This window comes from Anolis sagrei, chromosome 2 (genome assembly GCF_037176765.1).
Source record: "Anolis sagrei isolate rAnoSag1 chromosome 2, rAnoSag1.mat, whole genome shotgun sequence".
Classification (NCBI taxonomy): Eukaryota; Metazoa; Chordata; class Lepidosauria; order Squamata; family Dactyloidae; genus Anolis; species Anolis sagrei.
The window spans coordinates 100919207-100991295 of NC_090022.1; the positions used below are offsets into that span (position 1 = coordinate 100919207).

At 42.7% G+C, this 72089-nt stretch overlaps 1 protein-coding gene and 2 long non-coding RNA genes across 4 annotated transcripts; 2 read left to right on the plus strand and 1 right to left on the minus strand.

The window, feature by feature from the left end:
• Positions 1-14408: 14408 nt before the first annotated feature.
• On the plus strand, positions 14409-18059 carry DUSP1 (dual specificity phosphatase 1). The gene is made up of 4 exons (XM_060765107.2): positions 14409-15040; positions 15885-16033; positions 16260-16479; positions 16959-18059. The coding sequence occupies exons 1-4, from the start codon at positions 14677-14679 to the stop codon at positions 17321-17323; spliced, it is 1098 nt and encodes a 365-aa protein (XP_060621090.1). The 5' UTR covers positions 14409-14676; the 3' UTR covers positions 17324-18059.
• A 1642-nt stretch (positions 18060-19701) lies between these two features.
• On the plus strand, positions 19702-57888 carry LOC137096398 (uncharacterized). Its single transcript, XR_010909438.1, has 3 exons — positions 19702-19899; positions 20082-20173; positions 57558-57888. It is a non-coding gene; the product is annotated as an uncharacterized lncRNA (long non-coding RNA).
• On the minus strand, positions 36136-43689 carry LOC137096054 (uncharacterized). Of its 2 annotated transcripts, XR_010909195.1 has the most exons (4): positions 42910-43689; positions 40304-40427; positions 38971-39066; positions 36136-36412 (listed from the first exon to the last, which is right to left on the minus strand). It is a non-coding gene; the product is annotated as an uncharacterized lncRNA (long non-coding RNA). The 2 variants fall into 2 exon arrangements; XR_010909194.1 differs by lacking the exon at positions 36136-36412 and having other exon boundaries at positions 37740-39066.
• Positions 57889-72089: the final 14201 nt, after the last annotated feature.

A 72089-nucleotide genomic window follows, 5' to 3' on the forward strand; every position in this document is an offset into this window, starting at 1 on the left:
TTTCAGTGGTAATAGTCTGTTGTTGTTTTTAGAGGGGCATCCATGGTTGTCCACTGTTACAAAAAGAACAGAGTCTTATGTTATCTGAAAGATGAATAAATTTATTCTGGCATCCTCTTTTATGGACAGCAGTCTACTGTTTCACAAGTTTCTGTCTGGACTACTGAGGCGGGGTACTTATTGGAGAGTCTGTGAAGACAAGTATAATTCGTTTGTGCTTCCCATATTTATTTTTAGATGTGGCTGCTTGCAAAGCAAGTGTCTATTCACAAAGTGTCCCTAGCATTCAATGGATATTTTGTATGTCTTCCATTAGATATTAAGACAGAGTGAAGAAAATACTGATGGCAGGTGATGCCTTTGTTCCTGCTCTTCAGAGAATGCCAACATTCCAACTTCACAAGTCCTGGATCCACTGAAGGCAAGGTCTTTAATGGCTGTGATATCCTTATTAGCAGAGGACTCTTCAGATGTAGACTCCAAATCGGACTAATAAAGGCAGAGCCGGGATCCAGGTAGAGGAAGAGTGGGAGGCAAGAGGAGTTAAGTAGGCAGCTAAATTTCACAACTACTCCTTTGCCATTCATTAGGTGCTCCTTACTGCTCCATGTCTAATCCCCCATTCTTGGTTCTTTTGTCACCCACTTCTCTAGCACACCTTCAATATAAATTGTGGGGGATGGCCCCTACCCCCAGTGCTACTCAAATAATAAAACATGTATTGAATTCAAGACAGTGTGAACACCGCTGTTGCTTTATGATAGTTCCTAAGACTGTTTTGACAGCCTCCAGGCTTCCTGCCCCCTTCCAAAATGAGTGATTTACCTCCTACTCCATAATTTGGAATTGACTTTTTAAATAGCTAGCAGCGGCCCTCCACCCTTGTGCTGTTTAACATATCTATAGAAATGCCTTTTAAAACCAGAAGTGGATTTCCAGACATTTCCAGAAGGGTGTTGCATTTTTAGCAGTTAATGCAACTCTCAAAGGGGCCCCAAACATGCCACCATTCGCAACCATAAGAGAAGATAAAATGAGTCCTCGTCCTGGCCATTCCAGAACTGATATCTCAGCACCAGATTCTGCAGGCCATGCTTTCAACCACTCTTCCTATTATACTCCAGTAAATGATCTAGGATTCTTTAGAGGATGTGGAAAGTCCTAAGGTGCGTCTCCTGAAAAAGTCCCTGCCGTGTGTAGCTGCCATGCGAAATCAAACAGGTCCTTCAACAGTCCAGATGCAACACTCAGGGGTGTGGTTTCAGTAGTGACTCTGTATGCTTCCTTCTTCCTAATGTCCTGCAGAACTGTTAGAATATAGGGTTGTTGTAAGTTTTTGGGCTGTATGGCCATGTTCCATAAGCATTCTCTCCTGATGTTTTGCCTGCATCTATGACAGGCATCCCCAGAGTTTGTGAGGTCAGGAGAGAATGCTTATGGAACGTGGCCATAAAACCCAAAAAAATTACAACAGCCCAGTCATTCCAGCCATGAAAGCCTTCAACAATACTGTTGGGCTACAGTTTCTATGATCCCCAGGCAGCATGGTCATAATAACTACAAGTAAAATAGTTACTGTAATAATAGTCTGGAGAGAGGGTGAAACTCCACCGGGGCTCCGGAGAGATTTCATCGCAATCAAGGTTTGTGGGGGATTCCCAAGGATTGGAGAATCTCCATCAGCCTCCTGGAGAAAGGAGGTTCGAATTTGGGGCATTAGAGACTCTGGTGTCTCCTTCAGACGGTGAGAATTTCCACCTTTTGCCATCCGTGGCCATTTTGCCATTTCTGATTGTTCCTTTCCCATGAAGTCATGGGGGTCGCCATACATAACAGGTGTCTTCAAAGCATGCGCGCACACACACTCCTTTGTCTCTCCCCATCTCAGCTCAAGGATTGCTCTTATTGTCCCAAATTCTAGCCACTAGATCTTTGATTTGCCCTCAAAGTCAACTCTGAAACAAATACAAATCTACCACCTTCCATCTTTTGTTTTGGCCCTTGCTTATTTTCAGTAGTATAAATTATAACATCTGGAAACCAAGCCCATGGAAAAGAATAAAGGCCCTGTGAATGTAATGGTGGTTAACAATGTCTTTTATGATTTCTCCTGTGACTAAATGTTTTTCCCTCTACAGGAGAAGATTGTGATTCTAACCTGGCTATCTCCTTTCTTTTCTATTTAAGAATATTACTACCAGCCAGCTGCACACACACACACATACATACAGCCCTGAAGAAGAGGCTAGGTTTTAAAGCTGTGTTTCTCTATTCCTGGAAGAGGATGAATAATGGCACTCTCCTGCTTCCTACAGTATTATTTAATTGCTCGGTAATAAATAGCCTATGTAGAATGCTGGGTTTCCCCACCCACATAGAATCCAGACTCTTTATCAGGTGCCCCACCATTTTGTATGGTTTGTGCAGACTTCACTTGAGCCACTGGGCAATGGTGCTGGCTCACTGGAATGGTAGTCCACGCTTCCCAGTGTGGCTCTGGCTATTTCCATGGAAAAGGGCTGTTCTGCCTGTGTCTGTGTCTGGCCACTCACAAGATTGATTGATTGATTGATTGATTTGACTTGTATACCGCTACTCCCAATTTGGCTCGGAGCGGTTTACAGCAGTAGATTAAAACAATACAATTAACTTTAAAATACAATAAAAACAAGAACACACATAGTCCCGAGTTATTCACTCTGGTTCAGATCTGTGCCTTACTGTTCCTCCTAGCCCTTGAGCAATGGCATTAACTATTCTCGGCAATGTGTTGTGAGGACTTCCCCAAGCAGCTTGCACATGTGCACTGCATACGTAATATTTTAAGTGACATCATGAGAACATGTGGACTGGTAGAACATGTTGATAGATGCTTTTCATTCACAGAGAATAGGGGATATTTTTGGAGCATTAATGTATTTGATGGGTCCCCACAGGTTTCTGAATTTATGGCCATTGTTGTTTGAGCTATCATTCCCTCCGTCTCCCATTTCCTCCTTCCTACCCCACCACTATTGTATATGTGTTTGGCTATGCTACTGGAAGTGTACAGAATCCCAGTTAGGCAGCCTGGAGTCATGGCAAACTTTTTGGAGACCAGCAGCTTCAACCACAAGTTGTTGACTGAAGAGAGCTCTGAAAAGGGTCCTTGTTTCTTTTACAATTTGCTCCTATGAAATAATAAATAAAGACTATCTCGATATTGCTAGGGTTCTTGTTCATTAAAAATCATTAAGAATGGTTTCAGAGATGCGAGAAGAACATAAGCCCCATTTATACAGCCATAACTTTATAAGGAGGAAATAAACAAACAGTTTACATTCATATTGTTTCCTTTTGATTGTACTCTTGCTATTACATTGTCTCATCTCCAGGACAAGTTGCTTAAATTGCCAGGCTAGCAACCAATTTTAAATCAGAAGAGCAGGAGACACAATGTCACCCATAAATAGTAATGGGGCTTCCCTCTTCTTCTCCCAGACCTTCCTCATGTCACTGCTTGTATAATGTATAGCTTGATTCTAAATGTGGTCATACTAGGGTGTTTGTAGGGCATGAATAGGGCTGGCCCCACCTTTTGGTACCATGTGGTGTTTACCTTTGGTGGCCGAGAGTGGGTGCTATAATAGAAAGCATCAGTAGAATCTTTCTGGCTGCGTTCTCTCCACTAAAAAGTAGAAGTGTGTGTCTCATGTGGACTGCCTTCCCATCATAGCTATCTTTTGTTGTTGCTGTTGTTGTTTATTTGTTTAGTCGCTTCCGATTATTTGTGACCTCATGGACCAGCCCACACCAGAGCTCCCTGTCAGCTGTGGCCACCCCCAGCTCCTTCAGCATCAAGCCAGTCACTTCAAGGATACCATCCATCCATCTTGCCCTTGGTCATCCCCTCCTTCCATTTTTCCCAACATAATTGTCTTCTCGAAGCTTTCTGTCTTCTCATTATGTAGCCAAAGTACTTCATCTTTCACTCTAATATCCTTTCCCCAAGTGAGCAGTTGGGCTTTATTTCCTGGAGTATGGATTGATTTGATCTTCTTTCGGTCCAAGGAGCACCACAGTTCAAAAGCATCTATCTTCCTTCGCTCAGCCTTCCTTATGGTCTAGCTCTCACATCCATAGATTGCTACGGGGAATACAATTGTTTTAACTATGAGGATCTTAGTTGCCAGTGTGATGTCTCTACTCTTCAATATTTTATCGAGATTGGTCATTGCTAGCCATCTTGCTGTCCGAAAATGACATGATCAATACCCCCCCCCCCCCATTACTTTCAGTGACTACTTTAGCTAGCTTCTGTAGGTGAAATGGTGGTTGGGAGATGAACCTTGTCCTTTACTTCAAGCTGGCTCTTAGAATGAATCCAAAGTTTGATCCTGGCTGTCTGTTTTCTGAGGCTTATACCAATGTTTTATACACATATTTAGAGGAAGGATAAAATTTAGACAAGTAAAACTATGTCAGGCCAGAGGTTATCTTTCAACGTCACGAGTTTGTTAAGCAAATAAGTAAAGAAGTTGGTCACTGCATCCGTTTTCCATTACTAGTTAATTATTACACACATCTATAAATGACGTGGTGGCCTTTGAAACTTCTTCGTCCTTGTTTTAAAATGATAAAAAAGCAAGGGGAATAGCAGTCCCTCTCTTCTCAGCTTCTCAGCTATACTGATTTGTATAGGAAAAATCCAGGCATGTAAAAGGCACAATAAATGTGGCTATGAAATCATGATGAGGTGGGGGGAAATGAGTCTCCTTCCCTATGAGTGTGATGAGGAATTACCCTCATGTGGTTTTCATGTCACCATGAACTTGTTAATACTATGCTGTAAAAGAATTGACTAAAATCTTTCCTTCCAAATCGTGTTAAGTGAAAATAGCTTCTCTTTGTTTATATCAGAAGTCAGCTGATGGGAGAGAGAACTGCTAATATAGATAACGAACTCCCTTTCCATGGCCATTTTTGAGGTGTTTTAAAGACAGGTACCCTCTAGTTCTGAGTAAGTGTGCCTGGAGCCATAGTAATATAGCAAACCTCCTCCTCCAAACATTGGTCTCAGAGGAGGAGAGCTGACTTTGATTTTGCCCTTTCAGCCACTCCGTGGAGCCTTTCTTTCTCAGAACATTTACCTTTGGGAGATAAAAGAGCCAACAGATAAGAAAGTTTCAATTCCAAATATATTAAATCATCAGCCCTTCATCCCCAGCTCTGCCCTGGTAGAAAATGGAAGCAAGTCTAGGCTTGAATCCAGTGTAACCTATTGTGGATTGTTTTAAAAATGTTTTTAGAAAAACATAACCCAAAACAAGGAGATCCCTGCTCCCTTCTTCATGGCAGTAAGTGCCCAGCAGTACACAAGATGGAGCAGAGGATCTAATTTTGGAGGACTCTGACATGGAGTATGGAGTAGCACTCTAAAAACAGCTTACCTCTAGTTTTTAAGTATCTATGTTAATGTGACGACGATATATTTTTTAAAGAAATGACCTAAACTAACCTGCCAAATTAAGATATGGGAGATGAAATATGGGAGAAGATAAAAACAGATTACGAAATGTAATGATACCTCGCTTCCATTTTAGTAGGGTGATGGATTCATTTTGGGTTTAGATTCATTTTGGGTTATAGCTTGGACTTTAAAGGAGTTGTGGAACCTATTTTAGGGATAAGGATTAGGACCTGAGACAGCTTCTTTAAATTTCAAACTTAAACTGGGATTATATTCATCACCCCACTGTCATGAAAGCCACTAGATTAAATCAACATATGATTTACTGATTGGTACGCCTGTTAATATATTAATCAGTAAATATTGGGTTGTTTTAGTCAGGATATCCTGGAGAACAAGTTTTTAACCCCTGCTTGACTATGACAACCCACTGGGCATCCTTGTGCAAGTCATATACTCTTAACTGCAGAAAAACCTTCTGAAATGACTTGAAGCCATACAGCAATGCCTCCCAAGAATTTTGGGACAAAATAGGAAGCAAGCCTGAAAATGAAGAGGAGAGAGAGCGAGACAAGAGACCTGATTCACTGATCTATCTATCTATGTCTTTTAAAATGGCTCATATTCTCAGAATATATAGCTCCCACTATGGCTCCCACCTGAGAGTGTCATTCATTACAAATCTTCTATAATTGTGCTGCTAATTTTAATTTCTTTTCTAAAAGGCTGATCTTTTGAGATACAACAAATTACCTTTGAATTTCCTGGCTTTTGTTAAGACAGGAAGGAAATCCAGCCCTAACTCAAGTCACTGGAGTTATTTAAATGTTACTTTTATCTCACAATGTGCTCATTTTACATCATTTTTGTTGTTGTCTGTCTAAATGACCTTTAAAAAGAAATAATAGCAAAAAGATAAAGTGAAGAATTGTTCTCAGGGCATCTCTGCCTTCCTCTCATTTTAATTTAACTTCTGTTTTTCATTTCCACGGTCCAATGGATCATAACATTGTGGGGGGGGGGGGGTCATCTAACCCAGCCCCTTGCTAATATAGAGAATCTGTTGCTTCTGTATTCCTTACAGGTTTTCTTTTAGCTTTTGAATGAAAACTTCTAATACAAGACACTTTACCAAATTCAGAGGCAGGCTGAACATTTTGTGTAACGTCTTGTTACATTCTTCTTTCTTGTAAGTGTTTGACTCCTTTGATTTGGGTCTTGCCCTTGAAAAGGTGAGATCAGAGGTAATCAAATCTCTTTCTCACTTCTTCAAGTTGCTTACTGACTGAGAATGATGTTACATTTTCATCCAATACATTTGGTAGGGCCTTGGTTAGGAAAGCCCATTGCAGCCTAGGCTTGTGAATGCTAAGCTGCAGTTTGTCCTTATGAAAGCTCTGCTAGGAAGTAGCTTTACCCCGTCCATGCTTGTTTCCATCTGAGCTATTGAAATGAACTGAATATAAGCTGGCTATTTCCCCAAAGGTTAGGTAAACTGGCCTTCATTTAGAGGCAGTATGTGGGAAGCCTTCCATAGTGAAGACAATAAACTCTGTGTCATTACTTCAAGATTATGCATACTGTTTAAAATTGGTTTTGGATACAATTCTTCTTCACTTGGCTTATAATTCTTGCAATTGTTACTGCTTTTCTATGTAGGCATCTAGAGAATTCTAGATGTTCAAGCTTCACAACAATAGCCTTCTTGATGGAAATACCATTTGCAATATGTGGGGAAAACAAAGACTTTCGCCCACTGAAATTCACAATGAGCAGTGTTAATTCAAAAATTATAGTTGATGAACATTTATTGTCCCTCCCGCTGAAAAGAATGTGTTAAAGAACCCTTAACTACGCAGAATCATTAAATTGGTTTCAATGGATTAATCTCCATAATGTTTGAATTATGGGTTCAAACTTTGCCTTCACACTTTTGGTGACAGTCCCTATTGTAGGATGCCATACACATCCTGCTGCTGGTCTGCCTGCTCCCTGCAATCAACCTACCAATAGTTTGTGGTCTCACAACCTTACTTTATGCAATGGGTCCATTCTGGTTTAGTGCTAGCAATGAAGTAATACCAGGAGGTGAAATTCCCCTCTATTCCCAATCTCCCATATTCCCTTTGTTGTTCTCAGGCTGTCTGTTTTGTGTTTTTTAAAAGTATTTTTCAGTTATATTTGCCCTTTTTTGGTTAGTCATTGCTGAAACTGTGAAGTTGCTGTCAAAAGTAATGAAAATTAGAGAACAATGGAAGTTACGAGGGTATGAGAAAGTATGATTGCTGTGCCAGGGATTGGTGAATCAGTGCAATTACGCAAATGAAGAGAGGTGAGATAATGAAGGTGCTCACCCCAATATGTACCTGCTACCTATGAGCACACAACTGCAATGGAATAGCAGCTCCATGCAATAAAGTCCTTAAATTGCATTACATCAGAATGAATGCTTTTTATTCCTCTCTCTTTTAAAATAAATGTATACACTCACAATTTTATTCTTCATTGAGTTATTTTAGATATTATAAAGTTCCTAAAATATGCTGGTGGTTTCTGGCTGTAGTCATCCAATCTCTGATCTCATCTTGCTCCCCTTTTATGGGATCTAGTGTCCTGATTAGGTGCAGTAACCTGATCACTAAGAAAAAGTTTGGCATTGTTTTCATAACCATTTTGTAATGAAAGTAGAATTTGATCCCAGAACAAATGATGTTTTTAGCTCACAGTCAGTCACTAATTCCTGGTGTGGTTATAATAACAGTACAAAAATGCATAAATAAATAGAAATGAAATTGGGGCCATGTTTATTTCTAAGAAAACAAAATCTGTATTGGCTTTGGATTGAGAATCTTGGCCCGGAATGTGCTGAATGGAGGCATTGCACAATCAGTTATGGTAGGCTGCCAGTTTGCATTTTACGAGATAAGTCTGCTTAAAGTTTAAAGAGAAGTAAGCCTTACAATACATTCTGGAATGTGCCAGAATTGTTGAAACAAAAAGCACACCCTTAGTCCCCACAATTCATGGAACATATATGTGGCTCAAGTATACCGTGAGAATTGAAAAGCAATAATAAAGTGAGCATTATCAAGTAAATAGAAGATGCTGGAAGTTTATAGAGCTTTTGATAAGATAAACATTGGAAAGAAGCTGTACTGATGTTTGCTTATGCTAGCAGTGGAGTGTTGACAAAGTTTTAAAATAGATGTCTGTTATATATGAAAAGAAAAAGACCTGTGAAGAAACATCAGGAAAGTGGAGAAAATTCTGGAATGTTCTAGGAAAGTGTGGCAGTTTGCCTGAAACAAATTTATACTACGCATGTTAATGTTTTCATGAATGATGATATGTTTTCTTGGGTGGGGGGCAAAGAGTGGAGCAGAAAGTGTGCTGTGGTTGCAGATTAAAATATGAAAGCAAAATAATAATAAGGGAAATGAGAGAAGAACCACGTAAGATGTCAAAAAGCAAAGGGGATGTAATTAATCACCCAAAAGGGAGGAAGGAAGGAAGGAAGGAAGGAAGGAAGGAAGGAAGGAAGGAAGGAAGGAAGGAAGATAAGAAGAAAAAAGACCACAGCATTTTTGTACTGACATATCCTTCGTATGTAAAGCCACCATACTACAGTTGTTTACCATAAGCAATTTGGTTGTTAGGGCACAAAGGGGGATTTGAACTGTTTCTGGTTCAGTTAGTTACTTCTAAAAGGTTTGTGAAAAACAATAATAAACAGGACTATTGTTGCATCCCCTTAAGAGTCCGGGGAAAATTAACAAGTGTGAATGGGCATTCAACTACACAAAACCAGTGGAAGATTTGCTGGTTAGCTTTGGTTGCTCAATTCAAAGTCCCAATGAATCCACTCAGAATGAATAATCCAGTGGGCATATGTGCGTATAAAGGGGAATTGTTTGCCCTTTGTATTCATTAAAGGGTGGCAGGGGAAATGTCTGAAAGCCCAGAAACCATCCCTTCTCCAAACCACTAAAAGGGTTAGAAAGTTTTCTGTGCCGTTTGTTTTATACATTAGTTGTGCTGATGGTTTTATATTGTCATCAGTTGAAATGAATGCCGATAGCTCTGCTTTATCATCATACATTAAATGTGAAGATATTCAGGCCTACTTGGTGAGTGATACATTAGACCAATCAGAGAGTCCTCTTGAAAAGATAATGACTCCTTACTGATTGTCTGTATGAATAGGCTGGTAACCTCTGAAATATATTTTCTTGGATGTAAGGATTCAATCCTGAACAAATGTAGGTCACGGCTGGCTATGAGCAATATTTCCTGATGACTAGCTTGAGGAAGAGGGTGATACCAGCAAGTGATTAAGGAAAAAGCCAAAAGTAAGTGAAGATGTCTGCAACATGCAACCTTTCATCTATACAGATACACAAAAGCTTCTAATTTCGGAATAGGGAACAGCAAACAAGGAGAAGATTGACCTGTGGGTTGCTGTGAGTTTTCCGGGCTGTATGGCCATGTTCCAGAAGCCCAGAAAACTTACAGCAACCCAGTGATTCTGGCCATAAAGCCTTCAACAATAGATTGATCCCTCTTTCTATATGCTGCAATTCTAACTTTGATGTCAGGGCTGGGAATACAATTATCAGGGGGGACACTACAGAAAAGGCCCTCTCCCATGTCCTCCCATAGTATATTTTCCCTACTGACTGAATAGTGCTCCTCTAATAGATCTCAGCTCTCAGACAAACATAAAGAAACAGAGGGGTTTAAGCATTAATGCCAGCATCTTGAATTCAGAATGGACATGTATTGGCAGCCAGTGCAACTCCTTCAGAACTGGTGTTGTATGACATCTGAATGATGTTCCAGTAAGTCTAGTAGCTGCTACATTTCCCACTAGTTACAGTTTCCAAGTCACCTTCAAGAGCAGTCCCATGCAGAGTGCATTGCAGTAGTAGAAGTTAATAGTGAATGGACTAATAATGCTAAATTGTCCCTGTCTAGGAAAGGCCATAGCTGCTGGACCTATCAAAGCTGGTCCCATGTCTTCTGAGCCACTGAGTCTATCTAGGCACCTGTTCCTTCAGGGGAAGGACATACTTCATTTAGGCAACCTACCCAAATTCCTAGACTCAAAAACCACCAGTCCATAGAGGCTCAATCTGAAAGGGATTCAGCTTGACCCCCATCTAACCCATTACAGCATCCAAGCACTCTTCCATCACCTCTGCTAACGCAGATCACAACAAGAAATAGAGAAATAGAGACAAGTCTTATCAGCATACTGATGGATTCTAATATCCCAAACCCATAATGACCTCTCCCAGCCCTCACAGAGATGCTAAACTGTATGGGAGACAAGACTGATCCATGACACCCTACAGTGTAAAGGCCATGGAGCTGAGCAGCAGTGTCTTTCGTGAGAACTTTTTAAAATATGTACTTTATCAAGACTTTAATTGTGTTACATATGGTTACTGTAGAGCCATTTAAGAACTAAGAAATCATGTTCTAGATTCAAGATTCCCTAAGACTGTTTATTTTGAGACTCTTCCCATTACAGGAAATCCAATAATTATCATGCCTCCATTCCAGATAAGTCTGGTTCTACAGAGAACCTATTTAAGGACCTTTTCATCCCTCACAGTTATAGCACAATGATCCCACTTTTACTGCCATGGCTACATCCTATGAAATTCTGGAGTTTGCATTTTGGTCAGAGGCACCAGAGGCGCTCCCAGGTCGAGGATTCAAAAAACCTTCCTCTAACTTGGCAATCATAGTGGAATCCGTGTTATAATTCTGTAGTATGAAAGGTCACTGAAGTGAACAGGTCATGAATGAGTCACAACTGACTTGACCCAATGATTCAACAGACCTTCATCTTACCTGCTTCTTGTTTGTGATCCTTATATAATAATAATAAATGATAAAACTTTATTTATATCCCGCCCTCTCTCCCCAAGTTGTCCTTGAGAACAACCTCGCTGTATCTTAACTCTGAGGAGAATTAATCTGACTGTAAAAACAAACACAGCTGGATGTAAACCTGAATAGGTTGTGAGAGGTATAACAAATAATTTCATCAAATCCTGGATCTGTTGTTTGGGATATGGGGAATGATTCTGTCCTTCCTCTTTTTCCAGGTTGTTTGTTCACTTTGGCACTCTCTAAGAATACCAAATGAAGGTATTATATACACACATTATGTCATATATGTTTATCTTTCACAAAGAAGGGCCAGCCCTTTTAAGATTGGAAATGGTGTCTGGCACACTCAAGCCTCATGTAAAATTGTGTTCATGTTGTCTCCAAAACAGAAGCATGCCACATGGAGCGGTTGAAATCTCTGGGTCAGTTTGCCTCATAGATACAGAAACATAAAAAATATCCCATTCCCAACTATGGTTAAAATGGATTTATTTAATTTTTAAATTGAAGTTCATTTAAAAGGAGGGAGGGAAAGTTTATACAGTCATATTTAATGTTTAGTTAGGTAGCTGTGCCTCTGAAAGCATTAATAACTGTTACATTTTCTACCTAAACATTAGGAAGAACTTCCTTAAGAGCTGTTCAGCAGTGGAACTCTCTGCCTTGGAGTGTGGGGGAAGCCCCTTCCATGGAGGCTTTTAAACAGAGTTTGGATAGCCATCTATAGGGGGTGCTTTGATTGTGGTTTTCTTGCATGGCAAGGGTTGGACTAGATGGCCCATGTGGTCTCTTTCAGCTATGATACTACGATTCAGTATGTGGTTGATTTATAACACATGTGTCTACATCAGGGATTACAGAACTGCTGCTCATACTATGGGCTGTAAAAATAACTTCAAAGGGACCTTATGTGTGGTACGGTATTTATGTTGGCTAATGATACCAGGTGCCCTCCCCCACCCGCCCAGTGGCGCAGCGGGTTGAACTTGAAGGTTGGTGGTTCGAATCTGGGAAGTGGGGTGAGCTCCCGCTGTTAGGTCCAGCTTCTGCCAACCTAGCAGTTCGAAAACATGCAAATTTGAGTAGATCAATAGGTACTGCCCTGATGGGAAGGTAATGGTGCTCCATGCAGTCATGCCGGCCATATGACCTTGGAGGCATCTATGGACGCCGGCTCTTCGACTTAGAAATGAAGATGAGCAGCAAACTCTAGAGTTGGGCATGACTAGGCTTAATGTCAAGGGGGAAACTTTACCTTTAATGATACCAGGTAAACACATGACTGCATGATAGAGCCAGTCTCAATTTATATCTGTATATATTTCAGTTGGAGCCCCCGGTGGCACTGGGTTAAACTGCCAATCTGCTGAACTTGCTAACTGAGAGGTCGCAGGTTTGAATCCAGGGAGTGGCGTGAGCTCCTGCTGTTAGCCCCAGCTTCTGCCAACAGGTACCGCTCCAGCAGGAAGGTAACAACGCTCCATGCAGTCATGCCAGCCACATGACCTTGGGGGTGCCTATGGCTGTTGAAAGTGGTGCCATGCTACATGAATTCTAGTGTGGACCAAGCCTGGGCAAACTTTGACTGTTGGGAATGGTGGGAGTTGAGGTCCAAAACACCTGGAGAGCCAAAGTTTGTGCAGGCCTGGTGTAGAAGATACCATGGCAAATACTGCAAGTTGACATGAGAGAGTGGAGAAGAGCCAACCACAAACCACCTACTGCAATGCAGCCTGAGCCCTGCCACATGCTTAATGGAGGACCTTCTTATAGCAACCCCAGTGGCACTCCAAGTGGCCAGCTACTGGTCAAAGGGCATTTAGTATAATGCCAAGTTTTGAAACTTTGTGTTTTTAAATACATTACAACTGTACCTTTGGTTCGCTTCTGACGAGATAAATAACCCTGTCAAATACCTCTCCGTCCTTTCCTCATGCAGTCTACGTTGTGTAGACTGTGGTTTACTTATATAGAGCCCTCAGTAGCACAGTGGGTTAAACCCTCGTGCCGGCAGGACTGAAGACTGACAGGTCGTAGGTTCGAATATGGGGAGAGTGTGGATGAGCTCCCTGTCAGCTCCAGCTCCCCATGCAGGGACATGAGAGAAGCATGGTAAAACATCAAAACATCCGGGCGTCCCCTGGGCAATGTCCTTGCGACGGCCAATTCTCTCACAACAGAAGTGACTTGCAGTTTCTCAAGTCACTTCTGATACGAAAAAAAAATGTATATAGAGACCCACTCGCATGTATTATTGAAGGCTTTCATGGCAACACCAGAGGCGCGCCAAGTGGCCAGCTACTGGTCAAAGGACATTTAATAGAATACCAAGTCTGCAAACTTTGTGTTTTGTTTGTTTGTTTGTTTGTTTAATGCAATGAAACTGTTTGGTTAGCTCCTGACAGGATAAATAAATAAATAAATATGGCCGGAATCACGGGGTTGCTGTGAGTTTTCCGGGCTGCATGGCCATGTTCCAGTAACATTCTCTCCTGACGTTTCGCCTGCATCTAGGGCAGGCATCCTCAGAGGTTGTGAGGTTATCTCGCCTGTTTGATAGAAATGAGGTAAAGAGGAGGCAGCCTCGAGGCCTGGAGCGGATAGCCTTTCCTTGGAGAGGTCAGTCCACAAAGGGACGTGTTTGTGAAAGGAGGTTGTGTGGGTGAGGGAGCGATCGCTGCGGGGCTTCGCGTGCCCTTTCCTGGCCCTCCGAAAAGGCTGGGCTGGGCTACGGCCAGTGGCGCCCCTGCTGGGCGAAGAGCTCCCGAAGGAGGCCGAGGAGGGGCGGGCCCTTCCTTCCTTCCTTCCCTTCTTCCTTCCTCGGGGCTTTTGCGGCTCCGGGGTGACTTCGCTTTTCGAGCGATGACGCGAGCGCGCTCCCGGGGCGGGGAGTGTCCGCCTGGCTACCGGCCAAGTGACGTCTTCGCGGAGAGGTTGTCACGTGACCTCCTCCGGCCCCATTCACAAATAACAAAAAAAGAAGGCACAGAGGGCGGGAGGAGGGGGCGGGGACAAAGCCGAGGCTGCGCGCTCAGAAAGTATAAAAGCTGCCGTCCTCGCGCTCCCAAGCAGCAAGGAAAGCTCAGCCGCTGAAGCAAAGGCTGCGAGGAAAAGACTGAACTCAGCTCGGAACTTGTCATCTACGCACCAGGACTAGCCGCTCATTGAGAAAGCAAGAAGAAGGAGACCAAGAGAGAGAGAGAGAGGCGCGCCTGGGATTCCAAAGGAGTCCCTGAAAGAGAGAGAGAGAGAGAGAGAGAGAGAGAGGGAAGACGTCCGTCCCTCCCTTGGAGCTCCTTCTCGGCCGTGTTCCGGAGGCGCTGGCGATGGTCAACATGCAGGTGTGCGCCGTGGAGTGCGAGACGCTGCGCGAGCTGCTGGAGTCGGGGGCGGCGCTGGTGCTGGACTGCCGCTCCTTCCTGGCCTTCAACGCCTCGCACGTGGTGGGCTCGTGCAACGTGCGGCTCAGCTCCATCGTGCGCCGCCGGGCCAAGGGCGCCGTGGGCCTCGAGCACCTCCTGCCCAACGAGGAGGCCCGCGCCCGGCTCCGGCAGGGACGCTACCGCGCCGTCGTCCTCCTCGACGAGCGCAGCGCCGACCTGGAAGCGCCCAAGCGGGACAGCACCCTCCTCCTCGCCCTCCACGCCCTCGCCAGGGAGGCCCGCCAGGCCCGCCTCGCCTTCCTCAAAGGTGAGGCGACACGCCACGCAACGGGGAATTGAGGTGGGGGGGGGGGTCGGCACTTAGGCAAGAAGGGGGAAGGAGTCTATCCCATGGGAAAATTTAGCCCAGGAGGAAACAAGTTAGGCAAAAATAGGAAAGAAAACAGGCTTTCCTTTCGGGGAATTTGTGCCACCCAAAGGGACCCGCTAGTTAAAGATTTAGCCCACCAAGTTAGGCAAGCATGTTAACCATCTTTAACATGCTTGGGGGATAGAAGTGCCACCCAAAGGGACTCGCTGGCTAGAGATCTAGCCCAGAAGGAACAAAAGTTAAGCACAAACATGAAAGAAAACAGTCTATACGTATTTGTGCAATCCAAAGGGATCCGCTGGCTAAAATTTAACTCACCAGGAAGTGAGGCAAGAATATTAACCATCTTTTCTTGGGGGAAATGAGTGCCACCCAAAGGGATCAGCTGACTAGAGATTTAGCCCACCAGGAACCAAGTTAGGCACAAATATCGTTGGGGGGAAATTGTGCCACCCAAAGGGATCAGCTGGCTAGAAATTTGGCTCCAGAGGAACAAAAGTTAGGAATGAAGATGAACCATCTTTTCTTGGGGGAAATGAGTGCCACCCAAAGAGACCAGCTGACTAGAGATTTAGCCCACAAGGAACAAAAGTTGGGCAAGAATATGAAAGAAAATAATCTTTGCTTGAGGGAAGTAAGTGCCACCCAGAAAGGGACCAGTTGGGAGAGTGAGAACACGCTCTTTGTAACTTGTCTGTGATAATAAAGAATTTCCCTCATTCTCAAAGCAGCCCCTGAAAATAATAACCGTCCTTTTCTCCCTCTCTCTCCCCTTCTGTAGGCGGATATGATGCCTTTTCCTCCCTCTGCCCCGAACTGTGCACAAAGCCCTCGGCTCCCAAGGGTCTGACGCTGCCACTCAGCTCCAGCAACGCACCCGGCAGCGCCGATTCCAACTGCAACTCCTGCGGGACCCCACTGTATGACCAGGTCAGTTGGAAAACAATCTAGGGATGTTTCCTTTTCTCTCCCTCTCCCCCTGCCCTGAAACTGGGACACGGGTGGAAAAAACCGCTCTGCTTGGGAAGCAGTGACATTGAAAATGCAACGAATTCTCGATTTCAAAAGGGAGCAGTTGTGTGGAGACTGTGTAGAGGTGACGCTATCTTTCACCGGAGAGGATTAACGGATTGTGTTCTTCTCTCTTCTATTTCAGGGTGGCCCTGTGGAAATCCTGCCTTTCCTGTATTTGGGCAGTGCCTATCATGCGTCCAGGAAAGACATGCTGGATGCTTTGGGGATCACAGCCTTGATCAATGTTTCCGCCAACTGCCCGAACCATTTTGAAGGGCACTATCAGTACAAAAGCATCCCCGTGGAGGACAGCCACAAAGCCGACATCAGCTGCTGGTTTAATGAAGCCATCGATTTCATAGGTAAAGGACGTTTCTCTCTCCCTGCAGCATATGCAGATTGGAGGTTAAGAAATCGGTGTAATAGAGAGCTCCAGACACCTTTATAGCTGAGTTGAAGGGTATCTCTTTAGAGGTTTCAGAACAGCAGCATGTAAAATAAGCCATGTTGGAGCTTATGCCTCCCTCAGATAACAGCATTTATAAAGAGGGACATTGAATCTCAGTATGTTTGAGTATAATATGCACTGGCTATTATGCTGACAAAATGTTAATTTTTCAGTGCATATTGATAACTAGTAAGAGCAGGGGCCATCATCTTCAATGAGAGATGAAGCATCTGCATCCTATTTTGCATCAGTTTCTGCTCCCAGCCAAGTGGCTTGCTACCTTATACAATTAGGAAATAACCCCACTTTAGCACACGAAGTGAAATGTAGTTTTTACAAAAGCTTGATAAGAAAGTGCTTGCTAACAGTGATTTTTTAACTCATTGGTTTCAGACTCTGTTAAAAATGATGGTGGGCGAGTGTTCGTTCACTGCCAAGCCGGCATTTCCCGCTCTGCAACCATCTGTCTTGCTTACCTTATGAGGACCAATCGCGTCAAGCTGGACGAAGCCTTTGAGTTTGTGAAGCAGAGGAGAAGCATCATCTCTCCCAACTTCAGCTTCATGGGGCAGTTACTGCAGTTTGAGTCCCAGGTCCTGGCTCCAAATTGCTCTGCGGAAGCAGGAAGCCCTGCCATGTCTGCCTTGGACAGAGGCACCACGACTGTATTCAATTTCCCAGTCTCCATCCCTGTCCACACTTCCACCAGTGCACTAAGCTACCTTCAGAGTCCCATCACCACCTCTCCCAGCTGCTGAAAGGGTAGGCGCAGGCTGGTTCGCTGCACAAAGACTTTGACTCTCTTGCTGTTACCTGAGGCGTGCAATAGCTGTGAGAGCAGATGGATTAGCTTGCAGGAGGTTTCTCTCACTGCAGCTACAGAGCAATATAGAGTTACCAGCACAGCTCAGCCTATCTGACTCTAGAAAGCGAGCGTCTTTCTGCTAGATGATCCTGCTGAGGGACACAGTGTTTTTGACCAATGTATGGATGCCTACAAAGGAGACAAAGCTCACAGGACAATGCTTTCTACTCCTGAAATATTCCTCATTAACAGTTTCCTGTCTGTCAGTCTGTTTCAGTAGCAAATCCGACAGTATTCTCATCGCCTGGTGTGCTAGGCTACAGTAACAGTGACTCTGTCCCTGTGTGTAAAGAAGCGTTGGTATTTATTTATTTTTTAAACCGTGTAGTTTCCATTGTGTGTTCTGCCTTTTCAAGTCTGAAGTTTCATTTTCTTCTTTAAGAAACAAATATACCTCAGTATTTTTTGGGTACTGTACACCTGTAAATGCATCTTAAACTGTTTCTGAAGCACTGACATTGAAAGCACAACGAGGCATTTGTGTCTTGGTTGCCAACAGTTGTATGTTTGCAGATTTTATTTATGATGTGAAATAATATATTTCTTCTAAAAGAGAAGATATGGGTTTTGTTATGATTATGACTTTTTATACAAACTGAATAAATTATGACATTTCTATTGAAGAATAATTCATTCCTTTCAATGTTTCTCTCCCACACTTTTTTTCTCCTGAGAAATTGCAATCACACACTGAAAAAGCAAACATCTCCTATATAGTATCTGGCACAATCCATATCTGTAGTTCTCATTAGAGTGTGCATATTTATATAGTACTTCCCCTTGTGGATACCTGAAATCATGGATAAATACAAACCCTATACTTTAGCTGTACCTGGTCTGGAAGCATACCATAGAATTGAACTGGAGGACCTGGAGAGGCCCACAAACACTTCTGGGAGGGGGTATTTTTGGAGCATGGATAAGGGAAACTGGATATCAAATCAATGCTAAGTTAGATAAAGGTTAAGGTTTCCCCTTGACATTAAGTGTAGTTGTCTCCAATTCTGAGGGAGGAGCGCTCATCTCCCATTTCTAAGCCAAAGAACTGGCATTATTCGTAGACACCTCCAAGGTCATCTGGCCAACATGACTGCATGGAGCGCTGTTAGCATTCTGCCAAAGCAGTACCTATTGATCTACTTACATTTACATGTTTTCGAGCTGCTAGGTTGGCAAAAGCTGGAGCTGACAGCAGGAGCTCACCCCACTCCCTGGATTCGTATTGCTGACTTTGCAGTCAGCAAGTTCAGCAGCTCAGCAGTTTAACCTGCTGCGCCACTGGGGGCTCCAATAATTTAGATACCTAAAACAATCCTAAGGTGGTGCAGAAACATAATTTTCTCCTCTCCCAAATACTTGTGCAAATGGTTATGGCAGTGAGAAGGTAAAACCTCTTCTGGGTTGTTGTAGGTTTTTTGAGTTGTATGGCTATGTTCTAGAAGCATCCTCTCCTGACATTTCACCTGCATCTATAGTGGGCATCCTTAGAGGTTGTGAGGTATCACAACCTCTGAAGATGCCTGCCATAGGTGCAAGCAAAACACCAGGAGAGAATGCTTCTAGAACATGGGCATACAGCCTGAAAAGCCTACAACAACCCAGTGATTCCAGCCATGAAATCCTTCAACAATGCATTAAAACCCCTTCTGCCTCAGTATGTTCAGCAACGTTTGCAACACAAAGCAAGTTGAATATTGGTTGAAACATCTGGGTGGGGAAAACAGTAGGGAAAGCACGTCCATGCACTGGATCTAAGACACCTAGCAGAAAGAGTGATCTACATTATGAGATCAATTAGAATACACTTGGGAAAGACAAACATCAACAGACGAAAATGGAGGAATGTGGAGTGCAGCAAAGGGCACACAGCCTTCTGTTTTCCAACAGCTCTGGAGTAAGGGTCTGGTCAGCTACAATGCACTGTAAGAAAGCACCCAGACACACTTACGACATTTGCTAAATACATCTTAATGAATGAGAGCAAATAAGAATGCTTCATATGGTAGAAAGAAGCTTGCATTTTGTTCTGTTAGAACCTTGTAGATTTTAACCATGTGAAGACTAGCTAAAATCTTGGTTATTGGAGAAGGATGAATATGACCGTGTAATCAAGCAAGTCCTCTGATCCAGCGTAGGGAGGGATTGCATAGGGCACTATTTATTTATTCAAATTCAGAATACAGTTATAATGTATTTTTTTTTAAACTACAATCAAAGTTAAAAACTTGTCATTATGTCAACTGGTAAACCATATCACTTTATTCTCTATTTCCCAGCCTAAGGCTCTAGTTCTAATGAAACGGAAGCACGAGAAGGAGAGGAAACAGATGCAAGCTGGACCTTGGGAACCTAAATGTGGAAATGTTTTATTTTTGGACTAGCTACCAGAAACTCCTCGCTTCTATGAATTCTTCTTGGCTGGGGAGTTCTGGGACATGCCATTCAAGACAGGAGTTTTCCTAAGCACTGGTAGGAATAAGTGTATTTAACCTGGCTACTCTTTTTAGAAAGCAAAGCTACTGTCTAGGCCTATATTTGCACAAAGGCTATTATAATTTTCTACCAAATGTCACCCCTTCCCTGATGATATCTGTCCCCAACACTGGTGCTGTCCACAAATAGGTAATGGTTTCAACATATTCTTTTTCTAGCTTGTGGGATCATGGGGGACTGCAGAAGGCAGAAATCAAGAAAGACCAAAAGTGAAAGACGGTCTGGCTGAAAACGCACCTCATTGCATCAAGTAAGTCAGTTCTGTTATTTCCATTTCATGGATGAGGTGGCAAGTGATGGTGATTTGTCTTGAAATCACAGAAGATTTTTGTAACTGATATTAATAATTCCCCAAGAACATTTTAAGTATTTGAACCATGTCATTGAGTTACTTTGGTACATATGGTTCTATATATTGGATAATACAATGCAGACCCATCCTGGGATCTAGCTGATATCACTGGATTGATCTACTTAAGTAACACTTAGTAATGATATTTGCACAGCTGCATATAATCACACCCAATATGCCCATGATAATGTTATCTATTAATCTTTATCTGTATCAGAATGTGTTTTAGATAATTTCCATTTAACAGACGAGCAACTGAGGGCCCTTCTACACAGCCATATGACCCAGAATATCAAGGCAGAAAATCCCACAATATCTGCTTTGAACTGGGTTATCTGAATCCACACTGGGTTGTTGTAGGTTTTTCGGTCTGTATGGCCATGTTCTAGAAGCATTCTCTCCTTACGTTTCACCTGCACTTATGGCAGGCATCCTTAGAGGTTGTGAGGTCAGTTGGAAACTAGGAAAATTGGTTTTACATATCTGTGGAAGGTGCAGGGTGGGAGAAAGAACTCTTGTCTGCTGGAGCTAGGTGTGAATATTTCAATTGGCCACCTTGATTAGCATTTGATGGCCTGGCAGGTATGGCTTGTTACTGCCTGGGAAATTCATTTGTTGAGAGGTGATTAGGTGTTCCTGATTGTTTCTTGTCTAGAGTTCCCTTGTGTTTGAGTTTTGTGTTTGAGTCCATACTGCTATATATTCCAGTTCAAAGCAGAAAATGTGACATTTTATTCAGCTATGTGGAAGGGGCCTGAGTTAAACAATAATGACTTTGCTGAGATCAGGCAGTGAGAATTTAACTAATTTAGAACTTGACATGAAACAAATGTTAATCATTAGGTGAGCTGCTTCTGGTTAATATAATGCCAAGTTTTTTAAACTTTGTGTTTTTCAAATTCATTACAACTGTACTCTTGATTTGCTTCTGATACGATAAATAAATTAGGTAAGTGACCTTATCATGAGAGTATGTCTGTGATCCACCCAAGATCTCTGGTAAATGTCATTACATGACAAAAACCTCAAAAAATAGCCAGCCATTTTATCCCTATGACTTCAAATTCAGGTTCCTCAAATGCTGCTTTCTTCTGCCTTCGCAAACCATTGTAGATAGCACATATAGACAGAATTAGGAGAACATCTGAAAATTACTCATCATTACCTCAAAAACTCAGTCTGAAGTGATGTGTTAACACTCGTTAAATCTTTTTATATATGTGGGGAAAAGATAGTTGAGATATTCTTCTGTTATTGTTCACTGGGTAAATCTGATTTCTTGTGGAAATTATGTCTGCAGTTAAAACGCTTTGTGCATAAACATTTCCAAATATTCTGATTTTCATAGTACGTGGCACCAAAAACCAAGAAACAGCATGAAACAAAATAAAAGTCCTTAACACTCAGTGTATATACCAGATCATTTGGACATAGTAATAACAGGTTAACTTTTCTATATCCTATTCTCATATCTAGATGTGTTAATGTCCCTCTTTAGATTGCTGGGCTTTGGCTTAAATCCAATGGCTACCCCCTGCTAGGGTGGCCCCACTGTTTAGACTCTACGTTTCTATGCCCATTTCTCTACATTGTCCCTGGGTGAACTTCCCTATCGGTGTTTTTACCGTGGTTTGCTTATTTTTCGTGCTGTTATGTATTTGAATGCTTTGTTTGCTTTTTAGTATTGAAAGTTGTTGATACATGTTTCTTTTAAGATAACCGTCTTTGGGAAATCAGTTTCAAAAGTGGAAAATAAATAAATTAGGGAGGAAAAAGAAAAAGTCCACTGTGGGGTTTATTCGTTCACAGTATTGTTTCCTTTCCAGCTGTACCCCTTCCCCCATGCTTCTTATGTAATAGATATTTTTGTTTGGACAAAAAGTTGCAGATCAAAGCTCACACAGTGGAAAAATACAACCTTGGCACCCACAATCTTATCTGGGTTTTTTTTTAAAAAAGATCTCACCACCAGTTTAATTGCATCTCCAAAGGAATTCCAGTCCACTACAGGTTGCAAAAACTTATGTATATTCCACAGGAGACTAGAACGCACAACCTGGCAGGGATCTAAGCAGGTGTCTCACATTCCCACACTATTGGAGTAAGCATATTTATCGTTAACATCGATATATTATTGTTATCCTAAGTCAATGCGTGCCCTGCCTTGCTGCTACTGATATCCCTCCAATCTCTAATACAAGTGCACTTTATAACAATCATAGCACAAGTGCACTTTATATCGGCTTAGCACGAGTGCACTTTATATCAGCTTTAGCACGAGTGCACTTTATAACCCTCGATATACTAGAGAGAATGGTCAGCATTAAGGGATGGGATCACCGGGATCCAGAGACAGATAACAATAATGGTAAACATGTGCTTATTTATGAGACCACAGCTACTGGAGACGGAGGGAACATCCCCGGGGGGGAAGGGACCGCGGGTGGGGGAGCCGCCATAGAGGTGGTGACTGGTAGAGGGAGATACGGGAAAGGGAGAATAAAACTTCCAATTCGGCCCAAAATTTATAGTAATAAATTGGCTATCTCTAAAGATGCTAGAAATCAAAGACAAGAGCAAATTCGGCCCAAAATCTTTAATAGGACATTGGCAATTCCAAAAATAGACACTACTATTCGGCCCGAAAGTAACAAAAATAGATTGGCAATTTCAAAATCTACTCCCGACAAAATACAGCTGAGGTGCCAAGACGGTGGCCCCTCCAAGCTAAAGGTGGTGCTGTTTAATGCCAGGTCGGTAAACGGTAAAACTGCCATCATTCAAGACCTAATCCAAGAAGAACGAGCCGACCTGGCTTGTATAACGGAAACCTGGTTGGACAAGGGGGGAGGGGTTAATCTCTCCCAACTCTGTCCACCAGGTTATTCCGTGCAGCACCAACCAAGGCTTGGAGGGCGGGGAGGCGGAGTCGCAGTGGTCTATAAGGACTTTATTCCACTGATCAGGTGTCCCATCCCACAATCATCTTTTGAATGTGCCGGCTATAGGATAGGTGACCGGGACAGGATAGGGATTCTAGTAGTGTACCGTCCACCCCGCTGCACTACAGTCTCCCTACCTGAGCTAGCGGGAGTGGTCTCGGACATGGTGTTGAACTCCCAACGGCTTTTGGTCCTGGGAGACTTCAACATCCATGCCGAGGCCTCTCTTTCCGGAGCGGCTCAGGACTTTATGGCCTCCATGGCAACCATGGGCCTGTCCCAGTTAATATCTGGTCCCACCCATAGTGCCGGACACACCTTGGATTTGGTCTTTACCCAAGGATGGGATGAGGGTGACGGAATGGAGGAGCCGACCATCGCCCCTTTGCCATGGACCGATCACCACCTGATCAGTTTTAGACTAACTGTGCCTTCTAACCTTCGCAGGGGTGGTGGACCCATTAGAATGGTCCGCCCCAGGAGACTGATGGATCCAAATGGTTTCCTGATGGCTCTTGGGGATTTTTCCACCTCCTTGGCTAGCGATACTGTCGATGCTCTGGTCTCTGGCTGGAATAGGGAGTTGACCAGGGCAATTGACACTATCGCTCCGGAACGCCCCCTCTCGAGTAACCGAGCTAAACCAGCTTCTTGGTTTACTGAGGAGCTGGCAGCAATGAAGCGAAAGAAGAGGAGGCTAGAGTGCGTGTGGCGCCAGAATCCCACCAATCTAGCTCAAACACACCTGAATGCCTTTTTAAGGTCCTACGGTGTGGCAATAGAGGCAGCTCAGAAAACATTCATCACAGCCAATATTGCATCAGCGAAGAATCGTCCAGCTGAGCTTTTCCGAGTTGTCAGGGGCCTGTTAAATCCGCCGAAAAGCGAGGCCCCGGATAACTCGGTGGCTCGCTGTGAAGCATTTGCTCGATCCTTCGCGGATAAAATTGAGCGGATTCGGTCTGGCTTCGACGTCATGTTAACGGCAGTCTCTGGGGATGTGACGAGAGCATCTGCTTGTCCGGTTTTGTTGGATTCATTTCAATTGGTTCAGCTTGAGGATGTGGACAGGATCCTTGGAGAGGTGCGACCCACCACATGCATCCTAGACCCCTGTCCTTCCTGGCTGATCAAGGAAGCCAGAGGGGGTTTGGCAGGGTGGGTGAAGGTGATGGTTAATACCTCCTTACAGAAAGGAGAGTTTCCAGCGAGCTTAAAGCAAGCTATTATAAAACCGCTGTTGAAGAAACCATCACTGGATCCCACTCAATTTGACAACTATCGGCCAGTTTCCAATCTCCCCTACTTGGGCAAAGTCATGGAACGTGTGGTGGCAACACAACTCCAGGGGTTTCTGGTAGACACTGATTATCTTGATCCGGCACAGTCTGGCTTTAGGCCGGGACATGGAACTGAGACAGCCTTGGTCGCCTTGGTAGATGATCTGCGCAGGGAACTAGACAGGGGGAGTGTGTCCCTGTTGGTTCTGCTGGACCTCTCAGCGGCCTTCGATACCGTCGATCACGGTATCCTTCTGGGCCGCCTCATGGACATGGGGCTCGGAGGCAATGCTTTGCGGTGGCTCCGATCCTTCCTTGAGGGACGGACCCAGAAGGTGTTATTGGGTGACACCTGTTCGGCCCCACAACCGTTGTTGTGTGGAGTCCCACAGGGTTCAATCTTGTCCCCGATGTTATTTAACATCTACATGAAGCCGTTGGGAGAGATCATTCGGAGTTTCGGACTAAGATGCTTTCTCTATGCAGATGACGTCCAAATCTGTCACTCCTTCTCACCTGTCACCAAGGAGGCTGTCCAGACCTTGAACCGGTGTTTAGCCGCTGTATCGGACTGGATGAGAGCTAACAAATTGAAATTGAATCCAGACAAGACAGAGGTCCTACTGGTCAGTCGGAAGGCCGAACAGGGTATAGGGTTACAGCCTGTGTTAGACGGGGTTACACTCCCCCTGAAGACGCAGGTTCGCAGCTTGGGAGTGATCCTGGACTCACCGCTGAGCCTGGAACCCCAGGTCTCAGCGGTGGCCGGGAGAGCTTTCGCACAATTAAAACTTGTGCGCCAGCTGCGCCCGTACCTTGGGAAGTCAGATCTGGCCACGGTGGTCCACGCTCTTGTCACATCCCGGCTGGATTACTGCAACGCACTCTACGTGGGGTTGCCTTTAAAGACTGCTCGGAAACTACAACTAGTCCAGCGAGAAGCAGCCAGGTTGCTCACCGGAGCGACGTACAGGGAGCACACCACCCCTCTGTTGCGTCAGCTCCACTGGCTGCCAATCCAATTCCGAGCAGAATTTAAAGTGCTGGTCTTGACCTATAAAACCCTATACGGTTCCGGCCCAGTGTATTTGTCCGAACGGATCTCCCTCTACATCCCACCTCGAAGTTTAAGATCTTCTGGGGAGGCCCTGCTCTCGACCCCGCCAGTCTCTCAAGCGAGGCTGGCGGGGACGAGGAGCAGGGCCTTCTCAGTGGCGGCCCCCCGCCTGTGGAACGCACTCCCCGGGGAGATTAGATCGGCGACCTCCCTCCTAACATTTAGGAAAAAACTAAAGACCTGGATGTGGGACCAAGCTTTTGGTCACTCTGTCAATTAACTCAAGGACCTGGGAATAGACAAAGACAAACGGAGTAGAACGGACTAATGGACTCTGATATATGGACCCTGACATGAGATTGTTTTAGGTTTTAGGATTTTACTATGTACTGATGTTTTAATTTAAGTGTTGAATTGTTATTTTTTGTATTACTTGTTATGTGTTCGGGCATCTAATTGTGCCCTCCCCTGTAAGCCGCCCTGAGTCCCCCCCGGGGTGAGAAGGGCGGGGTATAAGTGAATGAAATAAATAAATAAATAAATAAAAAGAGCCCAAATGAACTGCTTGGGGCACAGTTGATCTTCCCAAGCAAAGCCATTCCAGCTGGTTGCAACTTGCGCTGTTTGAGGCACAAGGCTGGAGAGTTATTTTGGAAGAGGTTACAGTTATTTGTGTAGAGTGATTTATTATAGGGGAGGAAGCCAAGGTTATTTTGAGCAGAGCTCTTTTTCCATGGCTATAGGGGCTCCAAAACTTTTTCTGCTAGAGAAACAGTATACATTTAGTCTTTTTCTCTAACATACACACCACTACTGTGGGTCCTTGCTATCCACTGGGATTTGGTTCACCAAAATCCCTGGAAGCTCAAGTCCCTTTACGTACAATGGTGTTGTAACATGGCATCCCTTATGTAAAATTGTAACATCAAGGTTTGCTTTTTAGATTTAAAATCACTAAGCCCCAGATAGTGACATCTCTGAATGCAAAATCTGTGGATACGTAGGGCTAATTGCATGGACTGATCTGCTTGTGGTACTTTCCAGTTATTGTTGCACTGCACTGCTGGTGGAGTGACAGTTGTCACCCACCAATAGGAGGAAGAACTTCCTAACTGTGAGAGCTGTTCAGCAGTGGATCTCTCTGCCCTGAAATGTGGTGGAGGCTCCTTCTTTGGAGGCTTTTAAACAGAGGCTGGATGGCCATCTGTCAGGGGTGCTTTGAATGCAAATTTCCTGCTTCTTGGCAGGGAGTTGGACTGGATGGCCCACAAGGTCTCTAGCGTCTATGATTCTATGGAGAGCTAAGATGTACCCACTCCTGCTATGCCTGGACACTGTTTTGATCTAAATCTACAATGTTGATATCCCAGCCTGTTCTTTATTGAACATACTTTTTCATCGATCAGGTTGTTCAAAATCCTCTTTGAGTTAAAGTTTTCATACTGTTGCTGCTTCCCCTCATATGTGTGTATATAACTTTAAGATTATATAAGTCTGTAATTACACAGTCGCCTATATTCCCATGGAAACCACTAGGAGTTTCCCTTTTGTGAAGAAGGCAATCACATCACTTCCTGTTGCTGACAACACAGTTTGTCACGAAGAAGTGGTTGAGAAAAAAAAAAAGGCCCATTCGGCGTTGACAGGAACTGGCTTCTGGATGTGCTGGTTGCCATGCCATTGTACAAATACAAGCAGACTGAACAATAAGCACAGTAGTCACTGTCAGAGAGGAGGGGCTGAAAAAATGAAATCTGGGTGTGAATGAGCACGCTATGGTTTATTCATGCAGAGAGATCCATTATACCTTTCCTCAAGAAAGGATAGATCGCTATGGGTACCCAGGAATTGCAGCATTATAAATACCGGCATGTAGTCCACGTACAGGCTTCACACAGAGACATACAGCAGCAGGGCAATTTTGACACTGTTTTTTTAAAAAAACAAACAAACTATGTACCTGAAGCATTAGGAAAAACAGTAAAACAGGGTGCCTCAGAGAGTGGTGGGCTCTCCTTCTTTGGAGGTCTTGGAATATAGTCAGCCCTCCACATTTGCTGGGGTTTGATGCACAGGGGCCCCATGAAAGTGGATTGATGGCAATGGATTGATTTGGAAGACGACTCAAAACGGCGAACTATTTTAATATATATTTACAATTGTTTTAATGTATGCTAAGTGTATTTTATGCTTTTATGGGGCCTGTTGGTAGCCATCCTGAGTTGTTCTTCAGAGTTTGAGAAGGACGGGATAGAAATGCTCCTAATAAATAAATAAATAAATAATAAATGAAGTGAAAAACCTGGAAAAAGGAAATTGCAATTTCTATAGCCTGAAAGAACACCTCTCTACAAATTTCTAGGACTTTCTGCCTTATTGTGGTTAATGTTTGTACTTGAGGACCTAGAGATTCCCAGAGATGTGCTCTTTCTATAAATCACTAGGTCTTTGAGTTTGACAAGAGAGAGTCACACTCTCTCTTGTCATAGAGTCACACTGGAGGACTCAGAGATTCCCTGAGAAACAATTTTAATTTGAATAATCACATCCACAAAAGTCAATACAGCAAATGTGGAGGGACAACTGTAGAGCTTAAACACCCACTTTTGGAGTAGTACTTTATTTATATATTCCTATGGGGCAGGGCGTGGGAACAGACAACACTTACGGCCCCTTCCCATTCTGGTTTTATGTTTCCGTGTTATAAACTGCGACACCTCGGTTGCACCTTGGAATCCACCTTGTAAAGCACCTAGCATTAACTCCTTATGACACACAAGCAATTCACAGAAAGCAAAATACATCACAGTCATAGAAGTGAGCCAGCTTTTGTGGACCCCCCCACCCTTCCCTCAGGCAAAGGTGGAAACAATCATATCACTGTTTACTTGAGAAGCCAGTTATTCAACACAGTTATGGCTTAGCAGGCATAAGACCAAGCTATTTTTCCCCCAATTCTTAACTGTTGGTGATATCAACAATTAGAGCATCATCAGCCCTCTGTATCCATGGATACTGTATTCAACTATCCACAGCTTGAAAATATTTTTCAACAGGGGGAAAGGAGAAGTAATTATATGAATTGTAGAGATGTGTTTTTGTTTTGTTTTTGGTAATGAAATGAATAGAAATACAATAAACATTTATTATTGAAAGAAAAAAAAGGAAAATGTTTTTAAATAATCCAAAAACCAAACCTCGATTTTGCTATTATATATGGGGCACACCACTATAATATGCCATTGTATTTAATGGGACTTGAGCATCCATGATTTCTGCTATCCATGGGGGATCATGGAACCAAACCCCAGCAAATACCAAGGGGTCACTGTATTTCCACTACATTTGTGGCCAGTCAGAAAGAATTTCAGTCACAGAGGATATCTGACATGTGTGATCAAGCACTCTTCTTCTCCCTCGGTATCCTTAATGAACTCAGCAGCAGGGCACATGTTTGTATAAAAAGGGTTCCTTGTTTCATCTTTGGCATCTCCAGTTAAAATGGTCACATTGTTATGGAGCAACAATACCCCCCCCCCCCCGGAATGATTTATAGTTCATTAAGAGACTACAAGCAAATATATGTGTCGTCCCCCCCCCCCCCCCATTTTATTAAAAACCTTATTTGGAGGCCTGGAGTTGCAAAATTCCAAAGCATGAGAGGATCAGGAACAGACCTAACAGCAGCTGTACCCTACAAACTCTAGCAATTCTAAACCCCTTAATAAATTGTATCAATTTGATGATTTCTATGTAATGTGTATATTTCCTATACTGTGTATTGTATCCTCAAGGTGCTTCCAGACTTCACTTAAATGCATGCTGAAGTGGGTTTAAGAAACCTGCTTGGGCACTCATTTAAGTCAATACACCTCCCCCAAAACCTGTGCTTTCCTGGAGGGGTGTTTAGATGCCCTCCCAGTACCTTCTGGTAGGCCACCCAGACACCCAGAAGCCCCCCCCCCCCAAGAAGCCTTTAAAATTAAAACAACTTACCTGCCTGGCGTAAAAGTACTTCTGAAGTCCTCCTGACATGTAGAAATTACGCACCAGGAGACCGGGGGGGGGGGGGGGGGGGGGGGAGGAAGAGGAAGGATTTTCATCCTCACCCTCTCCCACCTCCTCCATCTCCTGACATGTCATTTCTACATGCCAGGAGGACTCCAGAAGTACTTTAATGGCAGCCAGGTAAGTTGTTTTATTTTTTATGGGATTCTTATGGGGTTTTGGTGAGGGGTTGGTGCCATCTGGGTTTTCCAGGTTCATAGAACCTGAAAAACCTGAGAGGGCTGTGTGAATTGGGCCCGGGGATCACGTGACAGGGTCCCCTGTCCCAATCCACACTGGACCTATACCTGGAAAGACCAGGATCTTATCAAAGATCCAAGTCTTATCAGGCATCAAATTAATTTGGGAGAAAGCAGCATTTCCTGCTTTGTCTTAAATTAATTCAATTTTCTAGGAGGCGTCATTTGGACGCCTCTGGTAGAAGTGTGCGAACTCACACATTTTGGGCCCTGTCTTAATGGATGACCCACACTCAGTCTGAGGCCTTGGAAAGTTTTTGTCGACCAGGGTAAATGGTATGGACTACATGAAGTAAAGGTATGGCTCACTTTCAGAGCTTGAGTGTGTTACTTTTTGAGACTATAGTACCCACTACTCAATAGCAAGGAGATTCAGGAAGCTATAGTCCTCAAATTTTCCCAAGATCTGCTTGCCACGAGGCAGCCCAATATGTCCACATTAAAAACTAACCCCTTAATAATGTGTTTGAAGAGCAAAGTAAAAATCCCCACCATAAATAACCACAATAGTCACTAATTTCATAATGGCATTTCCCTAGTTTAAGAGGCAACCCTGTGCGCTTTCTGGAAAATGGGGAACTGAAAAGTGATGGGCTTTCCCCTTTGAAAAGGCTGTTGATAAAGAAAAGGCTGTAATCAGATGTGTTCTGACCCAACTGGTACTAAGGTGTATACCCCAGAGAGGCACAGTGCAGAGAAAGGGATTGGCTTTGACCCAGCTCGCCATGGGGAGGGGCCTGTGTCCTGACTGTTTGCAGCAAGCAAGCAAGCAAATGTCTTGTGGGTTAGCCATATGTTTTCAGTCCATATAGGCCAGGGGAACTCAAGCTTTTTAAGCAGAGGGCCAGGTCACAGTCCCTCAAATTGTTGGAGAGCAGGATTATAATCTGAAAAAAAAAACCACGAATGAATTCCTATGCACAGTGCTCATGTCTTATTTGTAGTAAAAAAAAAAACACACACACACACTTAAAACAATACAATATTTAAAATGAAGAACAATTTTAACAAATATAAACTTATTGGTATTTCAGTGGGACGTGAGGGCCTGGTTTTGGCTGATGAGATAGGATTGTTATTGTTGTGTGCTTTCAAGTCGTTTCAGACTTAGGTTGACCCTAAGCGAGGGCCGGGTAAATGATCTTGGAGGGCCGTATCCAGCCCCTGGGCCTTAGTTTGAGGACCCCTGATATAGGCAAACCCTACATTGTAATTCAGTTAGTTTGGCGAGGTCTCAATGAACACAAAGGCCACTCTCCTTTATTTGACTATGTGGGGACAAGACAAAGGAGAATACATTTTAAACTCCATTAGCAGCAGTAAAATAACTCTTTATGGGATCCAAGGTGTCTCTATCTTTTGTGATGACAAAAGTGTAAAAAGGTGAAATCCTAGACCTTCTTTCCTGGAAGTAAGCTTCATTTGGCATGGCAGAACACACACAGAACTTTGCCGTTAATTATAACAGATGTGTCCCTCTGTTAAAATTTTTTTTTTTCACTTTCAAGTGATATTTTCAGTTGGCGGACACATAATATAGATGTGTTTAAAGTAGAATTATTTCATATCATAGCTCTCCAAGACAGAAATAAACTTCGAAATCTCCTAACAAATGAAATGTCAAATATATTTCAAAACAACTGTAAAAGGATCACAAAGAATAGAAACAGCTGGTTTCTACTTTTTGTGATTCTCTGCTTAATATGTAGAGTACTTCACAAACAGAATGTGCCTCTTGGATTTCACAGCCCACGTAATTAAATCAGCTGTCTCAGATGTTGCAAAGTTTGTTCAGTCTCCCATGTTGGCTATAGCATTCTGGAACTTGAGGTCCAAAAAAGTACTTTTAACAATTTTAGTTAGTAGCTATTGAGCAGGAAGAGTTTAGACACATGATACCAAACTGTAGTTAATGGGTCAATGTTAATGGTGTTTCTACTTAAAGTAGACCCATGGAAAGACCTGGAACATTTTACTTATAATGAAGGGTGACTCCAGGTGGGTAACAATATCCCAGGAATTACTGAGGGCCCTTCCACACAGCCTTATACCCAGAATACCAAGGCAGAAAAGCCTACAATATCTGCTTTGAACTGGGATATCCACACTATCCCACATTTGAACATATATTCCAGTTCAAAATGTGGGATTTTATTCAGTTGTGGAGAAGGGGCCTGAGACTTTCCAATTCTTTTTTGGTTTAATTCTATTTCAATACTAATAGGTTGGCATTCAGTCTCCTTTAAAGAAAGAGAACTGGTCCTCTTTCCCTCCCTCTTACTGATTACATGTCACATCCAGTCTCCTGCTACATTCCACAAATAGATTTTCACCAATGTCTATGAACTTTTTAAAAATCGGAAGTCATAGCCAAAGTGCTAAAGTGCTGGAGCCACATAGTTATTCCTCCATTATTGTGTTTTTCACTTTTGTGGATGTAATTATTCATAGATTTCATCTAAACAATTTCTTCCAATCATGCTGGAGGAACTGGAGATTTCAGGAAATAAATCTCCAGTTCCTCAGTCAGGTAAAAGAACAATCTCTTTATTTATAATTTTTCAGTTTCGTGAGGGTCCTGTGCCCCTAATCCCAGTGAATGTGGAGGGGTGCCTACAATATATTAGTTAAACATTAGGATCATTTTCTTTTAATGTCATCTATTAAGAACTCATTCTTTTTGGCTACAGGCAGTGTCTTTTTCATCCTTCACTGATAGTGTCCCTGGCTTCATTCCAGATTTCTTCTGGCTACTATCAATCAAGCTTAATAGAGCAAATCTATTTTTTAAATTATCTTTTAATTCTACACTGATGTTTTGTATGTCAGATTGTATTTTTACATGATGCTTGGTTTAGTGTTCTTCAGATTTACTCTAATTTTTGATTTCAACAGTTTGTAGACTGTGCTACAATTTGCTCCTGGTCTTGTTTTTGCAGAGAGAATGGAATTTCTTCATCTTCTGCTCATGATTATGTATTTTATTTGGCATTGACATTGACCATCAGATGATATTCATGTATACAGTCACTTTGTGGAGGTTTTTTAAAAAAAGAAAAAGAAAAAGAAAATGTGTTTGCAAGGAACACACTGTTGGCAAAATTCAGTTTTTTGATCCTGGCCAAGTTCTTCTACAATATTTGGTTCTGCTCTTTTTTCTGCTTTTGTATTACAGATGTGTGATCAGTTTTGTCCTGAACTCCAAAACAAAAGATTAAGATTTATTCTTCTTCTGCTTCTGTAGTTGGAGCATAAACCTGGATTATGGTTATATTGATGAGTTTCCCCTGAAGTCTTATTATTCAACCAGACTGCATATTATCCCTTGACTGCCTTAGCTACATCTTTTCTCACTATTAATGCCACCCCATTTGTTTTTAAAAATGTGATTCTGTCCACTTTATCTCAGTCATCCCAAGGAATGCAATGTTCATACTTTTATTTCTTGTTTTCCAATGTGTAATACCCCTAATTGATGTTTTTCATATTCCATGTTCCTAAAATATGTGTAGTGCTACTTAAGATTTTCCTTTCATCTCTGAGCATGTCAATGACTGAACCTCCTTTTGGCTCTACACAGTACTAACAAACGTTAACACTCCTGTTGTCTCCAAGAGATCCTCTGCTTATGTCATCCCCTAATACTGTTGCTACCCAGTTGTCTTTGGTGCATTTAATTTGGCTCCTCAGCAAAAATACCCTTGTGACACGAGAGACTCTACCAACAGCACTGCTGCCATCAGCATATCCTCTCGGGGAGATAGGGTGGAATACAAATAAGTTTTATATCATCATCATCATCTTGCCTCACAGGAGCTTGCAAGCCCACCACTGCAGAAAGGTGCCATGATGACAGCTTCCATTTTATTCATTACCATATATTGTCTTTGCCAATAGATCATGTTGCCTCATGATGTGTCCAAAGTACAAGAGCCTCAATTTAGGCATTTTGTTTTCTAATGAAAATTCAGGACTGAGTTGGTCTAGAATTCATGTGTTTCTCTTTTTTTGCAGACTTTGGCAATCTATAGAACTCTTTTTGAGCACAATATTCAAAATGAGTTGATCTTCCTATCAGTTTCCAGTTTCAGTGTCCAACTTTCATGACCATATTATTTGGCCCTCCAGAATGCTATGAACCTTGATTTTCATAATTTGTGATCCTGGACAATCCTTAATCTTTGAGGATTCTGGAAATTAATGTCCAAAATCTCTGGAGAGCCAAAAGTTAAAAACCACTGGGACAGGAAAGCAAAAGGGTATGGACCTTAAATATACATTGAAACATTGCTCGTTAACTGGATGTAAACCTATCTCCCCATGCATATATTTGTGACCACAGTTAGTACATATCATTTTGGCATCATACAAAAAGGAAGTTACAAAAACAAGTGGCTTGTGCAAGTTGCGTGCTTCCTGTTAGGTTATAGTGTACATGAAATCAAACACATATTGATAAATATCTGTTGTTAATAACTGGCCTGTTTTCCTCCAAGGTAACTGATCCTATAGTAGTTCTGCCAATTGGTGGAGAAGAGGGGAAAAGCTTGATTTTCAAAATAAGAGGGACAAGCTCAAAATTGTTTTTAGCAGAACACTTAAAAAACTTTCAGCATACAAACATTATTAATCAGTTCCAGATATCTGATTTACTGTTCAATGAGTTTCTTCCCTGAAAAACAGATGAGAGCACAAGAACAAGATGATTCAACAGTACCTCCTCTGTACCTTCTTACCAAGGGATCAGAGGAAGGCAGGAGTGAAGTCTGGACATCGGAATAGATTTTCTGCACTATTTTCTAGTAGTTTCTGCTCTTCTCTAGCAATGAGTGGCCACTTTGGCAGAGAAACAAACCCTGTCACCTCCATCACCTTTTGTGTCTGTGCGTGTCTAATATGTGTCCATGGAAGCTAAAGCAGATGGTCTCTATAACTTCCTTTCATCCTTCTGTTTATAGCTTCGCTTCCAAACTCCAGGGATGGTTGACGTCAGGATTATACTTCTGAGTTTGTTGTACTTTTATCCAGGACTAATGCATTCCAGAAGCTCCTGGAATGTAAAATGTGATGTGAGCTGTTTTAGTGGAGTGTGGTGAGGTGAATAAGGAAGGGAGGTAGGTAGTTAAACTGGCAAAGTTACAGCTTCCCACTTTGTTGTCCATGTGCCACTGGCCAATTGGAGCAACAGAGAGCACTGTGGTCATTTATGGCATTGTGTGTGTGACAGACCCACATGTAGAGGGACTGTTCCACCCATCTGTTCCAGACATCAGGATGGATTCATGGCACTGAGGATTACACACTGAGCTATTTTAAGTTGGCCTCAGCTGTATCCCAATTACAGTTTGCTCTATTCCTGGTATGAAATGATCCTCCTGGAGGCTATGGAAATATTTTCATGTGAAACACATAACTTTTCAGTTTCAAATTAGCTAGGGAGGAAAAACATCAAGATAAGATTGACAGATAGGTATTATATCAGGCTAAAAGTGAAACATGTGCGGGTGGGGAGAAAGGGCTCTAATACATGCCCCTGGGATTGCTTCATGCTTGAAAATGTTTGTGCCCTCTGCTTCCACTAGGATCAAGTAAAACACAAGGAAGAAACATTTCTAGTAGATAAAAACTACTTACTGAATATGTTTTTGTGCTACTCAAAAGTTTGCACTCAAAAGTTATTTTGTCAACAGGGCTGGATCAGTGAAAGGCCTCACTTAACTAGTTTGTAGCCAATGAAGCTTCCCAACTTATATCTTCCCAAGCTTCCCAACTTAGATGTATTGTGGGGAGGAGCAGAAGTGGCTGTGTCCACAGAGTAAATGCAAAATAATTATAGCAGTTCTGGGACCTCTGGAGGATGCCAGTAGATCTCAGTACTGGTACCATTGTTTTGTGGGGATGTAGCCAGACACTTCTGTGATCCTGCATGGTCTTCATGAAACATAGAATGGCCTTGTGATGAGAGGGGCCCAAAGGCTGCTCAATAAGTCCAGGTTAGGTGCAGGGGGCTGCAGAGGGAGGAAGGGTATTTCAATCTCCATGAATATGCATGCATAAGGGAAACATAAGTGTGTCTACATCCTTAACAGGATGTTACCATTGGGTGTTTCCTGTTACTCTCATTTAGCTGTGCAGTGCTTTCAGCTCAGGCAGCACTTTAGTATTTGTTATAGTGTCACAGTAACACAACCCCCCCGCCGCCCCAAAAGATTTATAGTTCAGTAAGAGATTACAAATAAATATGTGATCTTCTTTTTTTTATTAAAAACCTTTATTCAAAACCTCTAACATATTCTTCTACTAGTGGCCCCTCTAAAGAAGTGAGCAAATGTGGTCCCCCAGATTTTTTGATGTACAGCAATTGCAACAGCTCCAACCAGTAAAACTAATGGTAAAGAATAACAGACATTGCAGTCTAACAATATCTGGAAGGTCATAATTGGCCACAGCTGTCTTAAAATCTATGTATGGAGAGTCAGTGGCTGAAAGTATTTGGGACTAGTTTGAGATTTTAGTCGTCCCTTGTTTCACATCCCTCGGTGGATCCAGACCTGGAAGAATGAGACAATTCTCCAAGTAAGCAAATAGTTTCAACGAATGTCTACTCTCACCTATAACTTAGCTGAGATAGTAATTACATGTCGGAGTAATATTATGCCAGTACTACAATGTTCCAACCAATACAGAATCTAGTATGCTATTTTATAAAGATCTGGTTCTACCATTAGGCAGAATTAAACACTTGCAGAAGAGAACAATGCTCTATAAGTGCCACATGGTTTGAACTGCACTCTCTAAATAATCAGTTGCTCTCAGGGACAAAAGAGTATGGATCTACTTTAGATTCAGCAGCTAGTGTGAACGTCTTCTCCATACTGAAATGGTATAAGCACGCACCTCAGGCATCAAAAGATCTTCAATCATACCTGAGTCTTTGCCTTGAAAAGTTTTGCTAGCAATCTTATATATATCAGTAATTTTTGAAAACAATATATAAAACAAATCATCTCTCTCTCTCTCTCTCTCTATGTAAGAATTGGTAGAAAAGTTCAAAGAATGGGAGGCCCTAGTTTACAGTTTTTATTGTTTGAGGATTGCATCTTTGATTTCAAAACAACATATCATTGCAATACCTTTAATAAAATATAAGGAAGGAACTACAGAAGAAAAAATTAGCATTTCTTACTAAAGGCTTCTGGACATAAGATGTAGATAATTCTCTCTTATTCTTCTGTTTATTCACAGAAGAATTAAATCTTGGGAAAGCACAAGAATTTTTTTTCTCATTGACAACTGAAGAATCTGGGGTTTAGTAATAGATGGTAATAAATAGCTGGCTCTTGGATTAATACAAAATACTTAACTTCCATTCTAATACTAATTGCCTGAGAAAGAACTGGACAATTAAGATTTAAAATAAGAATGAATCTGTCCCCATATGCATTTTTCAATGTGTCTATCTTATTTATTGATTTTTGTTTTTCAGGAATATAAATATGAGCATTCCCACCAGCTTTATAAGCTTTTGTAAGACCAATGAACAATTACTTCTATCCCATGGGCACTATAATAGCCCTTCTGTTATATCAGTAATGCAGTTCCATTGCCTTTGTAATGAAAACAACAGTACACAATTTGCAGGGTTAGATAGTGCTTACAAAAATATTTGTGGTGTAGTAGTTTGAGTGTTCAGCACTTTATCACATGAGGCTGATAAAGCACCTTTATAGAAGAATAAAAGCACCTTTGGATGGGGCTTACGATATCTCATTAAACATATTAAATTGCTTGCAGCCTCTCATGAGACATCCTTAGTAATTTTGCAGTCATGCATAGAACATTCAAGATTCTCAATTATTATCAGACTTTATTTTTAAAAGTATTTAGGAATGCCTATTAACTGAAATAAATAAACTCTGACATTATCCCACTGCTGCAGTTAGGATTTACTCCTATGAAAAGCACTACAACTCTTGTAGAATCCATATTTTGTGAATAGTTTGGAAACCCTCTTGTATTCCTTTGTCCTCTTTCTATAGCTCTATACAATGAGTGAAGAGGTTTGAACTCAAGGAACTCTTGCAAACTGTTCTGATGCTGGAGTTTTAAATGTGAACGTTTTTCTTTGTTTGCAGAAAAGAGTCACAGGGAAAAACTCTCACTTCAGAGACAGTAAAAGAACTATCTTGTCATGGATCTCTGGGCAAGGAAACAGCCATCTGGTTGCCTCTCTGCTCCACATTCATAGGAGGCCCACAGCCAATAATACAGTCACTTGTCAGGAATGAGGTGGTTGTGGTTTGTTTACAGCTACACTCTGTTGTTTGCCCCGTTGCCTAGTAGAAGCAATGGTATTTTTCTCTCCTTCTCAAAATGTGTGAACCACCATTGCAAAGTTCAAGCAGGGTCTGGGATGGTGGAGCCCTTTGCTTCCCTGTTGTCTGGGCTTCAGTCGCACACACTCTCTCTATAAAAAGCCACAGCTGTGCTCCTCAGTCAAAGCAGAGCAAGATAACTAGTGAGGCTGCTTGGCATGGCATCAGGAGGGCAGTGCACAATGGAGAAAGCCAGGCTACAGAGGCAGCTGAAAACCTGAAGCAAGAGAGAATGGATGACACGAGAGGATGTAGGATCACCAACATGTCGAAGATACTTCCAAAAGTCATTATTTTAATTTTCTTGGGCAAAACCAGCAATAAATCCTAGCATACTATGAAGACTAATCGATGTAGCATGGCATATGTTCTTGTAGACTACAATTCACTGCAATTTTGACTATGCTGGCGTCATATTACTGCAAAAAATATGTTGAATCACATTGCATCATTGGGGTCATTCTGGGAGCATCAGAATAGTTTACTGTGTACAGAACTGGAGCCCATTCATACTGCACAGATATAGTGCAGTTATCCTACTTTAACTGTCAAGGTTCCGTCCTATGAAATTCTAGTGTCTGTAGTTAGGTCAGAGGCAGTAGAGAATGCTAAATGCTTCCCCCACTTCCACTGCAGCTCCCAGCATTTCATAGGAATGATCAATGGCTGTTAAAGTGGAATTATACCGCTATATTTCTCTTGAGGGAATGGGCCCCAGGTCACATGGGACTTACCATTCTGTCCATTTTCTGCTTCATGTCATCTGCTGCCAAAGACAGTTGCTTCATGATACAGCTACAGGATATTTGTTTTTATCAGGTGGAAAAGATCTAAATGAAAGCATTTGCAGCCAGGAAAGTGTTAGAGTCATGCTTAGGTATATTTGCATCAGTGACACATCCATGGGGACCAAGGTCCAGGACAAGTAAGGACCTCAGGGTGTGGGAACCAGGAGATAATGTTGTGGGATTAGGAAGTTAATTCCTTTTAGTCTGTAATCGGCCTATGCTGGCCAACCAGCTACCATTGTTCCATTCATTTCCCTTAACTCCTGCTTATGAAAGGGAGGGATTGTTTATATTAGGTCAAAGAAAAAAAACCCCAGCAACAACTGCACATGCTCCACTAGAATGAAGGGTAAAGGAGGGTGGGAACCTCAAGGCCGCTTGGAGACGGTGACGTTCATATCACAGGAAGGAACACAGTGTTCCTGAAAGGAGCTACAAACATTCCACTCATAACTGAATGGAGATTTGGCATCTTGCCCCCCTCCACAGCTCCTCATCACACAGGCCAGTCTCAGAGTCCCACAGGGAGTTTAGGCTATTCTTGAAGCCCCTTTTCTGTGGCAGAGATCCAGAACTATATTTCTTTTTGCATGTGATGGTGAAAACAAACTCCTCCTGACTCTAGCTGTCTGGTGATCTCATGCACTTTCTGTATTTTTCCAGAAAGGTTTAAAACTATCAGTAACATAGAGCATGCAGGTACCCACTCCCTTATTTGGAATATAAATAATGAAGATCTTTCTATCAATGCCAATCTTCACTACATTGGGGATGAGGATGTAAAGATTAGGGGTGTGAGAAACGGCCCAGAATCCGTTGTGTTTTCATTCTGTTTTTGGTCCCCACCCCCCATTCTATTTTCAGGAAGATTCTGAATTATAAATTTGTATGCCCCCCTTAATATCTCAAAACAGAATGGGGGGCACCCAAAATCTGAAACAAAAAACAGTACGAAAACAGAATAGATTCACACACCCACTTTGCCAGGCTTCTGGGGAGGAAAGAGGGAGCAAGAAAGCAAATCTGTCACCCCGTGTGCAGCTCCCTCTTGTCGATGCTTTCCCTGTCACATGGGTAAAGCATTGCCATTGTAAATAGGCCTTATGCTGGCTCCATTGGAGCCAGCACAACACAGGAAGCCTCCTGTATTGCCAGGGAAGAGTCTGGAGATGCTTTCACCCCAGTTGGGAGCAGGGCTTCCACAGAAAGCTCCCTTGCATTGAACCCATCGGTTCTGCAGATAGGTTGGAAGCATACCGGGATGCTAAATTCACCCTACCTGATGAGGTGGTATAACTCTGGAGAAATGGATGTGAATCCCCGTTCAGCTTTGGAAACTCACTGGGAGGCCTTGAGCAAGTCACACTCCATTGGCCTTAGAGGAAGGCAATAGCAGACTTCTTCTGAATAAAATTTGCCAATAAAACCCTATTAAAAGTTTTGCCTTAGGGTTGCCATTAGTCAGAAACAATTTGAAGGCACAGAACAACAACAAAATAGAGGCCACAATGAAAGAAATCTTAGTAGGAGTGCATACATCAAATTAATTTCACTTTTCCAACCACAGAAGATCTAAAACAAGCAGGAGAACATTTGCATACTGGACTGAACTATCTGCCTTTGAGGATAACTGATGTTTTCTTCCCCCTCTTCCTGATATACCATAATTCTTAGGTTCTTTGGGGAAATGCAGTTCAAATGGTGGAAATCGAAAGTATGGAAAGAATTACACTCAGCCAGTTAGTAGACCATCAGCACGCCCATCAAACACTTCAAACACAGAAAAGCTGTGATGTTACACAATCCTAGAGCTGGAGAGTGGAGTGAGAGTGAAGCCACTTGCACCTGTACTTTTCAAGAAAGCTTACTGGATAGGGCAGGGCAGGGCAGAGTGAAGACTAGTGGGAAGGGGAGGTAAAAATCTTTTCCACGTTACTTTACAGCAATTTAATAATGTCTCCCTTCTTCCAACCTGATCTGAGCACTGGGTTGCTGTGAGTTTATTGGGCTGTATGGCCATGTTCTAGTAGTTTTCTTTCTTGACATTTCACTTGCATATGTGGCTGGCATCTTCAGAGGTCTGTGGGAAATGCTCTGAGCACTGTTAATACTTTTCCCCCCTTCCTGCATCATATCCTCCTCAAATAGCCCCATGTGGTAATAATGGTCTCAGTTCAGTTAGCAAGCTTCTCCGTGGTCTGCTCTAAGAAAGGAGGCAGTACTGGTTTACAAGGTTTTCTATAAATTTCAGAGTGAAGCATGTACTGTATGTGATAAAGGGGCAAAAAGAAGGGGGAACTTGAACCCACACATACTTCAAAAAATGCCACCTCTCCATCTGAGATCCCTCTCTTTTCTTAAAATCCCACTTCCCAACACAATGGTTAACCTGACCCATGTTGACATCACAACCATATATCTTTCAGCAAGACAGATGGCATTACATTTGCCACAAAAGAGCACCCATGTAGAATGTTCCCCATTGCCTCAGCCAGATTTGGAAATCATTCTTCATAAGTAATTAATAGTTACCTAAAATCCATTCCTTCTCCAGTGGCAATATCCAATCCTTCTCCAGTGACAAATGACTATGAGCCCTTCTACACTGTACTAAAATGCAAGTGAAAACAGGTTATAATAACCTGTTTCTACTTGCATTCTAGTCCCGATCCCCAACCCAAAATCTGGGCTTTCCATGCAGGGGAGGCTAGATGCTATCAGGATTGAAACTGGGATAGCATGAAGCCCCAAATCTCTCCCCCCACCAAAAAAAACCTTACTGTAAAGGGTCCCTGGCAACCATTACGCCTCTCCTCATGTCCTCCTGAATGGAGGAAATGATGCCTGAGGAGATGGGAGGGGTGAAGAGGAAAACCCCTCCATCCCCGCCCCCAGTATCCTCACACATCATTTCCTTTACTCAGGAAGACATGAGAAGAGGCATAATGTCTGCCAGGGACCCTTTTCAATAAGATTTAAGGGGGGGGGGGGGGTTGAGCTGGGGGGGGGGAAGGGCTGGGTGCTTTTTCTTACCTTTGGGCTCCAAGATTGGCTCACATCATGAGAGTCAAACCACACATGCCCAATTAAAGGCCTCCCTGGAAGGGCCCTATATTGCACCTTAGTTGTATCAACAACTAATAATTCCTTTTGAAATGTAATTGTAGCTTTGGGGGGTTATTTTTACATGTACAGAACGGGAGTGTGGCCTCATTAAAGTGTACAGAATAAACATCCCGAGAGCTGCCTGGTGTTGTGCCTTCTGCTGCCCACAAGAGCATACAATCCTGTTGTGGGTATTGAGGATACTACAATTTGCAGGAGGAGAGTGTGACTTGTACCACAGCCCTCTGTTGCACTCATGATTTTTAAAAATAAATTACAGTTGCCAATTTGGTTCTTTGTAATAAATGTTAGAGTCACTTCTAAAAGATCATATAGCAGTCGCTAACTTTGGGGGCTTGCACATTTAAAGAATTATGATTGAAAACATACAAAAAGTTGACAGTGCAAACCAAATTATATTATTCAGTATATTAAAAACATGCACTTTAATAAAGTTAAACTGTTTAAAATGATACAGCTCTTATAACTATCTCCTTAAAAGGCTTCAGTTCTAAAAGCTTGTCTCAATGAAATAGTTTTCATCAGCCAACAAAAGGCCAGTGAGGGTCTATTTGAGCCCCCCTAGGGAAGCAGATCTACAATCAACAGGCAGCCACTGAAGGCACATCCAGACTAGAAGCGGGTTTAAGTCCCCAAAGGCACCCAAAAGAAGCAAGCTTTCCAAGGGGTTGTCCCCATTCCAGCATGTTAACCACAGCACTGGAATGGAGCCACCCCAAAAAACTCCCCTAAAACCCTTAAAATGAAATATAAACTTACCAGGTTGTCATGAGGCTGTTCTGGCATGTACAAATGACGTGTCAGGAGGCAAGAGCGAAAGGAGCAATTTGCACACCCCCTCCCCACCTCCTGGCGCATAATTTTTATATGCCAGGAAGGCTGCTGGAGGCCTTTTGGGAAGGTCTGGGTCTAAGGGAGTATCAAAGTAATTTAGGACAAAGCAGGGTTTACCTTCGCTTTTACTAGAGGTGTAGTTTGGATGCCTCCAATAAAAGCGTGGCAGAGCCCACATTTTGAGGCCTGTCTGGAAGGGCCCTGAGAAGGCCCTCTCTTACATTTCCAGCAAAATATGCACACGTGTGCATGTCCACATGCCCCTTCAAGTTGCTTGTCCACTTATGGTGACTCCGTGAATTTCATAATGTTTTCTTAAGCAAGAAATCTCATAGGTGATTTTGCCAGTCTCTTTCTCTGAAAAACAGCTTACAGCAACTGCTATTTAATGTTGGTCTCTCATCCAAGCACTGACCAGGGCTAACCCAGTGTAGATTTGAAAATCAGATATGTTTCCATCTAATACAAGAAATATAAGTCTTTCAGTCAATCTGTTTCCAGTTCATGATCTAAATCCAAAACTAGCAAGCCGTTGAACCCAATAGCAGAGCAAAACACACATACAACTACTCAAAAAGTGAGCAGGTCCTGACCAGAGACAAAGACTGGAATTGGACAGCCATTCTTTTAAATAAGAACCTTTTTTCAGTCTGAATGAGCTCTTCTTTCTAATGCTGTGCCTTGCTAAGTAGGCAATGCTTAATATGACGGATTGCGGCATACACAGAGCTCATTGGCCCAAGCAGGAACTCTGGAATGCTGTGGGCTAATGTATAACCACTTCCAGATTTGCTCGGCTTACGTCAGCGCTTGAAACAAGAAATGGATCTTGCTTAATCACCACCAAACATAGCAACTGTGTCGGCACATCAGCGTTTGTGGAAACACATGAACTGGTTTTTCAAGATGTCCTGGGCTCCTCAGTTTAGCAAAGACAAAGGCCTTTGGGAACTGGAAACTTGCCATATTGGCAGCCACACATCTGTAGTAGTTGGATTCTAAACTGGTAATGGCTGCTCACCTTTAGGAGTTTGAATGTGACTATTACTCCAGGTATGGCGAAGAAGCAAAAGGTAAACACAAAGGAACCTTTACATCAAACTACATCTGAAGAAATATAATGCTAACTAGATTAGAGTAGAATAAGGAAGACCAGCCACTTAATTCTCCATAGGCAAAGCCACTCTATTTCAAGGAAATGATCTAGACTAGAGGATAAGAAATACATTTTGTCACACAACCTGGCATCTCTGTGATAAAGATGGCATCACAGATTAGCTCAAGCTTCCCACTGGGCCACCCATAGTTGGGCAAACATGGGATCACAGGTACGCAGGTAAGCACAGGTACGCAGTCTGGGAGTTCTCCTGGATTCATCGCTGAGCCTGGAACCCCAGGGGAGCATTCGCACAATTAAAACTTGTGCGCCAGTGGTCAGGGGAGCATTCGCACAATTAAAACTTGTTGCCAGTTGCGTCCGTACCTTGGGAAGGCTGACTTGGCCACGGTAGTACACGCTTTGGTTACATCCTGCTTAGATTACTGCAACGCTCTCTACGTGGGGTTGCCTCTGAAGACTGCCCAGAAGCTGCAGCAAGTACAACGCGCGGCAGCCAGATTACTAACGGGTGCTGGGTACAGGGAGCACACCACTGCGCTGTTACACCAGCTCCACTGGCTGCTGATTAGCTTCCGAGCACAATTCAAAGTGCTGGTGTTAACCTATAAAGCCCTAAACGACTCCGGCCCAGTTTACCTCTCCGAACGTATTCTCCCCTGCTCTCAGTCCCACCGCCTGCACAAGCACGGCTGGTGGGGACGAGGGACAGGGCCTTCTCGATGGTGGCTCCTCGACTTTGGAACTCCCTGCCATTAGAGATCAGAACTGCCCCCTCCCTCATGATGTTCAGGAAACTAACAAAGACCTGGTTGTGGAACGTAGCATTTGAAAACTGATTTAATTCTTTGCCCACATGAAAGGAGGATGATGAATGGTATTGTGATGGTGTTGGATGATTTGGCTCTTTTAACTGTGATGATAATGTTTTAATGTGTATAGTGCTGATATTTTAATCATGTTATGAAGTGGCATTGTGTTGTTATTGTATATTCTTTGTATGTTAACACATGTTGTGAACGGGTCCGAATCCCTCTTTGAAGGTGAGAGGGTCGGTATATAAAACCTCGAAATAAATAAATAAAATAAATCTTTTCACTACTATAGATTTATAGTGCTATGATTCCACTTTAATCGCCTGGTTCTAGAATGGAAACCTGGGATTGGCAGTGTAGGAAAGGGCATTTAGAATTCTCAGCTTGAGTGCCTCATGAAACTGCAAACTCCAAGATTTCCAAGGATACAGCTATGGCAGTTAAGGAGGATTCACAGTGTTATAACCGTGTAGGTTGAAAGCATCCATGGGCATTGACATATGGAGATCTAATGTTTGTGCTTGGTATCCCTCCCATCCTCCCTCTATTTATTTTTTCTATTTATTTATTTACCTTATTTATATCTCGCCTTTCTCTACCCCGAGGGGGACTCAAGGCGGCTTACAATCGCACCTCCACAGTGCCTTAAAATATACAAAATCAATTAAAACATAAGTTGAAAACATAATAAGCATATAAAAAAACATTTCAATGGATCACATAATCTAGAGTTGTAGTCTAAAGGCCAATCTGTAGTCAAATTGCACATATTCCATACTAACATTTCTGCACTCCTCTATTTTTCAAACGCCTGCTCCCAGAGCCAGGTTTTGACTCTCTTTCTAAACACTAGGAGGAAGGAGGCTGCCGTGATATCACTAGGGAGGGAGTTCCACAACTGAGGGGCCACCACTGAGAAGGCCTTGTCTCTCATCCCCACCAATCACGCTTGCGAAGAAGGTGGGACCGAGAGCAGGGCTTCTCCAGATGATCTTAATTTCCAAGATGGTTCATAGTGGGCAATTCATTCAGACAGGTAGGCTGGGCCTACCTTTAGGGCTTTATAGGCTAAAGCCAGCACTTTGAATTTTGCTCGGTAGCAGATTGGCAGCCAATCTGTAAATTTTTTTTTGAAAAACATTATTATTCTTGAAAACATTATTATTTTTGAAAATCAAAGTTGAAGGATTTTTTTTAAAAAACCCTGTGTTTTTAACATAATTTGATAGGGCTCTCAATGGCAGATAAAACTGCTTTCTGGTACCATGTCGGCAGGGGCGGCTCGTCCATTACGCAAAGTAAGCGGTTGCAGTACACTTTTTTTGCCAGGGGCGCAGAGGCGCCTCTGTATATGCCCCTCGACCGCCACTTGAGGAGCGCCTCCTTGGCTCACAACAGCCCTAGCAGTCCGGGGGGAGCCTCAGCTTCCTTGCCTCGCTGCCGGGTGATCCTTTTCCCGAAGGGGCTGGGCCTTTGAGCCTCGCCTAGCCCCTCTCGCTCCTGCTCCACCCGGCCGTCAGGTGCGCTTGCAGAGCCGGCGCACAATCGTTCTCCACGTTCGATCCCTTCCCCATGTCCGGCTCCCTTTCCCGAACCCCCGGTGCTCCACCCGCCTCGTGCTCCTCTCCTCTCCCCAATCCGCGGGTGGGCCAAGGGGCGGAGCCGCCGCGCCGCACTTGCTCCCTTGCCTGGCCCGCTTCGGGTCCCGAGGTGTGTCTGAAGACCCCAGCGTGTGCACCAAAAGTCGCCTCTTCTCCTGACTTTCTCCTCAGCCATTGGGACCAAGAGAGCGAGCGAGAGAGAGAGCCCCTCCGGCTGGAGGTATCTCCCACCTCCGCTCCCTCCTTTGCTTTTGCGCCTACCTTCAGGAAAGGCGGGCATCTCCGGAGGGGCTCTCTCTCTCTCTCTCTCTCTCTTGGTCCCAATGGCTGAGGAGAAAGTCAGGAGAAGAGGCGGCTTTTGTAGTTCACCTACAATCAAAGAGCATTCTGAACACCACCAGTGATGGAATTGAATCACCAAATATGGCACACAGAACTCCCATGACGAACAGAAAATATATATCAATGATTGGTGGGAGGGGGGGGGGGACACGCCAAAATACTGTTTGCTTACCATTGAAAATTACCTAAGGCCGCCTCTGCATGTCGGCCATTGCCCATGCAGTAGAATGTACATATTTGTATATAATCAGACTTGCTGAAAACTTAAGCTATTGCATATTATAGTCCTCAAAACACAGGGAAGTGGGAGGAAGTATAGAAATAATGTTTATTTTCTCCCTCTTAAAAATGCAATTACTGCAATACTTCTCTTTGGTAGTATTAAGGCATTAACTTAAAAGCCAAACTCTGACAAACATTGAAGGAACTGTATTCATGCTGGGCTGTATTTATAAACCACAGGTGGTTCCTTGGTTCTCTAGAAGACAAACCACATCCTTACATTTGAATTTCATGAGTTGGAACAGTTTAGATCATCTGGATAGGCTTAAACTACTTTGTAAATCATGACAGGCTACGTTTCTTCCATCTGTCAGGTATGTGTATATGTGTGCCTTTTCTCATTCCTATAATTATTCAGTTTTAAGTCTCATTTCCTCAGCTCTATTTGCTATATTAGTTTATAAAGTGGAGCTGAGATGCAGGAAGAGGATGTAGTATTTGTACCAAGGCCCAATTGGGAGATGGATAATTGACAAAATTCCAGTAAGGCAAACGGGCTTTGTACATAGCAAATGTGTGACTAATTTACTCCTCATTTTAACTACATGAATGTTCCATTATCCTATGGCCATCAAAGACATTTAAAACTGCCTTATGCTCTGTCTGTCTGCTTGGTCTTCTGCATCTATTACTGTGAGACACAACTGACAACACTATGGCAGCAGTGTTCAAAGTTATCTGTCCTCAGGAAATCCTTCCCCCCAGCAATTTGGACATGAAAGGCTCTTTCTCTGTTTCAGATGACCTCAGGATGCATCCACACTGTAAAATTAATACTGTTTGAACACACTTTAATTTCCAAGGCTCAGTGCAATGGATTTCTAGGATTTTGTAGTTTGGTGAAGCATCAGCACTACAATTCTCATGAGTCTATAGTACTGAGTCATGGCAGTTAAAAGGGTGTCAAACTGCGTTCATTCTACAGTGTAGATGCACCCAGACACCTTTCAAGGGTGCACATTCATTTCACACTGGAAAAGTTTATAGATCCTATAGTAGGTTAGTAGGTATGGCATTATTGTTGCTTCACACAAATTAAAGCAATGAAACTTGAAAACTATTAGCAAGTAGGCCTGGGTAACAACGCAAAAATTTGGTTTTGTAATCGATTCATTTTTTGGGGTTTTTTGTGTTTCGATATTTAAAATAATAACAAAATTTTCCTTTTTAAAAGTTCGGTATTTACGAAAATTCGTTATTATTAACGAATCAATTTGTTAAAATGGCGGACGCGGTTGTGCAACTTGCTCCCTTCTTCGCCCGGCAGGCACTTTGGGTCGCCCCGAATTGGCCCTGGCAGAGAGAGGGAGAGTGGGAGCGCGCACGCGCGCGGCCCTGAAACCAGGAGCCCTGGTAGGAGTCGTCGCTGCCTCTACTGCTGCCTCCTCCTCCTCCTCCTCCTCCTCCTCTCCACGCTTCAGGCTTCTCTTCCTCTCTCTCTCCCTCTCTTGGGGCCGCCGGGAGAGGCGATGAACCTACCCGGAAAGCTTGGCGATCTTGACAAAGCTAAACACATCCATCCATGCAGCCGCCTGAGCTCTGCCCGCTCGCCTCGCTCGCCCTTCTCTCGCTCACTCCAGCAGCTCCATGCCTGGGAGAAGGCGGCTTGGCAGAGGGCAGCTCTCCTTCTCTTCCTTTCCCCAGCAGAAGAAGCAGAAGCAGCAGCAGCAAACCTTGGCGGGGACGGGAGCTGCTACCCCCCTCCGGCGAGTTGTTGCACGGCCAACAACTGGCCGGAGGGGGGTAGCAGCTCCCGTCCCCGCCAAGGTTTGCTGCTGCTGCTTCTGCTTCTTCTGCTGGGGAAAGGAAGAGAAGGAGAGCTGCCCTGCCAAGCCGCCTTCTCCCAGGCATGGAGCTGCTGGAGTGAGCGAGAGAAGGGCGAGCGAGGCGAGCGGGCAGAGCTCAGGCGGCTGCATGGATGGATGTGTTTAGCTTTGTCAAGATCGCCAAGCTTTCCGGGTAGGTTCATCGCCTCCCCATCCTCCTCTTCCTCCTTCATCTTCACGGCATGTTTTGCTTTCGGGATTCTTCCAGGCTTTCCCTGGGGGTCTCTGGTGTCTCCTGGCGATGCTGGCGAAAGAGGGGCAACTAGGCAGGAGAGGAACCAGTGGCCCCGGTTCAACTTCCTGGCGAGTCCCGGGGGCTCTGCTTCTCCCCACCCTTCCTCCTCCCTTCCCCAGAGCAGGCATCTTGATCTCCATCCCTAAGGGGCATTTATTCTTGCAGGAGCAGAAAAAAGTGAAGCAGCCTTAAATGCCAAATCATTTCTGAGTATAAGCAGAATGTCATTCTATAACCAGCGAGAAAAATGCAGCCAGCTGGGCTTAGAGGCAAGAAGGAGTACCAATACGCAGAGCTTTGGGAGCTGAAATAATAACGAAACAATTACAAAACAATTACAAAACAGCTTTAAAAATTCGTTTTTTAAAAAAATTGCTCCAGATTGCTCCAGACTGATTCGTTATCGTTTTGTAATTCAAAAAATAACGATTTTTTTAACGAATTACGAATTAACGAAACGAATTGCCCAGCCCTATTAGCAAGCATTTGGACAATTCTCAGATTTCCTATACATTGGCCCTTCTGTATCTGCTGCAGTTTGGGTCCAAATCCCCCCATGAACACTAAAATCTATGGATGCTCAAGTCCCACTGTACATAACAAAAGTAAGGTTTACTTTTTTAGATTAAAAAAAAATATTTTCAATCTGTGGATGGTTCAATTTGTGGTTGCAAAATCCTTGAATATGGAGGGCCATCTTTGAGAAGTCCCCAAAGTTTTAGAAACCTCTTATTCCCAAGCAGTCTGAAATCTATTGCCTCAGTGACTCAACATTGTCCTGTAAGCTACAGACAATTTTTGATTAATTAAAATAAATTCATACTTTAAAAAATAATCATGAAATGCACATCCTCTGGGACTTCTCAGTATCCATTTCAGTCTGGGAGTGTGGTAGAGATAGACATTGTATCAAATATGGTCTCATATGGACATACAGAGATGTACACCCACACTATTATTAGAGAAAATAATTCATCTCTCTGCAATCAATTTGTTTTGTTTTTAATCATCCTGAATTATTTGGTGTCATTAGCAAGTGTTACTAGTCCTAATGCCAGATTCTGATGGATTGAAGGAAAGTGATGAACCGGTCGTGCGATTACTTTGAGAAAATATCCACCAAGGAATTTGTCCATCTACTCATCCCCCAAGCTGTGCCAAACAATGGCCCTGTACAGTTGATCATCGTGGAAAAAGTTAAGGTGACACTGAAGCACATGGAGCCAGGTAAAGTGACCACACCTGATGATCTAGCGACATAACTATGGAAAACGAAAAGCTGGAATCCTTCTGGCTGGGTGATGCAATTGTTCAATCAGATTGTTGCCGAGAAAAATATACCAGTGGATTGGCATGACTATACTAATCTGGAAGAAGAAAGGCAACCCTGCGGACTGTGCAACTTACCGGCTGATCCACCTGCTGTTCCATACTATGAAGATATTTGAATGTGTCATTGACCACAGAATTCACAAAATTGTCTATCTCATTACCAACTAATACAGTTTTGTCTCCAGTTGTGGTATCATTGATACAATTCACACAATTTGACTCTTGGTCGAGAAACACTGTGAGAAACGAAAGTCACTTCATGTCACATTCCTCGATTTGGAGAAAGCATTTGCTCATATCCCTTATGAACTTATTTGGTACGCATTACACCAACATGCTGTTCCTGAAGAACTGGTCAACTGGGTCCGGATTCTGTACAGCAATCCAAAAAGCAGGGTGTAGGCTGCTGCTGACACATTGTCAGAGTTCCCCATCACTGTAGGTGGGCACCAAGACTCAGATCTCTTTCCCCTCCTTTTCATTATTGTAATTGATGCTGTTACTAGAGGCCTTCAGAAACCAGCACCTTGGACTTTGCTGTATGCTGATGACATAATGCTTGCTTCTGAGGACAAGGAAGAACTTGAACATCAAGTGCAAGCATGGTGTGACCGTTTGGCACAATTCAGTCTTTGCCTCAACATCAAAAAGATAGAGTACCTGACAACCAATAAGGAGACTGGTACCATTGTTACATTTGCTCAGGAGCTTTTGGTATAGGATTTTTATTAAAAACGTTTAAATTCCAGATCAGCCCCTATCTACAATTTTTTGTTTCCCAGTTTCTATTCTGCACCTGTTTTCTTTTACTTGCTCAAAAGCAATTGGCTTTACAACCACATAACCTCATTTTTGGAACAGTCTTGATGGCAGAAGGGAAGGATGGAAGGGTGGGTGGAAGAATGAATGGATAGTTCATTCCCTGCCTCCTTGGTTGTTTTGGCGCGTTGCTTTTGCAGGTCAACAAGTCAGTCAGTTTATCCCATCTCTGCTCCATTTTCTGCTGCTCCTGCTGATTTCATAATTATTACATAATTCCACAGTATGTGGCTAATCACCTTTGTTTACCATTTCTGGATTTTGCCAGGCCATACATTATTGTAAAGGGCACACCTCTCCACAGAGACTTATGTAATTTCAGAATGCAATGTACATTTCAGGAGAAGCCAGTTTCTGTTAGGTTCTTCTTCTGGCGGCCACTAGTTATATGGAACAAGCAATACCTTGCAGGCACCAGGAAATGGCCGTGTGAATAAACTAGCAAGCATATCCGATTTCTGTCTCAGTAGAACACACCGAGACAACAGAGAACAAAGGCTGGATATACATTGCCCTATATCCCAGGATCTGATTCCAGATTATCTGATTTGAACTGGATTATATAAATCTACACTACCAGATAATCTGGGATAAGACGATAATCCAGGATCAGATCCTGGGATATAGGGCAGTGTAGATTCAGCCATAGAAAGCAGGTAGTTACAAATCTTTTGCCACCAGAGAAAGAATGATAGAGACTCTACAGCAGGGCTCCTCAAACTTTTTAAGCAGAGGGCCAGGTCACAGTCCCTCAAACTCTTGGAGGGCCGGATTATAATTTGAAAAAAAAAAACATGAATGAATTCCTATGCACACTGCACATATCTTATTTGTAGTGCAAAAAACCCACTTTAAAACAAAACAATTAATATGAAGAACAATTTTAACAGATATAAACTTACTAGTATTTCAATGGGAAGTGTGGACCTGCTTTTGAGATAGGATTGTTGTTGTTGTTGGGTGCTTTCAAGTCGTTACAGACTTAGGCTGACCGTGAGCGAGGGCCGGGTAAATGACCTTGGAGGGCCATATCCGGCTCCCGGGCCTTAGTTTGAGGACCCCTGCTCTACACCATGCAATACTATTATTTACTGTACAATAACCGACATCTTAGAGAAAACAGTGTATGCTTATGGGCAAGAAGCCCTGAAGCCTGGATTGTGTTGGCTAACCCTTTTTTGTGTTCTACCAATTAATGCTGCAAAAGTTAGAGTTGGGGATGGATTTGTTTGCTTTGTTAATATGGCAAGATGTAACTGTACAGCAGGGAATCCAAGAAACTCGCCATGTGCTTCCAAAATAATACCAATAAAACTGCTTTCCAAGAATAAGACAAGACAAAATCAGCCATGTAGATCTTTTCAGTAGATTAAAAATGGGATGTAGTTTAATGGTCCTGACAGCCTTTGTCCTTGTAAAAACTAAATTTGAAGAAAGACAATTGCCTTAGCCACGGATTCAATATCCATGATTTTACTTACCTAGGCTCTTAAAATCTTTCCCATAAGAAGTGTTCATAGACTGCTCTAGGTCCTCCAATGTGATTGCATTTTATAATTCCACCCAAGTGTAGCTGAAATACAGGTTTCAGGTATCCATGTGGAAGCTTGGAACAAATCCCCACAGATATGAGTGTTGAATTGTATATTGAATGGATACCAGGATTCTGTGACAGCGCTTCTTTGAGTTTTCTTTTTCAAACTCATGTCCAACTGTACCAGACATTTGAACTGGGAATTAATATAATCAGAAGGCTCCATTATGTCCTCCTTCCTCTCCCCCCCCCCGCCCGCCCATCCCATTCGATACACGCACACAGAGGGAAAAAACACCTGCATCCCTGCCCGAGCCACTTGCCTTTCCTTCAGGCTTTTTATGAAATGCTTTTTTAGGGAAAGGGGAGAATGGGAGGTAGAGCAGAATAGGGAGAGCAGCAGCAGTGAAGAGGAAGTCAATGATCAAACAAGGGAAAAAACCATCATGCCGCAGATTGCCTGCTTTGTCTTGCTATAATTTCTCCTTACTCCACCTTTCTCTTTCTGTTTTGGGGAGACAGTCCACAAATAAAGGGGGAATTGTGTCAGTAATTTCAAATAAAGGGGGAATTCTGAGAAGAGGAGGACTAGTGGTGATGATGTTAGCCAGCCTTATGCAACAGCAGACACCAGCAACTTCAGTCCATCCTTTTAATACAAACATGTCTCCACTCTCTGGCTCTACAGGTAAACTATAGGAAGCTTAATGGTGACTTTCCCCTACTTATAATGTGTCTAAGGACCCATCCAGACAGGCCTTAAAAGTGAGACCTGTCTCAGTCTTACCAGAGGTGTCCAAATGACGTCTCTGGTAAAACCAAATTAATTAGATACCCCATTAAATCCAGGCCTTCCTGAAAGGCCTAGGTCTAATGGGTTGTTGGGCCTGTGGGGATTTATCCCCGGGTAGTCCTGGGATTTCCTGGAGGTTAGTCCCCATTGCCATATCACACTTTTTGGGCTCCTGGATCCCAAAGGTGCAGGATGGCACCCGCACTTTCCCCAAGCCCCCAAATAATCCCTAGAAATGAAATAATACCTACTGGGCTGCTATTACACCTCTCCTTGTGCTCTCCTGGCATGAGGAAATGACGCAGCAGGAGATGTGGGAGAGGGGCGAGGAGGGATTTTCTTCATGCCAGGAGATCACAAGGAAGGATGTAATGATGCCCCAGTAAGTTTTATTCTATTTATAAGGGTTATTTTGGGAGGCTCAAGATGGCTGCATTCCATGCCGATAGTTATCAGGGCAGTATGTAGACACCCCATTGGGGCAAGACCAGGTTTTGTGGGGTGGAATGGGGACTTAAACCGATGCCAAAGTGGGTTTCTTAAACCCGCTTCAGCATGGGTTTAAGCCCTGTCTGAAAGCACCCTAACTCTCATTTCCAATATTACTTTGGCTGTGTCATGTACATGAAGATAATGTTCTATGATATACTGAAGAAGTTATGTGTAAGGAATTGGAAGACAAATGACCCAATCCAACATGGAAAACTTAAGGAGGCAGCTTTCTACACCATGGAAGCAGGTATGGGTGCAAACCTGCTTCCTTGATTCGGAGGCAGGTGTGCATCCAAGTGGGCATCCACTTTAATAATGTTCATCTGGGCTTGGCTGAAGGAAATGGTTCTGCCTTGTGATGGCTGAAAGAATGGGCACCTCTACAGTGGGTCATCAGGGTACAATTACTGCCTCCCATAAGAAGTACTGTGAAATGATTTGTACATTATAGGAAAGTGGGTTGGTGCTAGTCGTAATGTGTGAGGTGACAGAATGTGTGGTGTGTGAACAAGTTTCCAGGTTCAGCCAAAGGCATCTTCAGATAAAAGTAGCTCACAGAGAATACTCTTTTGCTAGAGCCCATAGAGAGTTGCCAGGAGGTGGAATGGGCTATATAGGGATAACATAACTCTGTTTTCTATTCTCATCTGTGGATATCAAGGGCCTATTGTTATGAGTTAAAACAAATGCAACTATCAAGCTGTACTGTCTAAAGAATTATCGCTTTGGTATAAGTGGGTACGATATATACACAGTGCAGGGCCACAGGGAGAGAGGATATTGGGCAATTCACACAGATAAGAGAAGGGAAGTACAGTAATTTAATGGGTAATGGAGGAGGAGACCTTGACATTCCTGCTATGCTCTATCACCATCAAAGCACAGCATTGTCATGTCCTGTATGTATACAGCTAGACTTTGGTGGCTGGAAGCAAGGAGTAAACAAGAAGACCTACATAATTATAATTGCTCGGTAATTTTGTGCACTTTTTCCTGCCACATTCAGCACTGTCTAACACTGATGACAGGATACTGAGCTAGACTGACTACTGCCTTGACCCAGTTTGCTAAATCTTATGTCATCCTAATCCTACATATTGGTAGACAACATTCCTACATTTCCTCATTCAGTTGCCATTATCCCTAAGGAAGATCTTCATTGCATCATCTTATTTATTTTTAATTGCTACAGATGTTTTGATTCTGCCTTCTAGGTAACACCAAAAATGTCACTCACCTAGTAAGCTCCTTTTTTTGCTCTGATTATGCTACAGCACGTTATTTTAAAAACCATTTTGTAGCATTATGACACAGTAATCCTATACATATCTCCTCAAAGAGAGCTAGTGAGGATAGGATTGTAATCTTCAAGACAATTATTATAAACCCGGGGAGATAAATACACCTGACTTTGAGAATGAAGAACTGAGGCTCCAGAGAATCAGCGAGTACAGAAAATCAGAATCAAATCCAAATTCATTATTCTGCCTGCTAAACAGGCTGAGTAATGGACTCCATAACCTTACATACCTGTTTCTTGTGTTATGTTCCCACAGCCTTTCCCTGCACTATTACCACTCCCTCCACCTTCTTATAGAAAGGCTGAGACAATGAACTTACATGTGCTTGTCAATGTATTGTCTGTGCTAACCTGTGCACAGACCAGAATTTAACACTAATTTTCTGATAATCTGCCTCAGCATTAAAATATCCCACTATTCAGTAAGAGAAAAATTAAAATATATAGCAGAGTGTAGCATGACTGCATTTGAGAGAGAAATTTTACCTTTTTCTTGCTTGGAAAAAAAATGATTTTGTTCCCATTTTTTTCACAGATTCCTCTTCCTCCTCCTCCTCCTCCCCCAGTTTTTTTTTGGGGGGGGGGTTCTGGGGGAAAATAAAAAGGGAGTGCATGATGGCATGCATAAAGCAAGGCACATTTGGAACTGTTAGTGAGGAAAGAGGGAAACACCCCAACCCCTTCAGTGGAGGAGGGGAGTCAATGGGGGGGGGGGGCTCCCCTCCTCTTCCTCCTACCTCCTTTTTATTCCTCTGCATGGTTGTGTAGGTAGGCCCCATTGCACAGCTTTGGAGAATGAAGGGGAAGGTCCCCTTGACTTCATGCATAATGGGTGGGCTTCCCACCCATTATGAGAATGGGTTGGCTATTGTGAAAGTAAAAAATACTAGCAAGACAGGTCATCAGTCTGGTCAGGCAGATAGACTTTTATAGCCTTATGATTCCCTGTCTTATCATACCGTTTGCTAGTTTTGTCTTCTAGCAGAAGTGTGCGAATAATTTGAACCCTATTAAAAAAATCTTTAAAAACCAAACCTGAAAAGTCATAACACCAGCTAGGAATTATGCACCTTTGGTGTTTGTATTTGGCCACCTGGCCTACTGCTGGATGAGACTTTGTCAGTGAAGGTAGACAAGACATGCTTGAATTTATACTAATGATAATTTTAATAAATTTGCTTAGTTCTTAATAGACAATGTATTAAATAACCTACTTTTTAAAGCATATTTAAATAATTGCTCCTGTTCTAAATTCCTAAATTTGGCATCTGTGCACTTGCCCTATGTTGAATCACTATGTGTTATTATGAATTATATGTGCAGGTTGATGTTCAGACTTACTTCTGAATTGACTTATATTAAAATCCAGCATCAAAGGAAGTGCAATACTGGAGAAAGTAGTATGGAAGGTTTTCAAATATGTTTTTACTGTTTTGGTTTTATTGTTTTAATTATATTTTACTGTTATATGTTATATGTTTTAAGTATGTTACTTTGTAATTCTTGTTTATGCTGGGCTTGGTTCCCATGTAAGCCGCCCCAAGTCCCTTTGGAGAGATGGTGGCAGGATATAAGAAAAGTTATTGTTATTATTGTTATTGTTATTATTGTTATTATTATTATTATTATTATTATTATTATTAAAGCAGTTCCTCTAACCCATACTCTGTTATTCCTATTATATTTATGTCATCTCTTTTCTTCAATAAAGCTTTCACCTCTCCCTGGGTGGCTAGAGTGGTTACACAAACTTGACTTATCAACAATCTACATATTTATATTGCTTACATAGAGCTGGATGCATATTTACTCCAATTCAAGTCCCAACTGAAAAATGACTTGTCCCCTAATTAGCAAGCAAGTTACTGTAGCCTTTATGTGTGTGTTTCCTTGTAAAGTCAAAGGCCTTTCTGTTTACAATGTAGACTCTTTCCAGAATGAGTACAAGAGCTCAGTTTTTCTATTCCAGACAATCTTGTTTGTACTTAAAGATTTCCCATAAGCATATAATCTCTGTACATATCAAAATGCAGATATATAGGCACTATCATGTTTGATGACTGCCCATTGTCTTTTGTGACACAGGCTAAGACTCCCCACTGGACACACAGAAAACTGGGTGACTTGGAAGGTGCTGAACAGACTGTGCTCTGACACCACGAGGTGCAGAACTAACCTTAAGAAATGGGGCTACAAAGTGGAGTCCACGACATACAAGTGTGGAGAAGAGCAAACTACAGACCATCTACTACAATGCAGCCTGAGCCCTGCCACATGCTCAGTGAAGGACCTTCTTACAGCGACACCAGAGGCACTCCAATTCTCCAGTTTCTGGTCAAAGGACATTTAATATAATGCCAAGTTTTTAACTTTGTTTGTATTTTTAAACACATTACAACTGTACCCCAAATTTGTTTCTGACACTATAAACAAAAACTTGGGAAGCTGTGATTGGTGTCTGCTTCCTACTGGTTTTTCTTTTAATTGATTTCTATTCCTGCCTATATCGGAGGATATTTGGATGGCTTACATTAAAATCATTTGGACAGTTTAAAATGTAGGATATAAATTTAACATATTTTGAGCAATCTAAAACACAGTAAATAATTGTATAGTTTAAAAAGTTGAAATTCAACAATATACATTCATAAGTATGTACAGTATGTATTGGGTGAAGTCAAAGGAGAATATGTTCTGCAACTGTACTCCCTTAGCCAAAAAGGCCCTACAATGTGTTGTTCTTACTTCTAGGAAACATAAAGTAATCACAGCAAATCTCAGTCCATGGACAGGCATAGAGAGGGAGGGAGGTACTTTTTCAGTACATGAAAGTTGTAAGAACGCATGCAAGAAAATCCATACACCCCTTCCACGATGGTGCGCTGAGGCTCTGCACCTGGATTCTCTTTACAAAAGTCAACCTTATTCAAGATACAAGGATTTGCATGGTCCTCTAAAGGCATCATAGGACAAGCTGTCCAATAGGAAAACTGGGAATAAAAGTTCCAAGCACTACTACGTATAAGTTAGATGTAGTGTGTCTCATCCTGCCATCTTTTGGATAAATGGGGAAATTGCAGGCTATCTCATTTTAATTTTGTCTCTTTCTGACCTTAAAATATTTTGCATAATCCGTAGTCTTTTGGTTAGCAGCAGGATCCATACAAAAATCACAGATACAGACTTGGGCTGACCTCTAGGGGCTTGCATTTAACACATAGAGGTAATGTGGTATGGTGGCCTTGAAGACTCAGATTCCAATCTACATGGAGTCACTGCCTTTCTCAGCCTTAACAACCACATAGGCTTCTTGTAATGATAAACTGGCAGATGAAAGGAAAAACCTATAAGCTCCAATAAGTTCCTTGGTGGAACAGAAGGTGTCATAGACAAATTTATACTCCAGTATTGCAGTCTGAGGACAAGAGAGGTACTTCTCCTAGAGCACAAAGTGTGTAATATGTAAAATCTGGCATATGTCCTTTCAGAATACTTGGAAACAAAGATATAATATTTTCCACTCCTGCGTTATTTTAAGGTCTTACATTGACCTTTACAAAGTACACTTTTCAGACTGGATAAAAGACATGCGTAATTCCTGAGAAGAAAATATAATATACATTTACACCCTTAGCCTTAGGAGGAACATTTTTTTTACACAAGTTGAAGTCATAATATATCTCTGGCCATTAACAGATTCTTCTCTGGTGAACTCGATTTGGACTAACATTGCACCATTTGGGACAGAGCTCAGAATTTTCTGTACCATCCAGCAGAAGTCATCTCAGTGACAGACATGAGGAATCAGACAACAAAGTTCAGGGATATGGAACTGTATGCCATTGTGCTTGCCTAAGATAGCTTGTTTCCTCCAAGGGCCATTTCACACAACACAATTATAGTATTACAACTGCATCTTAATTTTTTTTTCATGTCAGGAGTGACTTGAGAAACATTTTACCTTCCATGGCAACACTAAATTGAATCCTGAGATTTGCAATTTGATCAGTGGCACTAGAACTCTGGCACTGAAAAATACTTTTTTCTTAAACTGCAAGCCCCGGATTGTTGCCCTGAAGAATAAAATGGAATCATAATGCTGTAATTATTGTGTGAAAGGGTGTCAAATAAGTTGGAGGATGTTCTTCTATCACCTTGAAGAAAAAGCTCACTTGAAACACATGTGGTATGTTGGGTAAAGCTGCCTGTTCTAACCTGGTGCTAAGCATATTGGGCCACAGTTGCTATCAACCCCAGCTAAACATATCTGGATGGCACACAGGGGTGGCTCAACCCATTACGCAAAGTATAGTTGATTTTGCCCAGGGCGCTCTTGAGGTGCTCTTGGGGGAAAATAGACCTTGACATATGCGAGTTGTAGTTACTGGGATGTATAATTCACCTATAATCAAAGAGCATTCTGAACTCCACCAATGATGGAATTGAACCAAATATGGCACACAGAACTCCCACAACGAACAGAAAATATATATCAATGATTGGTGGGGGGGGGGGGGGGCACCAAAATACTGTTTGCTTACCGTTGAAAATTACCTAGGGCTGCCTCTGATGGCACTGCCATGGGAACTGCCTGTATAATGCTTTCACACCATCATTTCCTATGTCAGTACCCTTTAGAAAAAGAAACACGATCTCCAGGTGGGTGTCACACATATTATGAGAAGTGGACCTAAAGGCATTCTTTTGGAGCAACGTTTGCAATAGGCTTCTAAAAAAGAAGAATTTGGAAATAAATATACAACTCCCGGGATTCCAGGGCTGTTTTGCCCAGGAAATTGCAGGGGTTATTAATCCAAAAGTAAATTTCTAATGAAGTTTTCTAGCTGCAGTGAAATAACCAAGCTCCTTCCACAATCAGTCTTGTGCCTCATTGTTATTAAATATTTTTATTAGTGACCGAGCAGAGGACATTAACAGGAGTGTTGATAAAATTGGTGATGATACTAAGCAATGAGGTAGTACATAGAAGAATCAGGAAATTACGTGGTATGAATTGCATGACCTCATGAACTGGAGCAACTGAAATGGAATCAAACGCAATAGCACCAAGAATAAGGTCATGCAGCTTAGCACAAACAATTAGTGTATTTGTTATTTCCTCGGGGGCTCATAATTTGGAAACAATGGAGAAGGGAAAAGATTTCAGGTCAACTGTTGAGTTTCGTGTGGATATGAGCTGTCCTGGGGTACTGTGGCACAAAGATTATTAAACCCAGGTCATGAGCATTACTAGGTCAGTGACATTTTTAGTGGGGGAATAGTAGTGCAGTTAAGTAATTTTTGACTGTGGTTTTAGCAGTCTCTTTCCTGTCTCTTTCAGGTACAAAAAGAACTAGGACATATCTTTCAAAAAGTGACAAACTAGATTTGGTGCATTTGGAAGCCCTCTTACAATTTTGCCCCCTGATCTTGATGCCTCCATAAATCATGGATATTAATATTCTTGTAGATGTTTATTGTTTGGCCTGATTTAGCAGGTTTGGGGGACTTTTGACCTTAATTTTTCAAGAAAAAGTTGATTACAAATGGAAATGAAAGCTTCTATTACATAGAAAACATGTTTCATTATCATGGATATTCTTGCATGTACAACATTATGTGAAAATTATGAGCCCCTCTTTTGGGGTTCAATGTTAAGCTTGCTGTGGCAAATAGTCAATGAAGAAAACAAAATCCATAAAAAAGGCTTCATAATTTGGATTGTTCTGCATACCGCTTTTGCATAAGCCTCTTAGATTGGAATTCTGAAGCAAAGAAAATTAATTAGAAAAGGGGTGAGATTGGCAATATCAAGTTATGCCTTGATAATCCATCTGGCCTTCTCAGCTGAAACTGAAACAAAGTTTCCTTTCTTTTGCTTATTGACAAAAGGTGCAGAGTTTGAAGTACAAATATCTGCATGGCAACAAGTACCGTGTAATGGAAAATGATGTCACTGAGATATTGTGGGATCATGCTGAATAAAATAAAATAATGAGGTGACAGTGTTGGTCACTTGGACTGGATGCTGAAGAGCAGCAAAGCTGTTTATTGAGGTAGGAGAAAATGTCATGCGATCTAAGCCAGTATTGGACTATCTCCAGGGGTCTGAAATCCATGCTTTAGATATTTTGGACCCACAATGAGCTTTACCCCATTCCCCCAAAACAAAACCAGAAACATTTGGAAGTCCAGTTTGCAAGAATGGTTTTTATGGTGAAGGAGACAAGCTGCATGTGAGCTATGTCCCTTGATTCAGGTAACTGTTGGGGGTTCTAATACTTTGAACATTCTCCTACTATATATTTGTGTATGTTACCATATACTTCAACTGTCCCAATTTGGTGAGGACAGTCTTCCCTTCCCATTTTTCAACTGTTTTTTTAAATGTCCCAGTTTTTCTTTCGTCCTCTGACTTTCATCCTTTGTCCTTAGATTACTTCAGTTGCCTTAAATTCAGTTCAAAGTTGTTGTTTTCCTTTTCCAAAAAAGGAGTTTAAACTCAGTTAATATGAGGTTGAAGGAGAGTTGAAAGTAAGAATCTTGCCCAGTCCAATAGACTCAAGCGAAAGCAATCTCACACAAACTCTCCTAGCTTTTGTGTTTTTCCTCATTAATAACATTTTCCGTCTTGGGCCCATTCTGATGTTGCTTTTGATTTTCATCCAAAAAATGATGGGGGGTCAGAAAACAACTTGGATACACACAACAACATATTACACATAAACATACTATAAATACACATGCCCCACCCCAGAAAAAAAAATCCCACCTTATGTCCTCCAAGAGGTAGAAGAAACTTTGGCGTGTAGGAAGTAGAATAAATTTTGCTCTCTCCCTGCCATTTTAGACTAAGGAGGTTTCTCCTTCATGAGACACTTTGGTCTTCTGAGGAGTGGCTACTTCAACTGGCCAGAACCTGATTGGCCACTGTCACCCAGAGGACCTTTTAATCGGCCACCCCAAGACTGTGGAACTACCTGCCAGAAGAGCTCCGACAGCTGATTAGCTGTTGGAATTTTAAAACAATCTGAAAACCTATCTCTTCGGCCAGGCCTATCCAGCCAGTTTAAAACACAAATTTTAAATGCATATCCTGTGTTTTGGTCACTGTCCTGTGAGATTAATATGTATTTTACAGATATGTTTTGATGTGTATCTTTTATGGAACTGCATTTTACTACATCTGTTTGTAGAATTTTTATAGTATTTGTGTATTTTCGATTGTGCTGTGATGCGCCTTGAGCCATGGGGAGAGGTGGGTAAGAAATAAAATTATTGTTATTGTTGTCATTGTTATTGCATGGCCTTGGAATGAGGCATAGCAAATTGCTTGGGATTTCCTATTCAAGTCTTTGCAACAGGCACCATATGTCTCTATACTTCCATTTATTTTGCCATAAAGCTATACAAGGTTGCATTTCCTTGGCTTCCCTCTGCTCTAGATGCAGCTTTTTTTGATGCAGATGCTATAGTTGGATTCTAGGGGGAGCCAACATCTGAAGTTAAGATGTGAATCTGATTCCTTGGGGTGGATTATGACAAGACCTGAGAGACCAACATGGTGCAGCAGAGAGAGTTGGATTGTAACAGAGGAAATCCAGATTCAAATCCCTAGCCCATTTGCTTGTTTACGTGAGTTTGGTCTATTTCACAGGATTGTTATGGGGATAAAATAAGAAGAGGGAGGACCATGTACCTTTAATGCTGAGCTTTGGGACTTCCTTTTAAAAAAAGTAACATCAATTCAGTAAGACATTAAAAAAAAAGGGGGGGGGGGTTACTTGAATAGCCTGTTACTTTTCCATGTTATACAGCTACTTACAGCAATTCATGTCTGTAGAGTGGGTTATGACATAAAACATACATACATATATGCATGTATATATACATACATTTAATACCTTGCCTTTCTCCTGGCATGGGGCCTGAAGTGGCTGACAATACTTTAATTTTATTTTTTTTTAAAAACAGTATTAATCTAAAATAATATTTTACAAAAGTTAAACAAGCTATTCTGTGGTTTTTAAGCACGTGGTTAAAAACAATTGGAACACTTTAAAAACATAATTACAAAGACAGAAGATTAAAGCACACTCTGTACACTATTTTCAAAATATCTTCCCGCCACATGGTTTAAGAATCAAAGCCTTGTCTAGATAAAAAGGCTTTGCTTGTCAATACAAAATAAAGCCTTCCTCCCAACTATCATACAAGAAGGTATTTCCCACAATCTGTGCCTTAATGTAACACATTGATACATTTTGTTTCATTTCATCTCCCTTCAAGTTGTTTTCCTCTCCTGCAAGTGCAGCCCAACTCACTGTGTTCACTGACCCTACTGCACTCCCACATCCCTGCCGCCTATCATCTATGGGGCTGCTGCATCTCTGTAGTGGGGTGCCTGCTCAATGTGAAACTTCCATATGCTTTCAACCCCACCCCTAATCTGCATTATTGAATTGAAGTTCCACTTGCTATTTTTAAATCTATACCCCTTGTACCATATTTTGATGGCTCGTTTCCCTTCTGAGATCAGCGGACCTTTTTAGCATTCATTTTAAATGGGAGGACAGACTTTGCTTTGGTTGGTGACAAGATCAAAGTGAACTGAATATATTTACTCTCTGGAGCTTTGGCTGAAGTGAAAGTATTTCTGGGCAAGCGTCTGCTCCAAGTTTCTGTGTCACCCTGTCATTATTTCCAACACCATGCTGATCCTCTACAGGCAGAGTCAGCCTTCTTTCATTAAAGCTGGGCCAAGAGCGCTCCCTGTGTGTCAGCAGATGCCAAAGTCTTTGCAGCATTCAGAGGAATATTTAGCATATGTGTTTGTTGCTTGGTCTAGTTCTTTTATCCCATCCCCCAGAGCAGGCATCCTCAAACTGCGGCCCTCCAGATATTTGGGCCTCCAACTCCCAGAAGCCCTAACAAGCTTGTTCAATTGTCAGGAATTCTGGGAGTTGAAGGCCCAAACAGCTGGCGGGCCACAGTTTGAGGATGCCTGCTCTAGAGCACTTCTTAAACTGTGGTCCCCAACCCCAAATAGGGTTCTCTTAGCTCAATGTTGGGATCATGAAATATAAAAGATTTCTGAACACAATTCATTTACACAAATAGATTAACAACAACATGCAGGATTTACAGTGGAGTCTGCAGAAAATACTTAGGCTGTGCTCCAGAAAAAGGAAAACCAGGCTGTTTAGCATGTCTCGCAAATGCTGATTTATTATTGGTACATATTTGATTTTAATACCTAGTTTAGATACATGGATGGCGTACAGAAATCTTTTATACCTGTGGTTATATAAGAATTTATTGGGCAGAAAGCAGTTGCAAGTGGAAAAAGCTTAAGATTCCCTGTTCTAGATTGGTAAAAGGAAGAAGCTCAAACGGCTGGGAGTGAACATTCTTTGGGTACCTAGGCAGATTCTTCTTTGCTGATGGAATGACAGATGGTTAGGTAAATCTGATTTCTAAGATGATAATGATGATGATATGTTTATTTATATCCCATCTTTCTCCCCATAGGGATGAAAACTACTGCTTGTGACTTTCAAGTAGAATTTCTAAACAACATACAGCTTATTATGCTTAACCCAACAATAGTTTCATTTTATTTATGCTTAAGCACTTACCTTGCAGGAAAGTCCTGCTGATCCACCTACCCCAACTGTCCCAATTTAGCAGGGGCAACTTTGATAAATCTGCTGGCCTCCTACTTTTCAGCTGCTTCTAAAATTCCACACTTTTGCTTATCTCCTCTCACTTTCCATCTTTGTCCTTCACTTACTTCCATTGGTGCAAACTGAGTTCAATATGCAAAAATAGTTTGCACACCATTACCACAGCAGCAGGGCCCCCCAGTAGTGCAATGGGTTAAACCCTTGGGTTGGCAGGACTACTGACCAATAGGTCAGCAGTTTGAATCCAGGGAGCGCGAGTTGAGCTCCCTCTGTCAGCTCCAGCTCCCCATGCGGGGACATGAGAGAAACCTCCCACAAGGATGGTAAAACAGCAAACATCCAGGCATCTCCTGGGTGATGTCCTTGCAGACAGCTAATTCTCTCACACCAGAAGTGACTTGCAGTTTCTCAAGTTGCTCCTGACACACACACACAAACAAAAACCACAGCAGCAGCAGCAGAGAGAATAGGAGGGAATGGAATCTTGCTCTTCACAGTGGGCCCAGGCAAACACAAACTGCCAGAACCTCTCCTAGCTGGTGTGGGTTCGGGTTCATCCCTTCTGCCATTTTGACTATATTCTGATGCATATGTCCTGGTTTTTAGCTATTAAATATTGCAGAGTACATCTCAAAATTTCTTTAATTTTTTTCTTTTAAAAAATCTGGTCCCGGTGGTTTTGAGCTCTACCCTCTTACATGTTTATATGCTGTATATCCAGAGGGACAGGCTAGGCCTACACCTGACAGTATGCAGCATCGTAGCACCATATTTTGCTAGAGTAGCAAAAATAAACCCCATAGTAACTTCTAATGGAAAAGATAAGAAGTGCATTAGTAGAGAGATAAGTAGCAACCAGATGTCACAATCATGCCAGTGTTTAGACTGTGCAAAGCCATTACCAAGATTCACTTAAATACTATATTCATGCCTGTATAATATATATTTGAGAAGGGACCAAGAAGGGTGCATCTCTGCAAACTAATTGATACAATCCTTTTCTTTCCCTGCAAAATGCATTGTGCTGCCTAATTTTCAAAACAATAAATAATAATAGCAATATTTTGAACCTGCATGATTGTATTATTTAATAGCTGTACCCGGCGGCCATGCATTGCTGTGGCCATGTGTGGTTTAATAGTTTAAAGAAAAGAGAAAGAGCTGGATTTGCATTGCTGTGGCCCAGGGAAGGCTTTGATGGCGTCTTCTTTTATGCCCAAAGGGTGTTGGACTGGATGGCCTTTGGGGCTCCATTCCAACTGTATGGCCATCCATCAGGACGGCTTTGATGGTGTCTTCCCTTACTGCAAAATGAGTTCGGACTGGATGGCCTCTGGGGCCCCTTCCTATACCCCAAAGGGTTTACTTTGTTGGGCTCTGCAACGCCCAAGAGCTGCAACTGCAGCTTCCCCACAACTTCAACCACCAACTCTGCCATTTTGACTGCTGGTGAGGCTTCTTTCACAATGGGAGTGGCCATCCAGTTGGAAGGGAACCCCAAAGGCTATGAAGCCCGATCGGCCTGGCCTTCTCCTTCCTTCCCTCCTTCCTTCCCTCAATCCCTTCCCTCCACAAAAGAAAGAGGACTCTGCCTTCATGCATGGAATGGGATTCCATAGCTAGGCTTCTCTTCCCTCATAATGGGTTGGTGCGTCATTCTTCTCATGTGTTGGGGAGGGGGGCTTTTGCGCATGCTCTGTAGGGTATTTTTCTTTTTGGGGGAGTTTAAAGTTATTTCCCCTTCATTTTAAAAGTTTTTTTTGTTTGAAAGACATAGATTGAATTAGTATGTGTTTTGCTGCCAAATTTGGTGTCAATTTGTCAATTTTACTGTAAAATGAGGTTGGACTGGATGGCCTTTGCGGCCCATTCCTATACCTCAAAAGGTTTTCCCACGCCTGTCCTTCCGTGCGTGGCATCAAGGGGCCCCTTCCCCGGCGATCCCCCTCCCTCCCTCCCTCCCCGGCCTCCCTCCCTCCCCGGCCTCCCTCCTAGCCACTCGATGCTGTGGCCTAGCCTGGTGATATGGAAAATATTTGAAAAGTAAACAACTAAATACTTTTTAAATTAAAATACTAACAGTAAAATATTTTAAAGTTAAAGTACTTTTAGATTTCAATGTTGTTGATGCCAACAACATACAAAACATTACAATAAAAACATTGCACAGTAAATAAAACATTAAATTAAAAACCATTTGGTTCTCTGTTAATTTTCTAACTTTAGTTTTTGTGAGTGTATATACTTGCTTCTTCTCATAGAGCTCACCAAATTTTGCCCAGCTCTGAGAAAAACAAAGAGGCCATCACCAAAAAGTGTGCATGTATTTTTTAATGGCGATTAAGGAAGGTAAAAACTTTGTCCATTGTTAATACAGAAAATTCCATAAGAGAATACTATATTTATTTTAGTGGACACAAAGAAAAGGAGGAAGAAGGAAAACAACGCCCATCTAGAAGTACAATGTGACAAAAATAAGGCCACGTGTGTAATTATTGTCTATTTATAGGTATTTGTATCTTCGCTAGGGTGTAGCTGTGATCCTTCAGATGTTTTAACTGCAGGTTCCTACAGTCCTTTATCATTAATTAAGTAGTGTGAACGTAGTTGCATTTATCTTAGATTATTTTTTGTTAATTCGCAGGCATCGCTTTTATTCCTTGTTACTACATTGTTGCTCCTTTAGGAAAACCTGAACAAAAGTCTGAGAAAAGGAAGATAAAAGACTGAACTTAACGGTGTTGGATTTTTCAAAATGTGTAGCAGCCTTCATAGTCATCTATTAAGTTGTTTAGTATGTTGGCATCAATCAATATTTGAATATTTTTGGATTGGAGTGTAACACTGAGTGGTAGTGATGTGCATTCAGGAGTTACCTTGATCCACTCCGGTTTTCAGTGGGGGCCTTGATCCCTTTCTGTCTGAACCTCCCAAAATTGGGAAGTCAGATATTTGTTTTCTGTTTTTGTTTTCATTACATTATTTGGGAAGGGGGAGGAACTTCACCCGTAGGCCCAAAGTGTCCAGGCCTACGAGTGCAGGCTTTGGGCCTTTGTACCTGCGCTTGGCAGAGCCTGCAGCCGAACACCGAGTAAGGAGCACACCTTACTCGGCACTCAGCTGCAGGCCCTGCCAGGCCTGGGTGCATAGGCCCAATGCACCAGGGTGACTGCAGCCTTCAGGTGCAGGCTTTGCGCCTACACATCCGGGCCTGGCAAGGTCTGCATCTGAGCGCTGAGTAAGGAGTACTCAGCTGCAGGCCCTGCCAGGCCCGGGTGTGTAGCCCCAAAGTACCAGGGTGCCTGCAGCTTACGGGTGCAGGCTTTGGGCCTACGGACCCGGACCTGGCAGGGCTTGCAGCTGAACACCGAGTAAGGAGCACTCCTTATTCGGCGTTTGGCTGCAGGCCCTGCCAGGCCCCACACAATCCATCTGAAAAGCAGGCCTTCTGCCTTTCATATCAATTGCATTTTCAGGAAGAGCATTTCCATTTCGTGCCATCCTAATGGATGGAACAAAACAGAATCACAAATGAAAGAAATGGGACAAATTTCAGGCCCATGACTACTGAGTAGGGCTAATGGTAGTTTTACTGTAAAATGAGGTTGGACTGGATGGCCTTTGCGGCCCATTCCTATACCTCAAAAGGTTTTCCCACGCCTGTCCTTCCGTGCGTGGCATCAAGGGGCCCCTTCCCCGGCGATCCCCCTCCCTCCCTCCCTCCCCGGCCTCCCTCCCTCCCCGGCCTCCCTCCTAGCCACTCGATGCTGTGGCCTAGCCTGGTGATATGGAAAATATTTGAAAAGTAAACAACTAAATACTTTTTAAATTAAAATACTAACAGTAAAATATTTTAAAGTTAAAGTACTTTTAGATTTCAATGTTGTTGATGCCAACAACATACAAAACATTACAATAAAAACATTGCACAGTAAATAAAACATTAAATTAAAAACCATTTGGTTCTCTGTTAATTTTCTAACTTTAGTTTTTGTGAGTGTATATACTTGCTTCTTCTCATAGAGCTCACCAAATTTTGCCCAGCTCTGAGAAAAACAAAGAGGCCATCACCAAAAAGTGTGCATGTATTTTTTAATGGCGATTAAGGAAGGTAAAAACTTTGTCCATTGTTAATACAGAAAATTCCATAAGAGAATACTATATTTATTTTAGTGGACACAAAGAAAAGGAGGAAGAAGGAAAACAACGCCCATCTAGAAGTACAATGTGACAAAAATAAGGCCACGTGTGTAATTATTGTCTATTTATAGGTATTTGTATCTTCGCTAGGGTGTAGCTGTGATCCTTCAGATGTTTTAACTGCAGGTTCCTACAGTCCTTTATCATTAATTAAGTAGTGTGAACGTAGTTGCATTTATCTTAGATTATTTTTTGTTAATTCGCAGGCATCGCTTTTATTCCTTGTTACTACATTGTTGCTCCTTTAGGAAAACCTGAACAAAAGTCTGAGAAAAGGAAGATAAAAGACTGAACTTAACGGTGTTGGATTTTTCAAAATGTGTAGCAGCCTTCATAGTCATCTATTAAGTTGTTTAGTATGTTGGCATCAATCAATATTTGAATATTTTTGGATTGGAGTGTAACACTGAGTGGTAGTGATGTGCATTCAGGAGTTACCTTGATCCACTCCGGTTTTCAGTGGGGGCCTTGATCCCTTTCTGTCTGAACCTCCCAAAATTGGGAAGTCAGATATTTGTTTTCTGTTTTTGTTTTCATTACATTATTTGGGAAGGGGGAGGAACTTCACCCGTAGGCCCAAAGTGTCCAGGCCTACGAGTGCAGGCTTTGGGCCTTTGTACCTGCGCTTGGCAGAGCCTGCAGCCGAACACCGAGTAAGGAGCACACCTTACTCGGCACTCAGCTGCAGGCCCTGCCAGGCCTGGGTGCATAGGCCCAATGCACCAGGGTGACTGCAGCCTTCAGGTGCAGGCTTTGCGCCTACACATCCGGGCCTGGCAAGGTCTGCATCTGAGCGCTGAGTAAGGAGTACTCAGCTGCAGGCCCTGCCAGGCCCGGGTGTGTAGCCCCAAAGTACCAGGGTGCCTGCAGCTTACGGGTGCAGGCTTTGGGCCTACGGACCCGGACCTGGCAGGGCTTGCAGCTGAACACCGAGTAAGGAGCACTCCTTATTCGGCGTTTGGCTGCAGGCCCTGCCAGGCCCCACACAATCCATCTGAAAAGCAGGCCTTCTGCCTTTCATATCAATTGCATTTTCAGGAAGAGCATTTCCATTTCGTGCCATCCTAATGGATGGAACAAAACAGAATCACAAATGAAAGAAATGGGACAAATTTCAGGCCCATGACTACTGAGTAGGGCTAATGGTAGTTTTAAAGCAAAATACATCTTGAGGGCCATAGCTGCCACTTTGTAGTTAGCCTCATATGTAAAGAGACCCTATATCGATATCTCAGTACTGTATGCAGTTGGATAATAATACTATGTAACAAAATTTCACAAATTTTGGAAGTGTTATTCCCATTTAATTGTGAGGTACTTACTTTGAAAATAGTTGTTACACTTCAGAAATTGTGTTTTTGTGGCTGCCACAATCTATGTTGAATTGCTTGAAACTCAATGAAATATTAATTGAAAAACTATAGCAAAATGTGCTGCAGGATATCCCACAAAATGTTTTTGCAATTGAATAAACCTTTCCCATGTTTTTATGAAAGTGAACAAAAAACCCATTTGTAACTCTTTGGGTTGGAGAGCGGTCCCTGTTTAACATGGTCCCTGGTCAAAAAAAGGTTGGGAACCACTGCTTTACACAGTGTGACACTATTTGAACTGAGGGTCCTTCCAGACAGCCATATAACCCAGAATATCATGGCAGAAAATCCCACAATATCTGCTTTGAACTGAGTCTAAACTGCCATATACTCCAGTTGAAAGCACGCGATGCGGGATTTTCTTCAGCTGTGTGCAAGGGTCCTGCGGTGGCTCTGGCTCAATGTTTTGCAGTCCTGGGACTCGCAATTTGGTGAAGAACCGGCGCTTTTGGGCAGGAAAGGCAAAAGACCTCATAAGCCTCCTATGATGCCATAGCATTGAGCCATGGCAATTAAAACGGAGTCAAATGCGCTGTGCTGCCGATGTGGTGCAAATGGGCTTCTAAAGGTGTGTGTGCGGGGAGGGGGGGGGGGAGGGGGCGGGACTGGGCGCCAAGCCTTCAAAGGAGCCCTTCGTTGACAGAAGCGCCTTGGCCGGTCTCCACGGGGGGCGCGCGGGAGAGAAGGCCCGGGCGGAGCAAGCGCGAGGCAGGCGCCGCGAGGGAGGGCGCCGGCCTGCTCTCCCGCCCCCTGGCAGGTGCCGCGCGCCCTCGCCCATTGGTTGCCCGCCTTCCCCGCGTGCCGCGTTTGAACTCCGAGTCTGGCGGGAGAACTCGCGGCTGCCAAGGACCGAAGTCCGACTCCCCGCTGCCTTTCCTCCGTCTCCTCCAAGGAAAGTGAAGCCCCTCGGAATCTATGGGCAACACTGAGTCCGTGTCCCTGGCCCTACGCGTCAGCCTAGGCGGAGGGCCCGGCCCCTGGATCCCCGGCGCCGTCCCGCGGGGTAAGTCCTTCGAGGCGCGGCGCCTTGCGGGTCCAGTGGAGGCAGCTGGACGCTCCTCTGACCGCCTTGGACCAAGGCTGTGGAGCCGTTTGGCAGGCTCTCTAAGCCTTCTCTGGGGAGCTGTATCTGCCTCACCCAGCTGCAACTCCATTGCATTCAGCATTTGCATTGGAAAGCAAGGGAGAGGAACAGGCTGTTCTGGCATTCACTTTCATGCCTTGTTGTTTGCTTTCAAGTAGTTTCTGATCTATCCTGTCAAAGGGTTTTCTGAGGCTGAGAGTGTGTCACTCGACCCAGGCCAAGCAAGGAATCAACCCTGGTCTCCAATGTCATAGTCCAAGCTGACAAACCAGTG

Coding starts and splice junctions, on each gene's coding strand:
- DUSP1 (XM_060765107.2), top strand. CDS start 14,677: ATGGTCAACATGCAGGTGTGCGCCGTGGAGTGCGAGACGCTGCGCGAG. Junction 15,041..15,884: donor CCGCCTCGCCTTCCTCAAAG/GTGAGGCGACAC, acceptor CCCCTTCTGTAG/GCGGATATGATGCCTTTTCC. Junction 16,480..16,958: donor TGAAGCCATCGATTTCATAG/GTAAAGGACGTT, acceptor CATTGGTTTCAG/ACTCTGTTAAAAATGATGGT.